The 60,948-nt window shown below is 34.7% G+C and overlaps 7 protein-coding genes and 1 pseudogene across 9 annotated transcripts; 3 read left to right on the forward strand and 5 right to left on the reverse strand.

Annotated features, from left to right (window-relative positions):
• Nucleotides 1–22,707: 22,707 nt before the first annotated feature.
• LOC110665979 (myrcene synthase, chloroplastic-like) lies at nt 22,708–24,564 on the forward strand. The gene is made up of 6 exons (XM_058139753.1): nt 22,708–22,813; nt 22,928–23,222; nt 23,318–23,536; nt 23,624–23,762; nt 23,851–24,099; nt 24,206–24,564. Exons 1-6 carry the CDS (start codon nt 22,723–22,725, stop codon nt 24,512–24,514), a joined length of 1,302 nt encoding a protein of 433 aa, XP_057995736.1. The 5' UTR covers nt 22,708–22,722; the 3' UTR covers nt 24,515–24,564.
• A 5,066-nt stretch (nt 24,565–29,630) lies between these two features.
• Nucleotides 29,631–30,300, reverse strand: LOC131168940 (terpene synthase 10-like). Its single transcript, XM_058139864.1, has 3 exons — nt 30,178–30,300; nt 29,841–30,089; nt 29,631–29,729 (listed from the first exon to the last, which is right to left on the reverse strand). The coding sequence occupies exons 1-3, from the start codon at nt 30,298–30,300 to the stop codon at nt 29,631–29,633; spliced, it is 471 nt and encodes a 156-aa protein (XP_057995847.1).
• Nucleotides 30,124–31,937, reverse strand: LOC110665975 ((-)-alpha-terpineol synthase-like). Its single transcript, XM_058139865.1, has 5 exons — nt 31,689–31,937; nt 31,330–31,600; nt 31,137–31,244; nt 30,724–31,018; nt 30,124–30,621 (listed from the first exon to the last, which is right to left on the reverse strand). Exons 1-5 carry the CDS (start codon nt 31,911–31,913, stop codon nt 30,360–30,362), a joined length of 1,161 nt encoding a protein of 386 aa, XP_057995848.1. The 5' UTR covers nt 31,914–31,937; the 3' UTR covers nt 30,124–30,359.
• Nucleotides 31,938–33,289: 1,352 nt separating this feature from the next.
• Nucleotides 33,290–35,047, forward strand: LOC110665959 (cytochrome P450 726A27-like; annotated as a pseudogene).
• Nucleotides 35,048–35,993: 946 nt separating this feature from the next.
• LOC110665958 (phosphoglycerate kinase, cytosolic) lies at nt 35,994–40,138 on the reverse strand. The gene is made up of 7 exons (XM_058139571.1): nt 39,982–40,138; nt 39,647–39,853; nt 37,623–37,700; nt 37,235–37,495; nt 36,847–37,164; nt 36,412–36,570; nt 35,994–36,337 (listed from the first exon to the last, which is right to left on the reverse strand). Exons 2-7 carry the CDS (start codon nt 39,839–39,841, stop codon nt 36,143–36,145), a joined length of 1,206 nt encoding a protein of 401 aa, XP_057995554.1. The 5' UTR covers nt 39,842–39,853; nt 39,982–40,138; the 3' UTR covers nt 35,994–36,142.
• A 9,366-nt stretch (nt 40,139–49,504) lies between these two features.
• On the reverse strand, nt 49,505–53,148 carry LOC110665961 (phosphoglycerate kinase, chloroplastic). The gene is made up of 6 exons (XM_021826293.2): nt 52,506–53,148; nt 51,742–51,819; nt 51,398–51,658; nt 50,643–50,960; nt 50,287–50,445; nt 49,505–49,914 (listed from the first exon to the last, which is right to left on the reverse strand). The coding sequence occupies exons 1-6, from the start codon at nt 52,923–52,925 to the stop codon at nt 49,705–49,707; spliced, it is 1,446 nt and encodes a 481-aa protein (XP_021681985.2). The 5' UTR covers nt 52,926–53,148; the 3' UTR covers nt 49,505–49,704.
• Nucleotides 53,149–53,417: 269 nt separating this feature from the next.
• Nucleotides 53,418–57,442, forward strand: LOC110665962 (uncharacterized). 3 transcript variants are annotated; one of them, XM_021826295.2, is made up of 8 exons: nt 53,418–54,053; nt 54,448–54,507; nt 54,681–54,929; nt 55,223–55,299; nt 55,932–56,008; nt 56,442–56,595; nt 56,682–56,883; nt 57,089–57,442. In XM_021826295.2, exons 1-7 carry the CDS (start codon nt 53,609–53,611, stop codon nt 56,835–56,837), a joined length of 1,218 nt encoding a protein of 405 aa, XP_021681987.2. In that variant the 5' UTR covers nt 53,418–53,608; the 3' UTR covers nt 56,838–56,883; nt 57,089–57,442. The 3 variants fall into 3 exon arrangements, with proteins under 3 accessions (XP_021681987.2, XP_021681986.2, XP_021681989.2); XM_021826294.2 differs by having other exon boundaries at nt 53,426–54,053; nt 56,682–56,858; XM_021826297.2 differs by having other exon boundaries at nt 53,437–54,053; nt 56,463–56,595; nt 56,682–56,858.
• Nucleotides 57,443–58,133: 691 nt separating this feature from the next.
• On the reverse strand, nt 58,134–60,735 carry LOC110665963 (peroxisomal 2,4-dienoyl-CoA reductase [(3E)-enoyl-CoA-producing]). Its single transcript, XM_021826300.2, has 5 exons — nt 60,452–60,735; nt 59,920–60,079; nt 59,351–59,520; nt 59,045–59,267; nt 58,134–58,573 (listed from the first exon to the last, which is right to left on the reverse strand). The coding sequence occupies exons 1-5, from the start codon at nt 60,635–60,637 to the stop codon at nt 58,419–58,421; spliced, it is 894 nt and encodes a 297-aa protein (XP_021681992.1). The 5' UTR covers nt 60,638–60,735; the 3' UTR covers nt 58,134–58,418.
• Nucleotides 60,736–60,948: the final 213 nt, after the last annotated feature.

Here is a 60,948-nt window from a genome sequence, read left to right on the forward strand (position 1 = left end):
ATAAGCCACCACTTTACCATGCTATATCAAGACACACTCCAACCCAACTCTAGAAGCATCACAGTGCATCGTATATCATTCTCCACTCACAGGCAAAGTCAATATAGGAGCTGTAGTTAAACAGTCTTTAAGCTTTTAGAAGCTTTTCTCACACTAATCTGACTAGAAAAATAAGGCATTCTTTCAAGTCAACCATGTCAGATGAGCTACTATCTTGGAGAAGTTCTGTCTAAAGTGCTTGTAATAACCTACTAGGCTTAGAAAACTTCACACCTCAGTGACTGTAGTAGGCCTTAGCCAATCAGTTACTACTTCAATATTCTTGGGATACACTTGAATACCTTCAGTGGAGACCACATATCCCAAAAATGAAATACTCTCTAACCAGAACTCACACTTCGAAAACTTAGCATACAACTGATGCTCCCTCAAGGTCTACAACACCATCCTTAAATGCCAAGCATGTTCTTCTTCAGTCTGGGAATATACCAAAATGTCATCTATGAAAACAATAACAAAGCGATCCATGAATGATCTAAACATCCTATTCATTAGATCCATAAAGGTTACTGGTGCATTAGTGAGTCTAAATGACATCACCAAGAACTCATAATGACCATACCTAGTCCTGAATGTTGTTTTTAACACATCCTCATTCTTTATCCTCAGCTGATAATAGCCTGATCGTAGGTCTATTTTAGAGAAGTATCTTGCTCCTTGTAGCTAATCAAACAGGTCATCAATCTGAAGGAGCAGATACTTATTCTTAACTATCACTTTATTCAGTTATCTACAGTTAATACAAAACCTCAATAACCTTTCTTTCTTCCTTACAAATAAAATAGGAGCAACCCAATGTGATGTACTTGGCCAAATAAAATCCTTATCCAAAAGCTCCTGCAGCTATTCTTTCAGTTCTTTTAACTTTGCTGGCGCCATCCTGCAGGGTGGCATATAATTGGGGTTTGTACCTAGCATAGTATCAATGCAAAATTCAATCTCCCTATTAGCTAGCAAACTAGGAAGCTCCTCCGGAAATACATCCGTAAATTCCTCAATAACCGGTTCATTTTTCACACCATACCTCTTTTGTGCCACTGTCTAACTTAACATACCATCTTTATCTTGTCCCTTGCCTTCTGCTTTATTTTGAAAGATACCTCTTATTAACAGATTCTTCTATAGCAAGCTTTAATCATACCTACTGTCATTACTCTAAACCTCATACTTACCATTGACTTATAACCACCTATACCTGTCTCTTCCCATTCTACCCCCTATATTGTTTTGTCATTATTGCTTTACTGTGAAGTGATTCTGTTGATCACATTAAAGACATTCGCCTAACATTCATAACAAACCTTTAATTACCTTATCACTATCTCAAATATCTAACATAAAGCCTATGTGCCATTATCTATCATTTTCTTCTCTCATCACGCCTATTTGATTTATTAGATTGACTTTTATTTAACTTACTACTTATTAACTTTTTTGTTCTGTCTAATAAGATAATATAGAACAACATTACACACTTTCTAGCTTTTGCTCATTATTGTTGTATTCCTCGCCTAACCTTCTTGATACTGTTAATAGGTTAAAGGAATCTTGCCCCATTGCTATCCACTTCACCTTAGGAATGGGGAGCAAGTTGAGGTTGATCCAATCCTATAACTTTAAGCTCTGCATTTTGGCCCCTAAAACTGCCCCAATTATGACTTGTTCTGAGTCTTGCAATTCTGGGTTATATATGTTAACAACTATTCTCACTAATGTGGTCCTATCCTAGGCTCTTTAATTTTACTTTTCAATTCACCTCATTTACCTTGTCCACACTAACACTTTGACTATTGTATTTTTTTTTTTACTATCTCTGTTGTGTCATTTACGCTTCTATGTTACTTAGAATTGATCCTTTGACCATTTTGATTAATACCCCACTAATAACTGAGCTTTTCACCCTCCAATCACTAAACCTTAAATATCCTGCACCCTTCTTGTAATGACTTTTCACCATTTTCTATTTTGATCCTGAAATTCATACCTTTAACTACCTTGAGGAAGGGATCTACATGAGTTTCATCTTTCATTCTACTTAATCAGTTGATACATGCATTTTGCATAGTCAATTAGGTTAAATTTCATGGACATTTCATTCACTTGTTAGTCATTTTTAGCCAATTTTATTAGTTATTTAGATAGTTTTCCATAATTATCAATTTTTGGGTTAATTTGTAATTTTGCTTTGTTTTGTAGGAAAAATGGTATTTTTGAGGGACTAAAAAGAAATTATACCAATGAGGAGTGATTCCTACAACGAAATATATCAAAAATAAAGCTTGAAAGTTGAAAAATGCAAGGTGGCTGAAATGTGCATAACCTGCTGGATAAGTTGTGCAGTTCTGCACAGGAAAAAGAAGCAAACTCCTAAACCTGCCGAAATCTGCATAACTACTCTGCATGAATTATGCAAGTTTAAGTCCTGCTTATGCAGCTTCACGAAAAACTGTATAACTTATGCAGTCTCGCACTTTGCTTATGCAGCTTCATGCAGAGAGCTCAAAACCTGCCGAAAACTGCATAAGGGCCTACATAACTTATGCAATCCACTTATGCAGTTTCATAGAAGACTCCAAAGCTTGCAGAAACTGCACAACCAACCTGCATAGCTTATGCAACATCACGGGAAACACCTGAAACCACCAATTTTGCATGGAATCTGCATAAGAAACTTGCATAACCTGTGCAACTCTTTATAATGAGCTGGCAGAAGATTTTTCTCATGTGAACTTCACCTCAAACACACCATTTAAGGGCTACTTATCAGAAAGATATAAATATGTCCTTATCTCATTTCAGAAAGAAGAGGAAAAAACAGGGAAGAAAAGAGCAGCAGCAGGGGAAGAGTCAGGAAAACAGAGCAAAAAAATGTCACCTCCATTTCTGAATCAGATTTGGAGTTTTCTTCCTTTTTTCCCTATTTCCTACCTTTCTTGTATTGGGTTTCTTAGTTCTTAGCTTAGATTTAAGATTTATTTCCATATTTACTTAGAATTTCTTGTAAATATTATGTATAGTGAGTAGTTTTCGTTAGATTCTAGAGTTGGGATGTAATATTTGAGATATTTTATGAATTTTGATTGGGTAATCCATATTTTGTGGTTTTATTGAAGTTTTATCCATTTTTTGTGTGCTCAATGACATGCTTAGTGCAAGATCCCATTAAGTATTGTTCTTAATCCATAGTTAAAGTACCGAAAAGAGAAAACCTTGTGATAGATAATCAAAAAATTAGACTTAATTAACTTAGATCTAGAAATAGACTAAGGATTAAGAGGATTTACAAATTAATTAAGGAACTTAATGGGTTTTGATTAATTTTAACTCTATAAAAGTAGGATTAGATTGATTAAGGCACTCTTTGTCTCACTCGAAAGAGTATTTAAAGTATTTAAGGATTAATCTCCTTAAAACTTGTAAATTCCATAAGATTGGATAACCAATTTAAAAATCCCAAAATAGCTTGAATATGAACTCCCAAACTTCAGAATCACCCTTTTATCATTGTTAATTTCTAATTAAATTTAATTGCTTGCTAATTTAAATCTTGCCATATTTCAATTTGCTTATTCCAATTTAAATCTTGCCATATTTTAATTTGCTTATTTTAATTTGCCGCAAATTTAGTTGAATCATTACATTGTTGATTAGATTATTAATTTTGCATCTATAGATTTCACAGTTCAATATCTATCAATATATTGCTTTAATTTCAAAAATAGTTTAAATTAGTCAACTTTTATATAAAAAATTCAATCATTAACACAACTCCATGTGGAAACGATATCTTTTCTATATTACTTGTACGACCTGTGCACTTGCGGTTGGGCCACATCATCAATCAAAACTTAGAGTACTAGGTACCCAATTCCCATCCCTAAGTTCAAAAGAATCATAACTATCATAATTTGATCACTTATGACTCCTATAATGGAACTTGTATCCTCCCCAGGGTACTAAAGCCAATAACTTTCTATCACGCGACAGTCCCATCTGGGACATCATTCCGTAGGTCATTACACTAGTAGTAACCTTTGTCTCTCTTGAAAAGACACTACCATATTCTGCAGCACAACTGATTGTAAGTGAGGTACTATATAACATCCTCACTGTAGTAACTCTGTACATTCTACTGTTCTGGTGACTAGTGTCGGTCCGGACAGCTAGAACATTTGGAAAAATATTTAAACTAAAGTGAGGAACCATAATTAACTCAAATATTAATAAGAAAAATTTAGGAAAAATTTTAGAAATAAAATACAACCACGTTAAATGAGCCGGTGCCCTAGCGATGGGTAACCCAGTGGAAAGTTACGGTCCTCACAACTAGGAGCCCTAGACTCGGGGAAAAATTCATAAAATAATTTTTGGGACTCCAGAGAAGGGTCATTGAGGTTTCTAAGGCATTTGAATGCCAAGAAAATGCTTAGAAAAATTTTTCAATCGGTACAGACAATTTTAGTCTGTTAAGCCAAATAGGGGGCATTTTGGTCATTTTGCCTTCAGAGGTGATTTTTGGCCTACTTGTCCAGTTAAGTAAATAATTATTATGACATAAAATGTGAATAAATATTGCTAAAAATTAAATTAAAAATGAGTAGAGAAGAAAAGAAGAGAAAATGAGATAAAAGGCCCATTTATGACATCATTATGATGTCATTAAACAAATCCCACCAATCATATTTAACTAACAATTAAATTAACTAATAGAAAGGGGATAAGAATACAACAAAACTCAAAAAAAGTCATCAGCCTTCTCCTTCACCCAAACCAGCCGAAACACTCCTCCCACCCAAACCACCATTGAAGCTCCACCAAAGCTTTATTCCACACCAAATCTCACATTAAAACCACTACTTAGCTTCACAAAAATTTAATCTTGCAACTTGAACATTCTCTAGGCAGCCAAAAGAGAAAGAAAAAAGGAAGTTTGGTTAGCTTGAAATTTAGCTTCAACAAGGTTAGTGTCCAACTCTTACTCTTTTTGGTTTAGTTCATGTTTAATGGCATGAATTGTGTAGGAATTATAAGAAAATAAAATAAACATATGTGTGTGTGCACCCTACAAATTTCGGTAGCTAGGGTTAGTTAGGGTTTGATGATTTTGCTTGATAGCAAAGTGGTTATAAGAAGCCCTAGGTATTAGATGAGTGATGGAACATGATTGTGTAAGTGAAATGCAAGGATTATGCATGAATGAACTTGAAAAATGTGGACACTTAACAACATTAGGGTTTGCTCATGTAATGGTATGTTCACTTTGTAATGGTCAATTAGTGACCATTTGAATTTGTGTGAGAAGGAATTGAAGTGAGTAAGGATGTTGGAGTTGAAATTTGTTGTGCTGCCCTTGGTGACCTGCAGGACTGAGTATGAGTCTAGCATTTTTGGGCACTTATAAATAAAGTTGTAGAGGTTCAATTGGTACAAGACCAATTGGACATGAAACTAGACACATAATGGCACAACTTTGGTGAAGAAACCCTGCCCAAAAAACTAAACCAAGTTGATCTAAAAATTAACCCAATCCGAGTGACTTGCATTCTGCCTGGGCAAAATGACCAAATGAATAGTGTATATTCATTTGGTCATAACTCAGCGTAGAAAGGTCCAATTGACCTGAAATTTTACCAGCAGAAAGCTGAGACATAGATCTACAACTTTTATGAAGAAATCAAATCCAAATTTTAATCATAACATCTTCAAAAATTGACCTACAGTCAGTGTACAAAACACTATAGATTTGGTTCTATCCAGAAAATCTGGAAAGTTTGTAATCCAGCCAGTTATGGTGTTTAGGCTATAACTTGAGATACAAAACTCCAAATGGAGTGATTCAAAAAAAGAAATATAACTAGACAAAATAAGGAACAACTTTCGTGAAGATAACTTTGCCAAATTCCTACTGTACAAATGACCAATGGAACAGTAAACATAATGCTTGAAATCTGAAAATTTTGAATAACTAACACCAAGCTTAGAAATGGTATTGGCAACTAATACCAACAACTTTAGAATGAAAAATGTGGTATATTGGGAGTATTAGAACCAATGTACCTATTGTCTATGCAAAAGTTAACATTTTAGTTGACTAATAAAATGAATAGTAACACCTAAACTTAAGTTTCAAGAATTGTAAAATTTAAAAGTGTAACATGCCCTAGTACACTTAGCAAGATTGGTTTGGATAGGTTGGTATGCCAATAGGGTTCAGTTAGCAGTACTGCATATGGCATTATGCTATTCTGTGATTTCATGGCTTTTAGCCATTCTAACATTGTGTTGATACTTGGCCTTGTGCCTAATGTTATTACAGCTTATTAGCTGTTCTGTTGCACACCAGGAGATACATATGTGACCGATGGTGTGACGGCCCGAGATACTTGATATCCAGTGCTAGTTTACCCGTTTATCCAGTCCAGTCATCCAGTATAGGTTACTTGGACAACCAAAAATAAAAGTGGATAAATTTAATGAAATAAGGAATATAACAAGTACAAAACAAATAAGACTACAAATAATTATCAAAAAATTTTCTGCATATTTATTTTATGTTATTTCTTTTTATTCTATTATTGGCACCACTAAGCATTATTGCTTAGCGCGTTGCTTTTTGCCACGTGTAGATTCTGGAGAGACCAATAGAGAGCCCAGTAGACCATAGACTGGGTGAGACCATCTGCAGCTCTGCATAGTATCCGTGTCACCTCACCGTTTTCAATGCATTGGTAGGATACTAGGTTTTATTTTGGTATATTATAATTAACTTTTATTTTCTCATTTGTAATTAAGACTTAGTTAATGTATTTTGGTATTAATGTAAATAGTGAAAATTGTGTTTATGAATGGAAAATTGAGTATTTATTTATGACTTGTATATGAATATCATGAGGAAAAAATGAATGAGAAATGGAATTGTTGTTGAAAAATATTGAGACTTTGTTGATGAAATGGAGTTTGGGAATGATTAAAAACATATTGGAAGTGTTTTTTATAGGTTCTAAAGAACTGTTTTCTCCATTTTTAACCGTTACTCTGCCGAATTTTCTATAAAATTTGCAGAACCTCAAATAAATTTATAATTTCAATTAATGACTTAAATGAATTATATTTCACAAATTGTACTCATAACTATGAATAAAAATAAGTTAAGGAAGAATAAAGATGATTGAAATAAAATAGGGTATTCAGGTACACTGTGTGACATATCTTACTCAGTTATACTGTAGACGGGTAAGGGGTGTCACATACTACATCTACTCCTTTATCATATTGCAAACTTTTCTAAAAAGTCATTTCATAGGCTATGAACATTATTCATAACCTTGGGTCTCCTTTAGGGAGTAATGCCATACTCTACACCTCGCTGCCACACCAAGGAGATGTTACCTCAATAAACTCTAAGCAAAACATCCATCATAATGCCAAAATTATCCAAGATCCCATACAAGAAACTAGATAGTCCATTATACTGCAACCATACTAAAACTTTCAATCTCGTGGTAACTCAAGCTATAACGTTGTGCTCAAGTTAGGAAAACCAAGTCACTGACTCCAGTTATCGCCTAAAGTAAAGTAACAGTTGATACTCTATCCTAAGGGTTTTAAAACACAATTAGGAGTTTCCTAACTCCTCTATAAGAACATAATTCCGTTATGGCGCAACTGTACCAAAAAGAAGCTGTTTGCAAAACCTTATCATAAAACACCATGAGGATGTACACAGTTCTACACAATAATCTCATATCCATATTGTAATCTATAGCTTACAACACAAACAATAAGAGCACTACATAGATTACTATGGTACATCCCAACAAATTGTCATCTCTAAACCCTTACACCTCCATAAAAATCATATAGAAAACTATCCCGATAGAACACTTAATTTGTAACACCCCTATTTGCCTAGCTTGGTATATGTTACTGTTCCGGTGATCAGTGTTGGTCCAGACAATTAAGAGAATTAAAACTACATCTAAGACACCTAGATAAGCCCTGAAAACAAATAATTAATAATTGCCAAATAGATAAGTATAAATAAGAAAAACAATACACAAGAAGTTAAATGAGCCAGCAGTCACAGCAATGGGTGACCTTCTCGGAAATGACTGCGAGCTTAGTCTAATCTCAAATTTCGAACCGTAAAATATGACACTGCAGTCCTTAGGACTATTGCGAAGACAGTGGAAAGGAGAAAATCACAGAAAAGAATTGTTAAGCAGGTCGAATAATTAGGTTAGGGATCCGAAAGAAATATTGAATAACTTACAAACCTGATTGAACCAGCGAGGGACAATTTGGTCAATTCACCCCTAGAGCTGACACCTGTGTAACAGCCCGGTCCTTCTCCAGTTAGTATTGTCCGCTTTGGCTCATGGGCCTCACGGATTTGTCCCTTAGGAGGTTTCATTCCCAAAAGCGCGCTGACCAGGTGAGGAAGACTCCCACTTATATGGCCCAAATCTTTTCTTCCCGTTTCCGATGTGGGACACGAAGTTTTCACCCCAATGCGTAGCTGGTTGAACAAGCACGTCCCAACCCCATCCCTGGGTCGTGACAAGCCCACCAGCTTCCGCCTGGTGCGTCCTCGCACCACACACCGTACTAGAGGGAGTCCAGCTCTGATACCAAATTGTAACAGCCCGGTCCTTCTCCAGTTAGTATTGTCCGCTTTGGCTCATGGGCCTCACGGATTTGTCCCTTGGGAGGTTTCATTCCCAAAAGCGCGCTGACCAGGTGAGGAAGACTCCCACATATATGGCCCAAATCTTTTCTTCCCGTTTCCGATGTGGGACACGAAGTTTCCACCCCAATGCGTAGCTGGTTGAACAAGCACGTCCCAACCCCATCCCTAGGTCGTGACAAGCCCACCACGCTGGTAGCTGGTTGTGTATGAATTGTTGGAACCAAGTTTCAATTCGGATTGGTGAAGGTCAATCTGTAGGCAACTTGATCTAGGTCCCTTTCAGGGACCAAAATTAAAAATTTACCAACCTAATTGATGTGAGGCTAATTGGGAATTAAACTAGACACAAAGTGACACATTTTTCATTCAGGAATTATGCCCAAAAAGTGACCATAACTTAGTGAACAATAAGGCCAAATCCGAAATTGGGCACACTAACTTGTACAAAAATGACCAAATAAATAGTAGTTACGTAAATGACCATAACTTGGTCTAGGAAGGTCCAAATGACCTGAATTTTATACCGATAGAAAGCTGAGACATAGCCCTACAACTTTCATGAAGAAAACAAACCCAAATTTTGACTATAACCTATTTGAAAAACCACCTGCATTCAACCTACAAAAACTGCCAATAACTAGGAATATGCCCAGAATTCTGGGTAACACTAAATCTGACCAACCACATTTAAATGGCCATAACTAGGGCTAAAAAACTCCAAATAGAGTGATTTAAAAAAGGGAAATAAATTTAAGACAATAAGGAAAAACTTCTATGAATAAAACACAACCAAATTACCACAACAACTTGACTAATGGAACAGTGCAATACAGGGCATCAAATCTGAAATTTTGGAATTTCACCTAAGAGACTTAAGATTTAAGAAAAACAACCAAAACCAACAATTTAGGTAATCAAAATATGGTATCTGGGTGAAATTAGAATTCCCATACCTATTAAGCATTAGAAAGTCAATAAATTGACTTGAATAGTATTGTGAATGGTAACCCCGAAATGTAAATTTTAATGAACATCAAGTTAGATATAGATAGATTTGGATTTATTTTTGGATTTATGATAAATTGTGATACTGAAACACTGTAAAATGGTGTGTTTCAGTTGAAAAGAATATCAGGAAAGAACCCGAGGCATCGAGTCAAGGCCAAAAGGCGACTCGCATAAGGTTTGTGCACAATAACTTTTCATTTTCAATTTATTATTAGAAAATTCATTTGAATACATCTTTGGAGCATTTTATGCTAAATAATGCCTTGAAAAATGTTGTGTTGCCTATTTTGCAAATGGAAAATGCTTAGTGTTAGCATGAAATGTTGAATAATATGATTTTGAAATTGTTTTTTATTCACACTTGGCATGGCAGTCCCTTAATATGTTCCTCCTCCATTTGTTAGGTTGAGTTTGATATTTGATCACTTTTCTCCCTCTCTAGCTTGCCAGTCTGAGGTGAGTTTGGATGAGTACTCATTTGCTAGCTAGCTAGCCACCTCTCTCATTGATTTCGATTAGTGGGGTGAGTTTGCCTTGTCGTGGTGTACAACACAGTATGTTTGGAAATTTTGTGTCATGGCCTAAGTTGTGTTATTGATTGGCAACACTGTGTTTATTAAATTATTTGATCAAATTTGTGTCACATTAAGCTTTGAAAATTATGATTTGTTATAAATGTGATTTGAAAAATTATGAAATGTGATTGTGAGTTTTTTAAATTATGAATTGTTCATAAATATTTTATATTATGCATTTTACATTTTATTATGCACCACTGAGTATTTTTATACTCAGTGATAGCTTTCTTTGCTGTCGCAGATAGGAAAAAGGACATAGCAGCAGAGTGAGCTGCTACAGTAATAAGGGAATACAACTTGAAGATTTTTGTACGGATATATTATTTATACCCATTGTGTTTTGGTGATGTAAATATGGTATTGTCATATGTATGTATGTAAAATTGAGCAGTTGTATAATAAATTATAATAGTATTACCTTTTGGATTTTTATGCCTGTAAATTAAATTGTGATTGCAAATTATTTATTTTGAATGCAATGTGTATAAATGAATTTGAAATATTTGAGATGACAATTTTATTTTGAATTATGGTGATTGGGTTGATTTGTATTGATTGAAAGTAATGGTGGTTGTGATTTGATGAAGTGTATATTGGAAGTGTTTCTACAGGTTTTTGAAGAACTATTTTCTTAAAATACAGACAGCACTCTGTCAAAATTTTTTCAAAAATTTGCGTAAAAAAAGCAATGGTTTTAAAATAAAATTTGAACTAGTTTTTAAACTTCTATTAAAGGTAAGAAAAAGCTCGCCACCTTCGAAAAGTAAGGAAATTATTTTAAAATTCCTTGTAATATATTTAATGGGTTACCAGTAGGCAAAGTATGGTAATTCATTAGATGTACTATGGGATCATGTTACATCTTACTGAGGGGTATGGTGTGACATGTTTAGTGGTATCAAAGCATGGTTTTGAAATAAATTTTGATTGTGTATGTACATATTTCCTTTGATAAGTATAACTGCTCAAGTGTCCTAAATTGATACATATAACATATTTACATCATGAATATGCACTAATGGAGGTCAACCTCCTTGTGTTTGATCTCAGGAAATAGAATTTTTGGAAAATGGAATGGAAGAGGGAGATCATTCCGTAGAGCAATCTGTCGAGGCTGAGGCCCAAGGAGAAGCCCCAGCACTCTAGAATGTAAGTGGGTCAGCCACTCCAGCTCCTCCTCAAGCATCGTAGTTTTCTACTCAGTTTGCACAGCAGATGGCTGCATTCTTTTAATAAATGGCGGGAAACTTGCCAACACAGGCTCAGACGCAAGCCCCTACAGCACAACCATAGCCCCCTGCAAAACAATATGAGAAGTTAATGAAATTTGAGGCTACAGAATTCAAAGGAACAGTAGATCCACTGGAAGCAGAATAGTGGTTAGAGAGGATGGAATGGGTTTTTAAAAAACTACAGTGTGCTGAAGAGTTAAAGTTTGAATGTTCAGTATCACTTCTCCAAGGGGATGCATATGAATAGTGGAAGACCATCCCACATAGCCTGGTAGAGCCACCAGTTCTCACTTGGATAGACTTTTTGAGAGAATTCAGACAGAAATGGGTTCCAGATACTTATGTCGACATGAAGCTGCAAGAGTTTTTAAGTCTGAAGCAAGGGGACAGAACTATAGCAGATTATGAGCGGGATTTCTCTCGATTAAGCCATTATGCCGAAAGCTTGGTCACCACCCCCAGAGACCTGTGTAGGAGGTTTGAGGCCCGGTTGAGGCCTACATTGAGAATGCAAGTGGTGGGATTCAAACATCAGAACTTCTCAGAGCTAATTTCATAGGCCCTAGAACTGAAAAGGATAGAATCATAAGAGGCAGTGAAAAAGAGTACAGAAGAGAAAGAGAAAACTGAAAAGGTTACTGGCCAAGCTACTGAGAGTGGTTCTGGGAAAAGAAAACATTTTGGAGGATCTAGCTCATGCGAATCGGGTAGAGGTAGATCTTCTGGACAGAAATCACCCCAATCCGATCAGCAAACTCAGCAGACACACAGAAATACTCTATCGGATTGACTTTGTGAGACTTGTGGTAAACCACATAGTGGAGTATGTTATAGAGTTATAGGAGCATGTTTTAATTGTGGAGGCACTGGTCATTTTGCTAAGGATTGCGTAAGTCCACGCCGTTATGGATCATTTAACATATCAGAAGGATCAGCTTAAGTTTCTACCCCAAAGAGTTCACCAGCAGTTGGTAGAGGCAGAGGCAGAGGTAGGGGTAGTACACCTGGAAGTCAGAGTACTGTGAATCAGCCAGGGCAAGGTGATTCTCCAGCGAGAGTATACACTATGCGACAGAGGGACGAGGATGAGACTTCTGACATTGTTGCTAGTATTTTCTCAATTCTTAACTAAGATCTGTATATGTATAAAAATCAATTTTGATATGTTAGTGACTAGTCTTTTTAGAATCAGTTTTGGAAGAGTTTGTTAGCGAAAGAAATCACCTAGAATACGATAAATTATTGAATATCAATAGATAAAAGAGTTATGGAAGTAAAAAAAAAAATTGAATTGAACAGTTGGTTCAAATGTAACAAAGAAATATTACGAATATTGGCAAGATTGTTGATTAGAATGGTCAGAGGACCAATGATTAGGTAAATAGTATTGGTTAAAGTGCTATGGACTATTATTTAGACTATGAAGCTACATAGAAATGTGAGAAAAATATGAGAAAACAACACGTATGACTATTGAAGACAGATAGTAGACATAATTTCGAGGAAGAAATTTCTTTTAAGGGGGGGGGGGGGGGGGAGGAGAGTTGTAACACCCCTATTTGCCTAGTCTGGTATATGTTACTATTTCGGTGACCGATGTCGGTCCGGATAATTAAGAGAATTAGAATCACATCTAAGACACCTAGATAAGTCTTGAAAACAAATAATTAATAATTGTCAAATAGATAAGTATAAATAAGAAAAACAGAACACAAGAAGTTAAATAAGCTGGGAGTCACAGGGATGGGTGACCTTCTCGGAAATGACTGCGAGGTTAGTCTAAACTCAAATTTCAAACCGTAAAATATGACGCTGCGGTCCTTAGGACTATTGCGAACACAGTGGAAAGGAGAAAATTACATAAAAGAATTGTTAAGCAGGTCAAATAATTAGGTCAGAGATCCGAAAGAAATATCGAATAACTTGCAAACCGGATTGAACCAGCGAGGGGCAATTTGGTCAATTCACCCCTAGAGCTGACATCTGACCTAACTATCAAATAAAATTGGAGAAAAGAAAATTTTGAGATCAAGAATTAAATTAAAGAACTAATGGAAAAATAAATGAAAAATAAAAAGGAAAAGAAAAAGGTTTATTTACATCATGCATGACATAAGCATGATGTAATAAACCTAATAAAAAAATTTTGAAATTGTGGGATAAATCCTAATAATTAAAAGAAAAAAATAAAAAGAAAAATTCACTTCTTCTTCTACCCATTTCAGCTGCCCCATCTCTCCATCACTTCACCATTAAAGAAAACCTCCATTAAAGCTTGGACAAAGCTTGATTCTACCCATTAAACCTTACCTTGCCCCAAAATTCTCCATTAGAACTTGTTAGACCAACTTGAGAAGGTGATTGAAGAAGAAAAGAAAAGAGGAAAAGGGAAGAAATTGAAAAGTTGAAGTTCAAGTGGAGGTAAGTAATTGAATTTGAAAATCTTAGTTTATTTATTGTGTTTGTAACTCCATATAACTAGAAATCAACTTAAAATCAAACAAAAACAATTGTTGAGGGACCAAAAATGAAATTCATCCAACTAGGGTTAGGATTTGATATGAATGAGTTTGAAGTATTTGAATAGTTTTTTGAGGTGCTTTAGGTGTAGAGATCATGAATGTGCACTTTGAATGCATTAAATTGAACTTTATGTGTAGTTAAGGTTTGAGCATTTTGAAGAAATTGGAGAAAAATTTGAGAATTAGCCAAATGATGTAGTTAACCTTATTGGAGTTGAGTGATGGTCAATTGTGACCATTTGTCGTGTGTATGAATTGTTGGAACCAAGTTCCAATTCGGATTGGTGAAGGTCAATTTGTAGGCAACTTGACCTAGGTCTACTTCAGGGACCAAAACTGAAAATTTACTAACCCAATTGGTGTGAGGCCAATTAGAAATGAAACTAGACACAAAATGGTACATTTTTCATTTTGGAATGATGCTCAGAAAGTGACCATAACTTAGTGAACAATTAGGCCAAATCCGAAATTGGGCACACTGACCTGTACAAAAATGACCAAATGAATAGTAGTTACGTAAATGACCATTACTTGGTCTAGGAAGGTCCAAATGACCTAAATTTTATACTGATGGAAAGCTGAGACATAGTTCTACAACTTTCATGAAGAAAACAAACTCAAATTTTGACCATAACCTATTTGAAAAACTACCTGTAGTCAACTCACAAAAACTGCCAATAACCAGGAATTTGCCCAGAATTCTGGGTGACGCTAAATCTGACCAGCCATGTTCAAATGGCCATAACTAGGGCTACGAAACTCCAAATGGAGTGATTCAAAAAGGAAAATAAAGTTAAGACAATAAGGAACAACTTCTATGAAGAAAACTAAGCCAAATTATCACAGCAACTTGACCAATGGAACAGTGCAAAACAAGGCACCAAATCTGACATTTTGAAATTTCACTTAAGAGACTTAAGATTTGAGAAAAACAACCAAAACCAACAAGTTAGGTAACCAAAATGTGGTATGTGGGTGAAATTAGAATTTCCATACCTATTAAGCATTAGAAAGTCAACAAATTGACTTGAATAGTATCGTGAATAGTAACCCCAAAGTATAAATTTTAATGAACATCAAGTTTAGCATATTAAAGTTAGATATAAATAGGTTTGAATTTATTTTTTGGATTTATGATAAATTGTGATACTGAAATACTGTAAAATGGTGTGTTTCAGTTGAAAAGAATACCGAAAAAGAACCTGAGGCATCAAGTCAAGGCCAAGAGGTGACTCACATAAGGTTTGTGCATAATAACTTTTTTATTTTCGATTTATTATTAGAAAATTCATTTGAATACATCTTTGGAGCATTTTATGCTAAATAATGCCTTGAGAAATGTTGTGTTGCCTATTTTGCAAATGAAAAATTGAAATGGGAATTGCTTAGTGTTAGCATGAAATGTTGAATAATATGATTTTGAAATTATTTTTGATTCACACTTGGCATGGCAGTCTCTTAATATGTTCCTCTTGCACTTGTGGGGTTGAGTTTGATATTTGATCACTTTCCTCCATCTCTGGCTTGCCAGTTTGAGGTGAGTTTGGATGAGTACTCATTAGCTTGCTAGCCACCTCCCTCATTGATTTCGATTAGTGGAGTGAGTTTGCCTTGTCGTGGTGTACAATACGGCATGTTTAGAAATTTTGTGTCATGGCCTAAGTTATATTATTGATTGGCAACACTGTGTTTATTAAATTGTTTGATCAAATTTATGTTATATTAAGCTTTGAAAATTATGATTTGTTATAAATGTGATTTGAAAAATTGTGAAATGTGAATGTGAGATTTTTGAATTATGAATTGTTCATAAATGTTTTATATTATGCATTTTACATTTTATTGTGCACTACTGAGTATTTTTATACTCAGCGAAAGCTTTCTTTGCTGTCGCAGATAGGGAAAAGGACATAGCAGCAGAGTGAGCTGCTACAGTAATAAGAGAGTACAACTTGAAGATTTTTGTATGGGTATATTATTTATACCCATTGTGTTTTGGTGATGTAAATATGGTATTGTCATATGTATGTATGTAAAATTGAGCAGTTGTACAATAAATTATAATAATATTACCTTTTGGATTTTTATGCCTGTAAATTAAATTGTGATTGCAAATTATTTATTTTGAATGCAATGTGTATAAATGAATTTGAAATATTTAAGATGACAATTTTATTTTGAATTATGGTGATTGGGTTGATTTGCATTGATTGAAAATAATGGTGGTTGTGATTTGATGAAGTGTATATTGGAAGTGTTTTTACAAGTTTTTGAAGAACTGTTTTTTTAAAATACAGACGGTACTCTGCCGAAATTTTTTCAAAAATTTGCGTAAAAAAAAGCAATGGTTTTAAAATAAATTTTGAACTAGTTTTTAAACTTCTATTAAAGGTAAAAAAAATGCTCGCCACCTTCGAAAAGTAAGGAAATTGTTTTAAAATCCCTTGTAGTATATTTAATGGGTTACTAGTAGGCGAAGTACGGTAAATCATTAGATGTACTACGGGATCATGTTACATCTTACTGAGGGGTAGGGTGTAACATAATTAATACCATAAACTTGCCCTAATTAGGCACTTCACAGTGGTACCCACACCCTCACTTAAGGCAACTACACTATCATGACTCATTCTATGTACTCATGCCTTACATTAATGAGACATGCCACATGGCCCTATACTGCCTAATCACATCATCTTTTGGGGCATTTATCAATATGGTAGATATCGACACATTTGCTAACTCCAATTATATCACTTGTAGTCCCATGAGAATCGTTACATTGGACACACACCAAGAAATACTACCAAGGGTAACGCTAAAACTATAAGCAAGAAATTACAGAAAAGACAAAACAGAATCCTATACTTCGCATGTGACAAACCTAAGACAACATTTCTCATGAATCTAGAGCCTAAGCTCTAATACCAACTTTGTCACTACCCAAATAATGGGCCGGACCGGCATTAAAACTTGGGTTAGCATAAGGCTCCCAAAGCTTGTAGTAAGCCTAACTGATTTTAGCCCAACCATAAAGCCTATGTCTAGAGCCCATTTTTAAGAAATTAGCCAGACAGAGTTCGGCCATAAATTGGACTACCCAATGGGGACTTTTAGTTCACCCAACCTGTGATCACAAAATATATATAAATTTGGGAAGCTCTGCTCACCCTCACAATCCTCATCATAACAATTATATTAAATTGGAGCTCAACTCTCTCATCCAAGGTATATATTCATCCCATTCAACCATACATGCATAAATATAGGTTTATAATTTCAAGACAGATAATCTTTTACAGTCTCAAACTAATTAAAATACTTCTAACACATGCAGAGTTCTACATTTGTAATCAATATTATGTAATATTGATATTTTGCAAAAGTCATTCAAACTAACTCTAAAAATTTTAAAATTTTTGCCCCACGGTCCTTAACAATGCTATAAGACTATTGCAAAATGAATCATAATTTTCTAACCAGCCATAAATATTTTATGAATATCTTTTTTCTAAACTCCGCATTAGGCAAAAATGAACAACTCGAAGTTCGGGTTTACCTACACCAATTCTGACGCTTGAAACATGTCTGGGGCGTCTAAAAAAGGTGGCGAGGACTATAATTTCAACCTGTTTCAAGGGCAACTCCAACAGCTCGTCTATCCGGCTCGAAAATATAGATCCGGACACTAATGGAATTTTCATGAAATGAAAGTATCTACGCGACACTTACAATACCAGAAGTTAGAATATAATTTTTATTTAAAAAAAAAAAGCAAAACAGGATGTAATTGCTTAAAGAAAAGGACATCAAAACAATGCATTTTATAATATAAAATTGCAGCTAATGTCTTCAAGGAAATTAAATACAGCAATAATAATAATAAAATCACGAGTATATATATATATATATATATATATATATATATATATATATATATATATATATATATATATATATATATGTATGTATGTATTAAGAGGTTCACAGCAATTGGTAATGAATCATTTGAGTTTACAGCCTATTATATTTAATATTTACAAAATGCGCAATTATTGTGTATTATAACTTCATAAACTCAAATGATTCATTACCAATTACTGTGAACCTCTTAATACATACATACATATATATATATATATATTTCATACAAATGATAATTTTATATTTGTGCCTGAGTAGTTTAGTTATCATTGATTAGGTAATAATAAATAAATTATTTTAAATTTTTATAATTAAAATATAAATCATTTTTTATTTTAAATTAATTTTAATCATTATTTATTTATTTTAGTAAGGAAATTAATATGAGTTTGCGACGTGGGTAATATATCTTCAGCAAAGTGATTGTTGATAATTAATCAAATGGCTAGAAAAAGGTTTCTTATACGTTGATAAACCTATTTTATATAAATATTTTAGGGTAGTTTTACATCTATTTTATCCTTTTTAGTTTAGTAATTTTATGTTTTTAATGCTTATTTTAGTTAATTTGTTAATTTTAGTTTCATTATATTTGATTTTTAGATTTTAATATTTTTGATAGGTTTTAATTAGGTTTAAAGGCAAAAAGGTCCATATAGAAGAAATTCAAAGTGATTTGGAAGCTTAAATTAGTGTGAAAAATGAAGAAAATCCGCTTAAAGAAGAAGACCAGCTAAGATTCTCAAGGGCTTCAATATGCCCCGTGTTGAGGGTCGTGTGAAGATAAGAGTCAGCCAGCAGGAATCCACATAAGGCATGTAAATTCAACACTGAGTCGTGTAGACAAAGATTTTGGAACAAAACACGCCGAAAGTTTCAAGGACTTTAACATGCCTCGTGTGGCAGGTCGTGTAAATAAGGATTTTGAAACAAAATCTGCCGAAATTTTCAAGGACTTAAACATGCCCTGTGTAGCTGGTCATGCAGAATCTAAAGGCTCCTCCTCTGAATCAACATGAGGAATGTGGAAAACAACTTAAATCAATATGAGGCATGTGGGATGGCGCTGACAGATTTGCTAACATGGAAAAATTTTCTCTTTTCACACCTTTTACAACTTTTGTCTTTATCCCTTTAGAGACCATTTTTAGGGCAAACCTTGAGGGGATATATAAGCATCATATTCTCATTTTTACTGTAAGGAGAAAGAGAGCGAAAAATTAAAAAAGAAAGGAAAGAAGGAATCACGCCATTTTTGGAGGAAGAATACCTACAAATTAACATTTCTAGCTTCCATTTTTAGAGATTTGGATTCTCTTCTTCTGGGTTCTTTTATTTTTAGTCTTATTTTTATGTTTTCTTGCTCTATTTCATACTTACCACTTATAAATACAAGCATGAGTGAGTAGATACCTAGAATTTCAGAGTTGGGCGTAATAATTTAAGTTTTATTTGTGGATTTGGACTGGTTTTAACCAGATTGTAGTATATATAAGTTTTGATTCTTATCTTATGTGCTTATTTACATACCCATTGTTGGTACCATTTGGGTTTTATTCTTAATCTTAGATTGAAGGATCAAAAGGTGAAAATCTATGAAAGATAATCAAGATAATGAACTTAATCACCTAGTGTTAGAAATAAACTAGTGGGTTAAGAGAAATTTCAAGTTGATTAAAGTGCTTAAGGGTTTTGGATAATTAAACATCGCATGAGAATTAGGTTTAGTTTCCTTTAAAATACTCTTTAGTTTGCTTGAAAGAGAAATTAAAGGAAATTAGAATAAACTTCCTTCAAACTTATATTTCCCTTAGTCTTGGTTTTGCCTATCCAAATCCTGATAAAATTTACTTCATAAACCTCAACTCTGGAATCAATTTTGTCATTAATCAATTAAATTCTTAATTACTTGCTAAAATTATAGCAAATTAGTATAGTGATTAGAATTTTAATTGCTTAATTCATTATAAATTTCTTATTTTTTCAATTTAATTTGTTGCATCTCTTACTCTATTTTTAGCACAAATTATTGATAGCCCAAATAATCGTAACTTTTATAGTTTGGTACTCAAACAATAAATCTCTGTGGGACGATATCTTTTCTTTATTACTTGAACGATCCGTATACCTGTGGAGTACGCATCACACGTACAGAATTTTGTAAAATATTTTATTTATTGGTTTTATATCGATATCAAGCAATTCCAACTTGTAACAAATTACGATATCATGCATCAGTAGTAACAAAATTAACAAAAATATATATTTATTAAAATTAAACAATGCAAATGGGATAAGGATATATACTAAGTAATTATTGCCAAAGAAAATACATATGATTTGTTCTATCCACCAAACGCACGTCTTAATCCTTTGAGACCCAGAAATCCAGCATTTAATGCATGATTGCAACTATTAATCAACACAATGATATTAATAAAGGGATTTTTTTTTTTTTTACTTAAATTCAGTTCTTTATAAATTTAAGACACAAAATTTATATTACTTTATAATCTATTTAGTCATTTTAGGTATTAATTTAAATTTTATTTAATTTTAATTTAAAAAATATAATTATATAATTCATCTATTTTCTGAGTACTAAAATATTTAGTTCTCGTAACGTAATTTATCTTTTCCTTAGATTCATTGACTAATAGTAAATTTAATTTGAATTGAATACAGGTTCATTAAAATTAAAATTTATTAAAAATTAATATTTTTAAAAAATTATAGATTTCATCAATACTATTAAAAGGCTTCTAATATTATCTAAACTTTAATATTAGGTTCCTCTTCTTTTAACTTACAAAAAATGCAGCCAAACTTTTGTAACATGAAACCATTTAGCCATTATTTTTTATGGTTGTTCCGACTAGGGATAGTACCAGGTTGGTTTTTGTCGGGTAGCTAATCCAAATGAACTCTAGAATGAGTTTGGATATTATATAATCGGATTTGAGACGGATTTGGATTTGAAAAATAATACTTGTAATGGATTCAGATCGGGTTTGAATTTTACATGTTGGGTATTACACGAACCCATTTATATAAATACTTAATTAAATATAATATATATTTTTTTATAATAATATTTATAAATTTTTATATAAAATGAAATTTGAATATTTTATAAAATTATTAAATTTTTAAAATATAAATTATTAATAAAAGTAATTTTTATGCAAAATATTAATTAAAACATATAAAATTAAACAGATTCAGATTTTAATAATATTAATCAAGTTCGAGTAAAATAATTTTCACGATACCCTATCTGTTACTATCCCTAGTTCAGACTAACATTTGAATTTTATAGTATTTAGATTTTGAAAGGCCCTAATTGCATATAACTTAGATTATATCAATTTTTTTTAAATTAAATTAATTTAATTTACTTAATTTTACTTAATTAAATTAACACAGATTATAACTTGGATTATATCATTAATTAAATTGTGAAATTTGTTTAAAATAATATTTAATTTCGAAAAATAATTGATGCTATTCTGGCAAGCGCATGCCTACTTTGATATATTCCCTCGTCATCTTTTTCGTATATAAATATTTGCTTTCTATTTTCTTTATTGAAATGAGCTGATTCTTCTTTACCAATGAAAAAAAAAGTGATGTTCTTTGGTTGATCTTTTAGTTAAAATAATAATAATAATAATAATAATAATAATAATAATAATTGGCGAAACTTGTGCTTTTTGGTTACAAATCTTATGCATTGGGCGGTTTTCTTTATTTCAATGATCTGATATTTGCTGACCGATGTAGGAAAGAAATTATGAATAAATTAATTAAATCTGCCAATAGTTAATCTCATGTGCCAATAACTTATTACTATATAAATCATCATTAACATACGAGTAATTATATACACTAATTAATTAATTATGAGTTGATTTGTGTATGATATAAATATACAAGTGAGCAGTGGAAGTGAGCAGTGGAAGTGTGTGCAAGCATTAGTTGCGAACAAGTCCCCAACTAAACACAAAATTAAACTGCAAAATTCTTCTATGGCTTTCACTCAATTGGCATCTTTTCCTTTCTGCACTATCTTGCCACTTAAAACTCCCACTTCCCTCCCATTAAATGCACCAAACGCCTTCCAAGCTACATGCTCAACACACGATTGCCACCAAAATTCCTGATAATATTACTACCAGGAGATCTGCCAACTACCCACCTTCTAAATGAAGTCATGATTTTGTTGCGTCCTTGAAAAATGAATATGCGGTACGATTTCATCTTGTTTTCAATTAAATTTGTTTTCGGTCATATATATCAGCTAAGGTGATTGATCTGTTAACGAATGTTTTTCTAGGGAGAGCCGTACACCACAAGAGTTAACAAGTTGAAGGAAGAAGTGAAGATGATGCTTGAAAGAGCAACAAATCCTTTGGATCAGCTTGAGATAATTGATACTCTGGAAAGATTTGGAGTGGCTTACCATTATGAGGATCAAACAGGAACAAAACTGAAGAGCATATACGATAATATTATTGACAAACAAAGGTTGAAACAGGAACCACACTTGTATGCCACCGCTCTTCAATTCAGACTTCTAAGAAAGCACGGCTACAATGTACCTCAAGGTGATTCATCAGTTATTATTACCGTAATTAACGACAACAAACAAGCAAAAAATAATTGAAGTTCATTTCTCTTATATACTTGCAGAGGTTTTCTGTAGTTTCATGGATTTGAAAGGAAATTTCAAGGCATCCTCTTGCCACGATGTGAAGGGACTTGTTTATTTATATGAAGCTTCATACCTTTCCTTACCAGGTGAGACTTTTTTTTTTTTTTCTCATTTTGCTTTAATATAAGACTTAAACTCGAAATTTTATGGTCCTGAAAGTGGCTCTCATAGCAGTTGACTAAAACTTAATATTGGTGCAGGTGAGGCTATCTTGGAGGAGGCACAAAAATTTTCATCCAAGAATCTCAAAGCATATCTGAAAAAGGAGAGCAATTCTAGTACTAGCGGTGATGATGCTAAAAATTATCATTTGAATATGGCGAGGCATGCCCTGGAGCTTCCTTTGCATTGGAGGATGCAAAGGCTAGAGGCCAGATGGTTCATCGATGTTTATGAGAATAGCCCAGATATGAAGCCTATTCTTCTTGAACTTGCAAAACTAGACTTCAACATCGTCCAAGCTGTTCACCAGCAAGATTTGAAACGTGCTTCCAGGTGAGAAATTCATATTCATGTTTCAATATTTTTTTTTTTTGCTTTAATTAATTTATTACTCCCTGTGGGCTAATTGGGGCACATAATCAAAAAAGTTGGTGGAAGGGGACAGGTCTTGGTGAAAAGCTGGGTTTTGTGAGGGCCAGGCCGATGGAGGGCTTCTTATGGACTGTTGGGGGAGTTTTCGAGCCTGAATATGGATATTTCAGGAGAATTCTATCGCAAGTTGGTGCTCTTATTACTGTAATTGATGATATTTATGATGTTTATAGTACTTTAGATGAGGTGGAGCTATTTACAGAGGCTGTTGCGAGGTTTGTATCTGTAATAATTAATATTCTTTTTTTCTAATAACTATTTTTTAATTTAATTTGAACATTAATTATTTGTAATTTTTTCAGATGGGACATCATTGAAATGGATAAACTTCCGGACTACATGAAAATATGTTTTCTTGCTTTGTACAACTCCATTAACAAAATTGCATTTGATAGTCTTAAGGAGGAAGAGCTTCACATCACTCCTTACCTGAAGAAAGCGGTAATTAATGCTTCCATTACTATAAATTAATGCTTAATTATAAAAGTTTTCTTAATTGGGAGCAATATATATTACGTTGAATTTTCAGTGGGCAGATTTATGTAAATCATACTTATTGGAGGCTGAATGGTATCACAGTGGATATAAACCAAGTCTACATGAATACTTGGACAATGCATGGGTTTCCATATCTGCACCACTGCTATTAGTCTATGCATATTTTGCCGTCCCAAATCAGATCACAAAGGAGGCTTCAGAATGCATATTAGATTATCCTAATATAGTTAAATGGTCGTCCCTGATTACAAGACTTGCAGATGATTTAGGAACATCAAAGGTATACAATTATAAACTAATTTCTTGATTATTTCCCTTTGAAGTTGGATCTCTTCAAGATGCTAATCTCTGTGATCTTTTTGGTTTTTTTTTCCCCCACTCTGCAGCATGAACAAAAGAGAGGTGATAATCCAAAATCAATTGAATGTTATATGCATGAAAGTGGAGCTTCAGAAGCAGCAGCTCGTGAACATATACATTATTTGATTAGTGAAGCATGGAAGAAGATAAATGAATATCAAATTGGAAATACAGCAGTCTTCTCGCAAACTTTCATAAGAATGGCAATGAACCTAGCGAGGATGTCTCAGTGTATGTACCAACATGGAGATGGATTTGGTGCTCAGAATCTGGAGACTAAGAATCGTGTGATATCTTTACTTGTTGAACCTGTTTCTCTTACTAGCAAAGACTAGATAGTTTAGAGCAATTCATTTCGTTCGCAACATTATCTTAATATTTCTATAATTTTCCTCCATTACTTGGCTACTATGCTACTTATAAGGATTTGATATGTTATGTAAAAAAGTATCTTATATTTTGAAATTTAATCCACTTGCATATTTATTTCCAATTAAAGATTATGGAGTCATGCGGATTATTCAAGTTAATTATTTCGAGTTATTTTATAGCTTTTCCCTACTCCCTCTTGGAGTTTTAATGTCTTCTGTTTCTTGCTGGTTTATTTTTTATAAGAGCCATTAAGCTAACTCTCAATTGATTTCTTAATTTTAGAAGTTATTCGAATTCAAGTCATTTTGAATTTCTTCTGAATTGAAACAAGTTATTGATTAATATATATCGAACATATTTAAATTAAATTGGCGAATCAGGAATTCACCACCTCTATATTTTCAATATACCAAAAAAAAAATATTCATATAATTATTGATAACATGATTTCAATAATAAAAGCTGTGGATATGATTCCATAATCTCAATTCAGGGCAATTAATTAAGTTGTAATTATAAGGGAGGATTTTAATACAAGGTCAATAAGGGGTTATTATTATCCTTATAACTTTTAATTTCTCATTAATATTACTTGGATAATTAAAGAAACTATGTTAACTTTTAACCTAATTAATATGGATTAATGTTAATCTTGGGAGACTTGGTTAATGATTACCCTCATTGAAAATTAACATTTAACTTTTTTACTAAAAACACACTAAATTTTGAATACAATACTGACATAGATTTAACATATAGCATTCATTTTATTACCATTAGAAATTTAACATTAAAAATAATAATTAAATATTTTTAATTATGAAATTTATATATATTAAGTTATTTCGAGTTTATTGCTTTCACTGGTTCCTCTTGGTGTTTTAAGTTATTTCGTGTAACATCCCAAATTTTTAAATAAAAATTATATTATAACTTTTGGTGCTGTGAGTTTTGCACAAGTGTTTTCATTTCGAGGAAATTCCACCAGCAATCGAGACTATATTTTCAGGCCAGACACATGGGCTGCTCGACCCACTTCAGAAGTGAGTCAATATTACAGTGCTTCTCACCATTTTCAAATGTTTCGGATCCGTTTCAAGCATTAGATTTGACATAGGTAAACTCAAACTTCGAATTGTTCATTTTTACCTAATACAGAGTTTAGAATAAAATTCATAAAATATTCATAGGTAGCTAAAAATTTGTGAATTCTTTTGCAATAGCCTTATAATATTATTAAGGATCGCGTAGCAAATTTATAGGGTTTTTTAAAAATTGTTTAGTTGGTTTTTGAAAAATATTAACTTTAAGGCTTATAGTTGAATTTTCTGATTGCTTGAGTTTTGCCTAATTTGACGGGTCCAGGAGAGGTATGTGATGTTGTTGAGATGTGGTTTTGAGATTTGTGATTTGAGGGTAATTATCAACTTGCAACCATAAATTGTGAATGCAATACTGAGACAAATTTAACATTCACAGATTTTTTTTTTTTTTGGGAAATTCAATAGAATTCGCACCATGAGTTTAATTGCTTCAGTGTGAAAAGGTATGGTATCAAACTAGAATTGATATCTTTAATAACAAGCGATTTCTTTCATCCTTTTGTATTAAATGGATGAAATTTAAACCCTGTCATCGCCTAATATTCACTTATTATTATCAATAATTAAAGTGACATGGATTCGTAACAAAATATATATACATATAAATATATTATTATGTTTTAATTTAATAATATTGAAATTATATTAAGAACTGTAAAATTTTGAGTTTAAATTTCAATTTGAGTCAATTATAAAAAAAGAAAATAAAACAAAATGAAATACATGAATTGAGTATTTACAGGATAAGGGCAAGTCTATTATAGATAGAGCCGGGCATTGGCCTGACTTTAGTTTAAAACTAAAATTAATTGAAATTTGTTTCATCAAAATTGATTTAATTGGATTAATAGGTTCGATTTGAATAGAAAACAAGTTTTTTTTTTAAATTAAAAATAAAGAAAAATTTTAACTGCTAATTAAATTTAATCAAAATTAACTAAAATAAACAAAAATTGAAATCAGAAAGAGACCCTATAATTTTAATTTCAATTCCTAAAATTTGGAATCAAAATAATTGATTATGACCCAAAACCAGTTCCGCGGCCACCCCAATAGATAGACAGTATATAATTTAAATTTTATATAATTAATTAGATAGATAGTATCTATCAATGCGTGACTCTTATCTGTTTATATTAAATTGTCTGTACCATCGATACTTTAGGACATAATACCTACCATGAATCAATGATAAGTGTTTGTTTAAATTAAGGATAATAAACATATGAGACAATGACGGAGACCGAAATTAATAAAGTATGTTTAAAAATCATCTTATAAAAAATAAAGAAAAATAAAATTGGTAAAAGAAAATAATTTTTTTTAATAATAAATATCTACTTTATTTATTTATGTATGGTTAAAATAAATAATTATAGAATTATAAATGTAATTTTATTATTTTTTTCTCTAAAATAAGAAAAAAAATTACTTGTGGATCTCATATTCTATTTTTCTATTTTGCTTTTTCCTTAATTTTTTTTTCCTTTCCAAACGAATTTATAGTGAAAGATTCTTTTATTTTCTCTACTTATTTTCTTTCCTAAGCTATTTTCCACCATCTAGCCTCCACTCCACTGCCAAAACCAATCTATCGTGACTATGGAGAAGCAAACCTTCTCATTTCCAGTCGTTATAGCTTTCCTGCTTTTTGCTTTGATGGTACAGAAGATATGGAAAAAATCTATAATCTCCAACGCCTCCGACAATAATCCTCCTCCAGGACCCTGGAGATTACCTCTTATTGGTAACTGTCATTTTTTATGATTTAAATTTTAAATATATTTTTTATGAAACTTAATTATAATTCAATCTGAAAATTTTACGCTGTGACCCAATAAAAAAGCTATGTCCCATTGCGTTCTTTAAGTAAGTTTATTGAATTAAGCGGCATGGGATGAATCTACGATAGAGACAATGGGAGCACTTGACCCAATGCAACCCATTCCCCTTTAACTTATAAATGATAAAAAAAAAAAAAAAATCTCTTTAATTATTGAAGTTTGCCTTGCATTTGAGAATTTATATTTATCACATACTTAATTTTTTTTAACTTAAAAATTTGAGTTTATCTATAAATTTAAAAATTTTAATTATTCATTGGTAATTAAATAATATATTTCGACTTAAATAAAATTTATTATTTAAATGTTTAAGCTAAAACAAAACTATCCATTACATGTTGTTTGTTATTTATTTTAATTTAATCTAATTTTTATCTTAATAATTAAAGTTATTAATTCAATTAAATTTTTTATACATACTAAGTTTAGTTTTAAATTTTTTTAAATATTTTTATTTTTTCCTACATCTATCATAAGAATAATATTTTTTATATGATCATTTAATATTTACATTAAAATATTTAAGAGGGAACGAGACGAAATTTAACTCTCATCCATAATAATTTATTATTATTTAATATATTATATTAAAAAGTAATATTTTTAATAATATTAATTAAAAAAATATTGCCTTAATGTAATAGGGAAAGTGAGATTAAATTTGAGTAAGCACTTGAATTAAAATATATTATTTTTCAATATTTAAAAATTAATTAATTAAAAAATTTTATAATTAATTCAAAATATAAAAAAAGTAAAAAAATGATGACATATAACAAAAGAATATTATTCTACACTTAAAAATAATTATATATATGTCTGTGCACGCGTATGCGTAAGATAACACACTTTCAAAGTGAAGTTATATTACTCCACTAATTTATATTTTTAGATCCGTGCCTGTAGATAACACATTTTTGTGAAGTTATTTTCAAGGTGATTCAATATATATATTTTTAGCCTAACTTATTTCAGTCGTATAATAAGGTAGCCAATTCGTGCTAAAATTAACTTATCGAAAGACAATCTTTGAAAATCTTGCATCTTCTCACATGTTTAATTTAAAGGAAATACAGCTACAGACCTAGCAACTGGTATTTCTCAAAATAAAAAATGCTTTCAAATTTTAAAAATATATTAGGCCAAATCACAAGAAAAGTCAAATATTTTATAAGATTAACTTCTTTATTTTATTAACTTGAAATTTTATTATTTAACAATTTAAACATGCACATAACATAAAAGTAATAACTTTTATGAAAAATTTTAATACAAACGAAGTTATCAATTTTAAAAATGTAATTTGAGTCTTGAGGTCTTGAGCTTTTAAATTTTTAAGGATAAATTGTGGATTAATCCTTTTTTTTTTTTTCTAAACTTCGTTTACCATATACCAAGACACAATAGATACAATGAGATCCACCTATTAAAAGTATGGATTTTATTTACCAAAACACAATATGTACAGTCTTCCATTGATCAAATCTAGCAACCAGCTGATGCAAAAAAACCCCTTGCAATAACAAAATAGCAGAAGAAACCACCAAAAACTGAATTCGAAAAAATTAAACCAGCAATAAACAGAAGGAGAAATTATTAGGTGCACCCAGTGTATATGCACTATCTTTTACAATTATGTAGGATCCACTCTCTATAATATAAGAATAACCTACTTTTCTATAAGAGAGGAAACACTGTTTTTTAGTAGTGCTCCCGGTGCATCTAATAATTAGCCAAACAGAAGACATTAAAACAGCAAGAGAGAGTACAGAAAAGCTATAAAATAACTCGAACACAAAATACAAGATACTTTTTTACATAACATATCAATTCCTTATGAGCAGCATTACTAGCTAAGTGATGGAGGAAAATTATAGAAATATTAGGATAATGTTGAGAATGAAATGAATTGCATTAAACTATCTAGTCTTTGCTAGCAAGAGAAACGGGTTCAACAAGTAAAGATATAACACGATTCTTAGTCTCCAGATTCTGAGCACCAAATCCATCTCCATGTTGGTAAATACACTGAGACATCCTCGCTAGGTTCATTGCCATTCTTATGAAAGTTTGCGAGAAGACTGCAGTATTTCCAATTTGATATTCATTTATCTTCTTCCATGCTTCACTAATCAAATAATGTATATGTTCACGAGCTGCTGCTTCGGAAGCTCCACTTTCATGCATATAACATTCAATTGATTTAGGATTATCACCTCTCTTTGTTCATGCTGCAGAGTGGAGGACAAAAAACCAAAACCAAAGAGATCACAGAGATTAGCATACTGAAGAGATCCAACTTCAAGGGGAAACAATCAAGAAATTAGTTTGTAATTGTATACCTTTGATGTTCCTAAATCATCTGCAAGTCTTGTAATCAGGGACGACCATTTAACAATATTAGGATAATCTAATATGCATTCTGAAGCCTCCTTCGTAATGTGATTTGGGACAGCAAAATATGCATGGACTAATAGCAGTGGTGCAGATATGGAAACCCATGCATTATCCGAATATTCTTCTACACTTGGTGTATACCCACTGTGATACCATTTAGCCTCCAGTAAGTACGATTTACATAAATCCGCCCACTGAAAATTCAACATAATATATATTAGTCCCAGTTAAGAAAACTCTTATAATTAAGCATTAATCTGTAGAAATGGAAGCATTAATCACCGCTTTCTTCAGGTAAGGAGTGATGTGAAGCTCTTCCTCCTTAAGACTATCAAATGCAATTTCATTAATGGAGTTGTACAAAGCAAGAAAACATATTTTCATGTAGTCCGCAAGTTTATCCATTTCATTGATGTCCCATCTGAAAAAATTACAAATAATTAATGTTCAAATTAAATTACAAACTAGTTATTAGAAAAAAGAATATTAATTATTACAGATACAGACCTCGTAACAGCCTCTGTAAATAGCTCCACCTCATCTAGGGTACTATAAACATCATAAATATCATCGATTACAGTAATAAGTGCACCAACTTGCGATAGAATTCTCCTGAAATGTCCATATTGAGGCTCGAAAACTCCCCCAACAGTCCATAGGAAGCCCTCCATCGGCCTGGCCCTCACAAAAGCCAACTTTTCACCAAGACCTGTCCCCTTCCACCAACTTTTTGATTATGTGCCCCAGTTAGCCCACAGGGAGTAATATATTAATTAAAGCAAAAAAAAAAATTGAGAAAATATTGAAACATGGATATGAATTTCTCACCTGGAAGCATGTTTCAAATCTTGCTGGTGAACGGCTTGGACCATGTTGAAGTCTAATTTTGCATGTTCAAGAAGAATAGGCTTCATATCTGGGCTATTCTCATAAACATCGATGAACCATCTGGCCTCTAGCCTTTGCATCCTCCAATGAAAAGGGAGCTCCAGGGCATGCCTCGCCATATTCAAATGATCATTTTTAGCATCATCACCGCTAGTACTAGAATTGTTCTCCTTTTTCAGATATGCTTTGAGATTCTTGGATGAAAATTTTTGTGCCTCCTCTAAGATAGCCTCACCTGCGCCAATATTAAGTTTTAGTTAACCGCTATGAGAGCCATTTTCCGGACCATAAAATTTCGAGTTTAAGCCTTATATTAGAGCAAAATGAAAAAAAAAAAAAAATGAAAGTCTCACCTGGTAAGGAAAGGTATGAGGCTTCATACAAATAGACAAGTCCCTTCAAATCGTGGCAAAGGGATGCCTTGAAATTTCCTTCCAAATCCATGAAACTACAGAAAGCCTCTGCAAGTATACAAGAGAAACGAACATCAATAATTTTTTGCTTGTTTATCGTCGTTAATTAGGTTAGTAATAACAGATAAATCACCTTGAGGTACATTGTAGCCATGCTTTCTTAGAAGTCTGAATTCAAGAGCGGTGGCAAAAGAGTGGGGGTCCTGTTTCAACCTTTGTTTATTAAAAGTATCATTGTATATGCTCTTCAGTTTTGTTTCTATTTGATCCTCAAAATGGTAAGCCACTCCAAGTCTTTGCAGAGCATCAATTATCTCAAGCTGATCCAAAGGATTTGTTGCACTTTCAAGCATCGTCTTTACTTCTTCTTTCAACTTGTTAACTCTTGTGGTGTACGGCTCTCCCTACAAAAACATTCGTTAACAGATCAATCACGTTAGCTGCTATATATAATAGCAAACAAATTTAATTGAAAACAAGATGAAATCGTACCGCATATTCATTTTTCAAGGACGCAACAAAATCATGGCTCCATTTAGAAGGTGGGTAGTTGGCAGATCTCCTGACAGTGATGTTATCAGGAATTTTGGTGGCAATCGTGTGTTGAGCATGTACATAGCTTGGAAGGCATTTGGTGCTTGACAATGGGAGGGAAGTGCGAGTTTTAAGTGGCAAGATAGTGCAGAAACGAAAAGATGCCGATTGAGTGAAGGCCATAGAGGAATTTTGCAGTTTAATTTCGTGTTTAGTTGGGGACTTTTTCACAACTAATGCTTGCAGACGCTTCCACCTCTTATATAGAAATAAGTTTTTGGCAGATTTAATTAATTTATTCATATTTTCTTTCCTAGAGCAAATATCATATCTTTGAAATAAAGGAAATCTCCAATGCATAAGATTTGTAATAAAAAAGCACACATTTCACGGATCTGTAATCTATTCGTATTTAACTTTTACTTAATTTAAATAATATTTGAGAAAGAAATTTATATTTCCTTCAAAAAAATTCGTTTGAAAGTTTTCTCAATAAAAGAAATAAGTTATATATATATAGACACAGAATAAGGACAAACTTATGAATCGTCCAAAATATATATATATATATATATATATATATATATATATATATATATATTATAACTTTTATACAAATAAATCTATCTAATATATAAATGTGGAAATGATAGAGAATGTTGAGAATTTTAAAAATACTCATATTAATTTAATATTATTACAATAAAAGATTGAATTTAATTAACTATACAAAAAATATATAATTACAAAATTACAAATTAATTAGTAAAATTATAAAAATTAAAAAAATGTATTTTTTTAGCACAATTTTTCGTTTCTTTTGTACGTCTGGCGGCGCCCAATTATATTTGCTATTTGATTTATATAATAAATCAAATTATGAGATTATTTATCCTCTTCTCTATAATCTATATATAAGTGTAAAAATAATAATCATAATAAAATAAGCATTACGGCAATTATTAAAAAAATGAGACTGATTGCTCAATAACATCGTACTTTATTATTTTATTAAAGGGATAAACTTTGGTTTAGGAGCACATCATTATCATTATATTTAACAAGGAAGCTATTAGCTAATTCAATTAATTTAATTTTAATTTTAATTTTATATAATTAATTAGATGAATAATATCTATCAATACGTAACTCTTATCTGTTTATATTAAGTTGTCTGTATTATGGATACTTTATGACATAATACCTACCATGAATCAATGATAAGTGTTTGTTTAAATTAAGGATAATAAACATACGAGACAATGACCGGACCGAAATTAATAAAGTATGTTTAAAGATCATTTTACAAAAAATAAAGAAAAATAAAATTGGTAAAAGAAAATAATTTTTTTAATAATAAATATCTATTTTATTTATTTATGTATGATTAAAATAAATAATTATAGAATTACAAATGTAATTTTGTTATTTTTTTTCTCTAAAATAAGAAAAAAATTACTTGTGGATCTCATATTCTATTTTTCTATTTTGTTTTTTCCTTTTTTTTTTTTTTCCTTTCCAAACGAATTTATAGTGAAAGATTCTTTTATTTTCTCTGCTTATTTTCTTTCCTCTACTATTTTCCACCATCTAGCCTCCACTCCACTGCCAAAACCAATCTATCGTGACTATGGAGAAGCAAATCTTCTCATTTCCAGTCGTTATAGCTTTCCTCCCTTTTGTTTTGATGGTACTGAAGATATGGAAGAAATCCATAATCACCAACGCCTCCAACAATAATCCTCCTCCAGGACCCTGGAGGTTACCTCTGATTGGCAACATTCACCAGTTAGCTGGCTGTGAATCCCATCACCGACTAACAGAATTGGGAAAAACTCATGGACCTGTTATGCTTCTTCAGCTTGGTCAGGTTCGTGCAGTAGTCATTTCCTCAGCAGATACAGCCAAACTGCTCTTGAAAACCCATGAACTCCATTTCGTTGGAAGACCCTCCCTGCTGGCTGCGGATATCATGCTCTATAACCGTACGGACATTTCATTTGCCGTCTATGGAGACTACTGGCGACAAATGAAAAAAATTACCATACTGGAGCTTCTCAGTGCCAAGCGTGTGAAATCGTTCAAATCAGTCGTGAACGAAGAGGTGTCCAATTTCGTCAAACACGTTTATTCGAAAGCCGGATCGCCTGTGAATCTTAGTAAGAAGCTCTCCTTGTTAGGAAATGGCATCATCGCAATAACATCTGTGGGAAAGAAATTCAAGAAACAGGAAGCATCCTTGAGAGTTGTAGAAAATGCCATTAGAGTAGCAGGAGGTTTTAGTGTCGCCGACGCGTTTCCCCGTATAAATTTCTTCACTTGATCAGTGGGGTGAGCTCTACGCTTCGCAGGGCTCATAGAGAAGCAGACGATATGCTTGAAGAAATCATAAATGAACGCAAAACGAACAAGACTGAAGCCGATAATATTCTTGATGTTCTTCTGGATATTCAAAAACGTGGAAACCTACAACTCCCATTAACTACAGACAACATCAAAGCTATCATTCTGGTTAGCAAGTTATATATACTTCCAGCAGCTAGGTTTGGATTTTACTTGAAAATTAATAATAATTACATGGTAATAGAGATAAAAAATGGTCTTGCAGGACATGTTTGCAGGCGCAAGTGACACATCCTTAGTAACTGCTGAATGGGCAATGGCAGAAATGGTGAAGAATCCTAGCATAATGAAGAAAGCCCAGGAAGAAGTGAGGAAGGTTTTTGGTGAAAAGGGAGACATGGATGATTCTTCAGGTCATGGTGAATTAAAATATTTGAAGTTAGTCATCAAAGAAACCTTAAGACTGCATCCTCCAGTGGCATTGATTCCAAGAGAATGTGGTGAGAAATCTGAGCTATATGGGTATGACATTTATCCCAAAACTAAAGTTCTTGTCAATGCATGGGCAATTGGGAGGGATCCTAATTCATGGAACGATTCTGAAAATTTTGATCCAGAGAGATTTCTTGATAGCTCAATTGATTTCAAGGGCAATAATTTTGAATTCATTCCATTTGGTGCTGGAAAGAGGATATGCCCTGGAATAGTTATGGCTGTGGCTATAATAGAGCCTCTCCTTGCACAATTACTGTACCATTTTGACTGGGAACTTCCTAGTGAAGCTAAACCAGAAAGTCTCGACATGTCTGATACTTTTGGTCTTGTGGTCAAAAGAAAGATAGATCTCATCTTGATTCCTACACCCGTAAGTCTATTGCATATGGAAAGCAAATAGGAGAAATGTTAGGTGGTGGTCTGTGAAACACTTATGTTGATGGAAATATAATAAAGAAAGGAATAAATCAAGTTCATGTATTTTTTTCTTTCTTTGTTTGCTTGTCATGATGAAATTATCATTTCTGTTCTAGTATGTTATTGTAATTAATTATAGCTTAGCAATTGCCCATGCATTGACAAGAACTTTAGCTTAGTAATTCCCATTTTTCATGCTTGTTAAAAGAAGAAAGTAGGGATCAGAGAAATAATTAATGAAATTCCCAAAACAGAGCAGGAGAGAGATGAAAGGAGAAACCATCTGAACGGAGACCAAAAGCTTGAGCGATTAAGATGATCGACAGGTACAGCAGAAAGTAGAAGCTGAAGAATTCTTTCCTTCTGCTAGAAAAAGCGTTCAGATGAGTGGCCTGTGAAAATGAAGTTTTAGAGAAAAAAAAGCCACTGGCAGAACGATAAAATGGAGCAAGTTGAAAAACATTTTTTTAAAAAATTAAAATTTTAATTATTATCTAAAATTAATCAATATCAATTTGAGCCTAAAATTTAATTTGGACATTGAACATAGCTAACAAGTTTAGAGATTAAATTAAATTTTATGCCTTCTTTTTATTAAAATCCCGTTTTCTCACTCAGTAGAAACTTCCTGCATCTCATAATAGGTCCTTGTTTATTTCCAAAACATTAGCATTTGGGAGGAATTCAAGAATGTTTTGTCAATTTATCATGCAACTTCCAAATACAGAATTTCCTTCTGGTTCACATCCAAAGCTTTCTTTATTTAACACGTCAGCATAAAAAAAAAAAAAAGAGAGAGAGGAGAGATTTTCAAAGTAAGCAGCTCCTAAATGCGATTTTCCATCAAAAGGCTTTGAAGCCAAAAGGCTAAAGGCTTAAATTTCAATTCATGTTGAACACTTCAGACAGTGAAAATGGAACATCAGCAAAACAAACCCATATAATTGGATTGTTTAAACAACATCATCACGATACGAATACATTCAACTCATCAAAAGCAACCCATCCTTGAAGGCAAGAGAAAACTTTTATTTACTCAATCTACAGGTTAAGATCAGAGCTCTATTCCATCATTCTAGTCCACTTTGGCTGTGAAACCAACCATATACGAGAACTAAAGTTCGCAGAAAAAAAAAGGCAAATGAGAAAAACTCAGCTCAAGCATCATCAAGAGCAAGCACTCCCGGAAGTGTTTTCCCCTCGAGAAGCTCTAAACTGGCACCACCTCCAGTTGAGATGTGACTCATCTTGTCAGCAAGCCCAACCTTCTCCACGGCAGCAACCGAGTCACCACCTCCAATAATTGTTGTCACACCCTTGCCACTGAGCTCTGCAAGCTTCTTGGCAATTGCCTGCAAAAGGAAATGACAAGACCATTGCCAAAACACCACTGATATAATCTCAAATTCAAGTTAAAATGAGATACCTCAGTTCCCACAGCAAATTTATCAAACTCAAAGACACCCATCGGTCCGTTCCAAATAACTGTTTTGGTGGTATCTAATGCTTCACAGAATGTCTTGATGCCATCAGGTCCAACATCCAAACCCATCCAACCATCTGGTATCGCAGATGCTGGCACCACCTGCAAGAACATCACACTGAACTCTCAGAACATATATTCACAATGGTTAATTTTGCATCTCCTTCCAATTCTGTTTTGTGTGTGTGTGTGTGTGTGTGTGTGTGTGTGTGTGTGTGTAAGAGCACATGTTCCTGCTCATACTAGAAAGACTGGAAGGGAGAGTATGTGTGCATATCTATCATGAGAAATCTAAGATGCTTCTCTTAAGAAATTCAAGTTTCTCTTGGTCACTTAAACTAGGCGAAAATTCACTACAAAAGCCAATGAAAAGCATACCTTGCTGTTGGCATCAGCTGCAAACTTGTCAGCAATGACCACATCAGTAGGCAGCAGTAAAGATACCCCCTTAGCCTTGGCTTTTTCAACAAGTGAAGTTGCAAGATCAAGTTTGTCCTCCTCCACAAGGGATGACCCAACTGAGTACCCTTGTGCCTTGTAGAAAGTAAATATCATTCCTCCACCCAATATGAGGATATCAACCTTCCCCAGGAGGGATTCTATCACTCCAATCTTGGTTGATACCTTTGAGCCACCAACAATTGCAGCAAAAGGCTTCTTAGGATTTGCCACAGCTCCAACAAGATAGTCAAGTTCCTAATTGCAAAAGGCACATCAGCATTCTTTCATGAAAGAACAAAGAAAAATGAACAGGCATCTAACACACCTTCTGCATAAGAAAACCGGCAACAGAAGGTTTCAAGTATTTAGCCACACCCTCTGTTGATGCATGGGCTCTATGAGCAGTGCCAAATGCATCATTAACGTAGACATCTGCAAGAGCAGCTAGTTTCTTGGAGAATTCAGGATCATTCTTTTCCTCCTCCTTGTGGAACCTTACATTCTCAAGAAGCAAGACACCTCCATCTGAGAACTCAGCCACCAGTTTCTCAACTTCCTCACCAATACAGTCATTAGCCATTTTAACCTATTCAATTTTATAGAGGAATAAGAAAAACTAAGCAACCCAGATAATCCAAAAAGAGAGGAACAGAGAGGGGGGAGTGGAGGAGTAGGAGTTGGGGAGGAGAGGGGACAGAGAGACGAAGGCAAACCTGGACTCCAAGAAGTTCAGATAGCCTAGGTACAAGTGGCTTCAAGCTGTACTTGGGCGTAACACCCTTTGGACGTCCCTGAAAAGCACAATCAGATAAAATAATTATACAAGTGCTCACTATCAAAAATTGGAACAGAATAAAATCATATTTATCACATACTGATTTATTCTATTATACAACAAACATGTGATTGAAAGGAATGCACATACTTTCATGCCAGTAAGCAAACCATCATTCTAGATCATAGGTTTTGTTCATAGTAAAAGAGCTATCAACTTTTTCATACGCTCATGTAAACAACAGTGCATCTTTCTTCAGCCTGTCACATTTCAGTAATTTTACTCATCTTCTGATCTTAACCCTTTTAAATAACAGGTTTTAGCTTCAACTTTCAAAATAATAACAAATATTCCACATAAATGAATATCTTTTATCAATTCCAATTATTTTTGAATAATTTAATGCATCCCATATCACCTCATACGTCTTGGCAACATTACTTCAAGCATAAGGTAGCACACCTCCAGTCTGGATTTTTTTTATAACAAATATTCATATTCTTGCCAAAGAAAGTTAAAACTCAATTTTCAAAAAGAAACTGAATATTCCATAAAAATGGATTGCAGAGGTCAGGCATGATCTTTTCATTTAATGATGTCTATGACAAAAATGTATGATGTATCTAGATGGACTAGAGTCTCACAACGATGGAGAAGAGAAGAAGGAAATATCACACTATACACTCCAATTGAGGTTGAGCAAAGGAAAATATAACCTTAATTTACCAATTCCATGAATTTTGATCACGTAAATTTAATCAATAATCATAACAATGATAAAAAATAAAAAAATAAATAAAAAAAAAGAATAACATAACCTAGAAAAAAACAAGATTAACATAACTTGAAGACGAGGAAATTTTCCTCATGGCAGAAAAAGACAAAAAGATGATGCATATTACAACCGACAAAAGGAACTGATAATTCTACTATTACAAGTTCCAAGAAAAGCTTTCATTGGGAAGGCCCAGATAGCTAAGCACTGCCTTATCCACATTCAGACAAATGAAGCCATCAAAAGAAACAATAGCAACAAAGAAATTTAAAAATGCTTAGATAAAGAAATTTTGTGATGCCCACCTTTCTTCAGTACTAAAAACACTTAGGATTTTTGTTTTTAGTCCTTCAAACTGATCCTTCTACTTGATTAATTGACTGAGCAGATTAATGCCATCCAATTACTACCACAATTACACCAAAGAAAATACACCATGTGTATGAATGTAGGTGTCCTCTCCCAGATATCAAATATGAATATATGACAGATATCATGGCACAAATCCATTTTCAAAGCCACATTTTGCACCAGCAAAAACTATTCCGAAAAAAAAAAAGCTTATCGGGTAGCGACCGCTGTAGATCCAAACAGCTAATTACAGAACCAAGCAGAAATCTGATCAAATGGGTAAATAGGCACTACTGAAAAATAAAGCTGAGAAGTTGCATAATAATAATTGAAAAAGTCAATTTCACGATAAAAGTAATCACAACCACAAGCAATTAAACTATTTTATACATATCCAAAGGAGCTAGCAGGAAGCAAAATAAAGAAATATCAACCAGAGCATTGATAGAAGACAAGCCACAGACCCATTTTATCAAAACAGCATCAGATATCAGAAGAACATGCAAATCTGTTAACATGCGCATGATTCAGGCAAATCCTATAAGCTATATCACAACAATCAAACAGCGTTTTTGTGAGATATCAGAATTACGTGATGTAGATACACATCTGCAGACATGTAACCACCAAAAACGCAGATACAACTAGTAGAAGCAATGAAATCAGCACATAAATTAAGGATCGGGCAAACGAAGAATAACAAATAAACATATCGAGAATCTACAAGGGTAAATATAAGTGATCTAAAGGGAGAGATCAATCAAAAAAAAATTTTCCAACTAGAACAAGAAATATAACTGGTAAAAAGCATTAAATAAGGCATTGCAAGTATATACCAAATGGGTGCAAAGAATAACTTTGGAGCCATGATCCATCAAGTACTTGATGGTGGGAACGGCAGCTCGGATCCTGGTATCATCAGTGATATTGAAGTTATCATCCAAAGGGACGTTGAGATCCACCCTCACAAACACCCTCTTCCCCTTCAAATCTGCTTCCTTTAGACTGGTGACGCTCTTCTTTGTAGCCATATCTCAACACACCTGCAAAAAACCCAGAATAAACAAACCAATACATGAGTACCCAGATCAGTAGAACACGCACACGCGCATATATAAACAAATTAGTATATATATAATATGATAACAGTGAGAGAAGGATAGTTGCATACAACGAGAAACAAGTAAAGATCAAGAACAGAGCTTTCTGGGTGAAATGAAGAAAAGACAAAGCAAGAAAATAAAGAAGGCTTTAGAAAGAGAGAGAGAGAGAGAGAGAGAGAGAGAGAGAGAGGAAGATTAGTTGGATTTGTTCGGTCTGGGGCCTTGGAGGTTTGAAAGGCGAAGGGGATTGTGGTTTTTGTTGGGGCGGGGTACACACTGGGCTAGAGATGTCTGCACTGTGTAGTACGTGGGTTGGGTTTCTCTGTGGTCCAGCTTAAACCCTTGAGCTGTCGGTTGATGGTTTTGCATTTCAGCATATGCGAATCAGATTCCAACTTTTTATTTCATAATTAGTTGAAATTAAGCAAAGAAACAAATAAGTAGAAAATAAGAAGAATTCTTCTAGAAGATCACAAGCTTTGACACTTTGACTTTTGCTTTAGAATCTTCGGTTGCATCAAGTTTAATATTCAATGGCTTTGTAAAATAAAATAATTCAATTACATTATTTGAAAACATATTTTTTATTTAATTTCAAAATAAATTTTAATTTATTATATCATAATAAATTTAAAAATGAGTATAATAATATTAAGAATGCATCTAATTTAAATTTATATGAAAACTAACTTAATTATCATTAAATTAAATATTTATATCGAGATAGGTATAAAATTTGTCACGACCCAACCTATGGGCCGGACCGGCACTAGGACCTGGGCCAGCCTAAAGCCCCCGAGGCCCGTAGTAAGCCTAACTGTTCATTAACCCAACTCTAAGGCCCATTTGGGCCCAATTTCAAGAAACCAAACGGACAGAGTCCGGCCATAAAATGGACTTTCCAACGTGGAGTTTTCGACTCACCCGACCTGTAAACATAATAAATACTCAATTGGGGAGCTCAGCTCACCCTCCACATACTCATATCCTCATAAAAATAAATGGGAGCTCAGCTCCCTCATCCAATCCATCAAACATACATATTATTATACGTTTACAGGTCTAACATGATAATAATATTACATACCATAATTAAATAAATACTTCTAACACATGCGGAAATTCTAGGAGTAAATAAAATTACACAAATATTGATAAACAACCTGCGAAGGAGAAAAGCAGGTTAACCAAAAATAAAATCCTCCTCAGAACTAAAAAAATATTGAACAGGAGTGAGCGTTCGACTCAGAAAGTAAAATATCAATTTTAACCATAATCTCTATAACTATCTAGTACTAATGCAACCTGTGGAGTGAATGCAACAGCAACAACATTTTCACATCATAACATCAAAAAAGTAATTTGGAGCACTCACGCACCCTGTAGCATCAATCATAACATATGGGAGCTGATCCCCTATACAGCTCTCTTAAATCCAACCTGGTGCCAGCGAAGAACTCAGCTCGGACTTCCACTTAATAACCAAATCGAGGGTCCCAAATGAAGAACCTGCCGCGTGACTACCCCTCGAAGGATCGGGTCCCAGCGAAGAACTCAAGCCGTGACTACCCGTCCTATCTATAGTCCATACCACATCACACGCAAGCCAACGCACGCACACTGCTCCAAATTACCGCAACAATATTCATGGCACTTTAACAGTTATGAATGCAACATAAATCGTGCCTAGAGTTTAACTACATAAATATATGCATATAAGTGATGCATGGGCATGCTGAACATATAATAATATCGAAATTACAATTAAAATTAATATTTTACTCACAGACTTGACAATCATCGTGGCGGTACCGGAGGAAGAAGGTCATCGGCTCACGACAATTATATTACAATTATTTAATACAATCTGACTCAATACAAACAAAGAAAAAGACCAATACGTCCTAAGTCGTGCCGAAAATCCGGCAGAGTCTCCCCTATACCTAGGACCTACCCAACCTGCAAAAGGGCTCAAAATACACTTCTATACTCACAATCCATATATCCACAACTCAATCACATCACACAGCCCCTCCTGGGCCCATCAAATCAATCATCCATCACAATATGTAAAATTTCAATTTAGTCCCTATAATTGACCATTTTTGCAAAAACTGCCCAAATCAGCTCTAAAAATTCCAAAACTTTGCCCCGCGGTCCTTAGCAATATTACTAAGCTATTGCAAGAAGAATCATAATTTTCTAAGCTACCACGAATATTTTATGGATTTTTAATCCTATTTAAGCACTAGAAAATTATGAAAAAGTAAGGTTCGGGTTTACCTTTGCCGATTCCGACTTCGGGAACGCGCTCGGGACGTCTGACAATGGGGGGCTAGCCAAAAACTCGGTCCAATTCGGAGACTTTTCCAAGAATCGGTCTGTTCGGCGGAAATTCACGCATCCGACAACCGTCGAATTTCATCGAATTTAGTATACCTACACGAAGCCAAATAATAATATATAAAAATCGTGGTGTTACATTCTTCCTCCTTACGTAAAATTCGTCCTCGAATTTTACACAAGGCAGAATAAAGTACATGATTACACATTGAACAGATAAGGGTACTTGCTACGCATGTCCCGTTCTGACTCCCAGGTGCACTCTTCCACTGACTGGCTCCTCCACAAAACCTTAACCATAGGGATCTATTCTGATCTTAGCTGTCTCACTTGGTAGTCCACTATGGCTACAGGTTGCTCCTCAAATGTCAAGTTCTCTTTTAGCTCTATTACATCTGGTTGTAGTACATAAGAAGGATCTGGAATGTATTTCCTGAGCATGGAGATGTGAAACACGGGATGAACGTGAGAAAGGTTGGGTGGTAGCTCCAACCTGTAGGCAACTGCTCCAACTCTATCAGTAACCTCAAAAGGTCCAATATACGGAGGTGCCAGCTTGCCATTCTTTCCAAATCTCATGACTCCCTTCATCGGAGAAACCTTCAGGAATACATAGTCGCCCACTGCAAACTCCACATCCCTCCGTCTGGGGTCTGCATAACTCTTCTCGCCATCGAAAGTCGCTACTGCTCGATTAAAGGAACTACCCCTGAAGTGTACTGCACTAGGTCTACATCATGCACCTTCGCTTCCCCCATTTCTGTCCAACACAGAGGAGACCTACACTTTCTCCCATATAATGCCTCATAGGGTGTCATCCTATCTTTGGAGTGATAATCGTTGTTGTAGGCAAACTCCACCAAAGCTAGCTGCTCATCCCATTGACCTCCAAAATCCAAAACACTAATGCGAAGCATGTCTTCCAGTGTTTGGATTGTCCTTTCTGATCGCCCATCCGTCTCGAGGGTGAAAAGCCGCATCAAGTTCAATCAGTGTGCCAAGTGCCTCCTGCAACTTTCTCCAAAACCGAGAAGTGAATCAGGCCCTCTGTCGGATATTATGGAAGCCGAACTCCATGCAATCGACTATTTCTCAAATGTAGAGCCGCGCGTCGTGCCTGAGAATATGTAGTCTTCACAGTGCAAGAAGTGAGCTGATTTGGTTAGGCGATCTACAATTACCCATATCAAATCATATCCTCGCGTGGTAAGAGTCAACCAAGTCACAAAATCCATATAAATCATTTCCCACTTCCATTCTGGGATAGGCAGCTCTTGCAACTTCCCCGATCTCCGTGTTCAAACTTCACCTTCTGACAAGTCAAGCACTTGGACACAAAGTCTGCTATGTCTCTCTTCATGCCATTCCACCAATAGCTATCTTTCACATCATGGTACATCTTGGTGGAACCTGGGTGGACATTGTACAGTGTATAGTGTGCCTCTCGCATGATTTCATCTCTGAGATTGTCCACATCGGGCACACATATCCTAGAACCTTGCACTAGGGCACCATCATTGGCAAATCCAAACTCACCACCTTCACCTTGCTGTACTCTTTCTATGATCTTCATTAATTATTGGTCTCTGTGCTAGGAAACTCTAACTCTGTCCCACAAGTCTGGCCTCACTGAAAAATGAGCCAACAATACCCCCTCATCTGAAAGATCTAGGATTAAACCTTGATCCATCAACTCATGTACTTCCTGAATCAACGGTCTCTTTCTCTACCTATTTAGGTAGTCCGCAATACCATCGCACACCTTCTAACATTTACTCATTATTATTGTATTCCATACCTCCATCACTTTTCTCACTAATGTGGTCCCATTTTGTGTTTTCCATCCTTGTCATTCTCCTTGCCAAGAATAACACTTAGCCTATCCTATATCTTAACTTTGTTCCTTTTATTATGCGCTCTTTAGGTTGTCCTTTCATTTATTTCCTTTGTCTTATCCAAAATAGAACTTGACTATTCTATCCCTGGTTCCATTCTTTTTCCTAACATAATAGCTGTACTTGCTAACTATATCTTTCAGAGTCTCTATCGCGTTATCATATGTCTGTGCTACTCAGATTTGGTCCTTTGACCACTCTAGCTAGTACTTCCACTAGCATTTAGATTATATTGCATCTGCAATCAATTGTCCAAACTTTCATTCTGCACTTTCTTTATCCATTGGCCTTCTGTGATTTATCTTCGCTAATTTATTACTCTTAACACTATTATAATTAGATTATACTATTGTTTTGAATAATTTGAAATTAGAAAGGAACTCAGCAAATTACAGTCATACTTTTATTGTATGATCTCTATTCTTATCCTTTAGCTTACATAATACCCTTACTACCTCGAGAACTAATTTTATTATTATTATTATTATTATTATTATTATTATTATTATTATTATTATTATTATTATTATTATTATTATTATTATTTTCCATGTTTACTCAACTAGCCAAAACTTAAGATTCCGGGCACCCAAACCTGTCATCCAATTCAAAGGATTTACATCCATCATGATCTGATTATATATGATTCCTATAATGGAACTTGTATCCTCTCCAGGATACCCGAGCCAACTACTCTCTACCACACTCTACATTCCCATCTGGGACACTATTCCATAAGTTATCATTATCAGTAATAACCTTCGATCCATTCTGAAAAGATAGGACTATATCCTAACTTGCTGCAACAAAGGTACTACATCTACCACCTTGCCAGAACCATGTCAAGTTAATGACTCTTTTATCATATCATAGCTCTATAAATCATCAATTCATAGTTTCGACCTTCTCTAGGTAGTAGAGTTGTACTTTATTCCATACTGATACACACAAGGTATACTATTCTCACTCTATAAGTGTCACATTTACTTTGCAACTAGTCTGAAACTTCTGGTCTGATGGCAACTCTTGATGTAACTCTAGCTCATGCTGGGGTAACTGAGTCACTGACTCTAGTTATCACCCAACTGTGACCTTTCAATATTCTAACTCTAGACTCTTAACTAAGAGTTCCCAACTCCTCTGCAAATACAGAACTCTGTTCTGGCATAACTGTACCAAAACAGAAGCCATCTCAAACACCCTCATTATGGAGCACCATGGGGATGCACGCAGCTCTACACAATAATCTCATGTCGGTACTGTAATCTGCAGCTTACAGAGCAGACATCGAGAACATTGTATAGTTACTATGATACGTCCTGACAGACTAGGTCTCCTAATTTCTTATCTCTCCTGAATCTTCTATTATCACAAACTTATTCTGACTGGGTCATCTACTGATGACTGCCAGTAGTGGTATCCTCATCCTTATCTAGGGCAACTGTACTTTTAAGACTCACTTTTATGTACTCGTGCCTTACACGAAATGGGCACACCATTTAAACCCATACTGACAAAAATATAACATTTCTTGGAGTACGTATCCTCATGATAGACCTCACATGTCTACTAACTCTATTTCACATTTCTATGTACTCCACGAAAATCAAGACACTAACTGAGGTAATCTTATATTTCCCGAGGTATAACGTAGAATCTAGAAACAAAGAATTACAGGAAAAGACGAAACAGAATCCTATACTCCGCATGTGACTCCTAGTAGACTCTTCCCAACACTTAGATGATTTTTCCCTATGAATCTGGAGCCTAAGCTCTGATACTACATTTGTCACGACCCAACCTATGGGCCGGACCGGCACTAGGACCTGAGCCAGCCTAAAGCCCCCGAGGCCCGTAGTAAGCCTAACTGTTCATTAACCCAACTCTAAGGCCCATTTGGGCCCAATTTCAAGAAACCAAACGGACAGAGTCCAGCCATAAAATGGACTTTCCAACGTGGAGTTTTCGACTCACCCGACCAGTAAACATAATAAATACTCAATTGGGGAGCTCAGCTCACCCTCCACATACTCATATCCTCATAAAAATAAATGGGAGCTCAGCTCCCTCATCCAATCCATCAAACATACATATCATTATACGTTTACAGGTCCAACATGATAATAATATTACAGACCATAATCAAATAAATACTTCTAATACATGCGGAAATTCTAGGAGTAAATAAAATTACACAAATATTGATAAACAACCTGCGAAGGAGAAAAGCAGGTTAACCAAAAATAAAATCCTCCTGTAGCCTGAAAAAAAATATTGAACAAGAGTGAGCGTTCGACTCAGAGAGTAAAATATCAATTTTAACTATAATCTCTATAACTATCTAGTCCTAATGCAACTTGTGGAGTGAATGCAACAGCAACAACATTTTCACATCATAACATCAAAAAGGTAATTTGGAGCACTCACGCACCCTGTAGCATCAATCATAACATATGGGAGCTGATCCCCTATACAGCTCTCTTAAATCCAACCTGGTGCCAGCGAAGAACTCAGCTCGGACTTCCACTTAATAACCAAATCGAGGGTCCCAGCGAAGAACTCAAGCCGTGACTACCCCTCGAAGGATCGGGTCCCAGCGAAGAACTCAAGCCGTGACTACCCGTCCTATCCATAATCCATACCACATCACACGCACGCCAACGCACGCACACTGCTCCAAATTACCGCAATAACATTCATGGCACTTTAACAGTTATGAATGCAACATAAATCGTGCCTAGAGTTTAACTACATAAATATATGCATATAAGTGATGCATGGGCATGCTGAACATATAATAATATCGAAATTACAATTAAAATTAATATTTTACTCACAGACTTAAAGACAATCAATGTGGCAGCTGGGCGGAGGAAGAAGGTCATCTGCTCACGACAATTATATTACAATTATTTAATACAATCTAACTCAATACAAACAAAGAAAAAGACCAATACGTCCTAAGTCGTGCCGAAAATCCGGCAGAGTCTCCCCTATACCTAGGACCTACCCAACCTGCAAAAGGGCTCAAAATACACTTCTATACTCACAATCCATATATCCACAACTCAATCACATCACACAGCTCCTCCTGGGCCCATCAAATCAATCATCCATCACAATATGTAAAATTTCAATTTAGTCCCTATAATTGACCATTTTTGCAAAAACTGCCCAAATCAGCTCTAAAAATTCCAAAACTTTGCCCCGCGGTCCTTAGCAATATTACTAAGCTATTGCAAGAAGAATCATAATTTTCTAAGCTACCACGAATATTTTATAGATTTTTAATCCTATTTAAGCACTAGAAAATTATGAAAAAGTAAGGTCCGGGTTTACCTTTGCCGATTCCGACTTCGGGAACGCGCTCAGGACGTCTGACAATGGGGGGCTAGCAAAAAACTCGGTCCAATTCGGAGACTTTTCCGATAACTGGTCTGTCTGGCCGGAAATTCACAGATCCGGACAACTATCGAATTTCCGCGAATTGAGGATACCTACACGAAGCCCAATAATAATATATAAAAAATCAGGGGTGTTACAAAATTAATTAAAATATATATATAAATTGTATTAATCTATATGTAAAAATTCAATCTGATGATAAATATACTCATTTTTATACGAGTTCGAATTTTCATAGGCACACTCTAATATTAAATTAAAACTTATTACTCTAAGAGATTTGATTTTCATAGCATCTCAATTTTATTTATTTAGGCGTTTGAAATATTTTTGTAGGAGATGAAAGTGATGGTATTTGTGGCTGAAGTACAATTACAGCATTCATCATGCTTCTCTCTACTTACCTTTTAATAAATCTACTCACATGCTTTGCTTCAAATCATTTTAAATTTTAATATCTTATGTTACAAAATAAATATTAAAATCAAAAGAATACTATGATTATAATTGAATGAAAAATATACTCTAAAAGCCTTGCTTTGATCATGTATTCCTTTATAATTTGATGGGTAATGAAAGGGAAAGTTCTGCATCCCACATCGGCTGAGAGCAATAGCATATTAACTTTATAAGTCTCCACCAAGGGCACCCGGAGTAATTCACTGGGAGGTGGAGTGATTGGGTGCATCTGCTTCTACCCAGGAAAGTCCCCGGGCCCTTCCTGCAGAGATGCAGTCCCGTAATCGGGAAAACTCGAGGCATGGAATTCAATCGCAATTGGCGAGGGGCTGAGACAAGTGTGGAGCCCTTGAATTCTGTACTTGAGTCACAGTGGCCGTTGCTTCACAGTCATTCACTCAGCCCGCTCTAGCGGGCCAGCAGAACGGGGCTTACGACCTCCTGGTGTGTTTGCCTTTTTCCTATAATTCAGAGCATATTTAGGCCAATGTGAGATGTTTTATTCCAAATCAAAAATAATTAGCTATCATCTTCAAGTTCTGTTTTTATGTACAATATTTAATCTATTTTCTTTAAATTATTGTTTATATTTATTTGTTTTTGTTCCCTTGCACAAAGACGAATGATTTCCATCGAACTTCATAATCCAGGACTTAGTCGTAGCCACAAAGAGAGTTGAATTCTGAAACAGACAAAACATATATTCCACTTACGAATAGATTAAAGAAAAAAGGATGGTGCCCTTCTATGATTTTTTTTCTGTTTTTTATTACTATCATATCAATTAATACACATCAAGATTTCTTTCTCAAACGATTTTAAAAACATATTTTCTCATGCCAAACTGATATATTTATAATATTTTAAATAATTTTAGAGTATTTTTTAACAGAAGTTCTATGATGTGTTAGTGTATACAAAAAGTTGTCCAACGAAGAAAGTATCATGTGCTCTGAAAGTAAGGTGATTCTGTGACACAGTTTGTTGCGTAGGTTACTTTCCACCGTCTTTGGCATCATTGCCACAGACTTGGGAGGTCACATAAAAGCGCTACAGCTACCACCTCCACCATTTTCAATTTGTTAACCCCTTGTCATATATGCACAATACATTTCAACCACATGATTGGGAAATGCTTCAAACAGCAGATTTGCAATCAAAGGGAGTGATCTATATTCTTGTGCTGTTCTCACTCTGGATATTCAAACCTGTTGGCTTTGTTTTGGCGAAATAAAAGCTGCCAGATTTGAAAACCTTTGCTGCCATGTGAAAGAGACATCTGTGTTGTGGAATGTGGATATTCAAACAAGAAACCAAAATATTAACTGAACACAATTGTATGGAATCAATCGATGATTTCAGCATCAAAACTAGAATTTATTAATATAAGGAAGAAAAGAAAAACAAATTGAGGTTTTTCCGCCCTTTATCAATTTTTGTTCTCAATTTCATACACATCAATTCATATAGAAGCTCTAAATAAAACAACTGATAAAAATGAACCATATATTAAAAACTTGGATGGCTCTCTTTGCTCATCCTTGCTGTCTATTTTAGCAATTTTAGCATAAAGAAACAAAGAGAAAAATTTACAACATGAGCTCATATCTTTCTACAACAACCCTTTCTCCTTTATGAAGCACGATAAAAGCACTGACACAGGGATGAGGGGGAAAAATTAGATTAATCTTACACAACAACTGGTGTGGCTTCATCAAGAGCAAGAACACCTGGAAGTTCTTTGCCTTCCAACAACTCCAAACTGGCACCACCACCAGTTGATATGTGGCTCATAACATCAGCAACTCCTACTTTTTCTATAGCTGCAACAGAATCTCCACCTCCAATAATTGTTGTGACTCCCTTGCCACTAAGCTCTGCTAGCTTCTTTGCAATAGCCTGCAAGCACAAATGCAAATATTCTTCAGAAAATGCAGGTAGTAACCCAATACTTAAATGATGGGCATGTGTTTTGACATGTACTTAAACATGGAGTCAAATTGGGTTTAGTCAGCCACCGCGTAAAGTTGCATCCTACACCATTTTTTTTCATTGTACAGTTACTATGAGCGATAAAGCTGATAAGCAATTGGACAAGTTTGGAATAGAGCAGAAATATATGTTGAAACTACTGGCCTAAGTAATTCTTTGAAGGTGAAGCCATTAACGAACACAATTATGCAGAAAGTGGAGCCAAAAGTGGCATCCAAGTTTTGGCTATATAAAATCCAAAAATAAGATCATGGGCCATGGCAAGCACTTTTGGCCTACCTCTGTTCCAACTGCGAACTTGTCAAATTCAAACACTCCCATTGGTCCATTCCAGATGACAGTTTTGGTAGTTTCCAAAGCATCACTGAATGTCTTAATAGATTCTGGTCCAATATCCAATCCCATCCAGCCATCAGGAATGGCTGATGCTGGCACTATCTGCAGTTGAACAAAACAATATTTCATTCCTTGTAAAGGAATATAGTCGGTGGATTTCAGCCTAGAGGTAACTGGATTTCAGAGCATCAATTAAAATTAATCTTAATCAGACTCAATATAAGAAATAAGCATAAAAAACAATGTCGAGGTAGCAAGAATCACTGAGGAACTTTCACAAAAGAGTTTAGACTACACACCTTACTGTTTGCATCTGGAGCAAACTTATCTGCAATTACCACATCAGTGGGTAGCAAAAGAGACACTCCTTTTGACTTGGCCTTGTCAAGGAGTGATGTTGCCAAATTAAGCTTATCTTCCTCAACCAAGGATGAGCCCACTGAGAGGCCTTGTGCCTTGTAAAATGTGAAGATCATTCCTCCACCCAAAAGCAAGATATCACACTTCTCAAGGAGTGATTCAATAACTCCAATCTTGGATGAGACCTTTGAACCACCTACAATGGCAGCAAATGGCCTCTTTGGGTTTGAAACTGCCCCAACAAGGTAGTCCAGCTCCTGAAACAAAATAGGGAGAAATAAATTACAATGTGATCAGAAGTTTTACAAGTAAACAAGGCAAACAAATTAAATCTAGTTTCTTAATGTGACACATATATGTCTTCTTTTGCGGTGGAACATCACATGCACAAAACATTGGATGAATGGATTGGTTCTCTCCAATATGTGCCAAACTCAAGTATTGCACTCACATGTTTGAATTCTGATGAATTAGCAACATAATAATTTGGGCTTGTAAAAATGTGGAAAGATGGCAGTGCAAGTGTCAAAAGAAAAAGAAATTTATCACAATTGTATTTGAAAGATAAGATTATTATTGACAACTGCACCAAGTGAAGGACTAAAACAGTGATTAAGTCAGTACTTTAGATTATGGTGTCTAAAATAAGGCAAAGATTTCAGATAAGATACTGCAACGAAAGGCAAAAATCCACCTTCTGCAAGAGGAACCCAGCAACAGATGGTTTTAAGTATTTTGTGACTCCTTCAGTTGAGGCATGTGCTCTATGTGCAGTCCCAAATGCATCATTGACATAGAGATCTGCTAGAGAAGCAAGCTTCTTTGCAAATTCAGGTTCATTCTTTTCTTCCTCCTTGTAAAACCTCACATTTTCAAGGAGAAGAACACCACCTTCAGGAAGTGAAGCCACCAATTTTTCTACTTCTGGGCCTATGCAATCATCAGCCTTCACAACCTGCTCAAATTAGCGTAAATCAGTAAGAACAGGTTTTCACTATTGCTTTCTTCTTAGTGTATATTTTCTTATAGGAGATATACCTGAATCCCGAGGAGTTCTGATAAACGGGGCACAAGAGGAGCCAAGCTGAACTTTGGAGTGACACCTTTTGGCCGTCCCTGGACGTCCATTAAAAATAAATGTCAGAATCAGGTCATGGACAAATGCCACAACCATTTTGAAGATCACAGAATGCCGTTTTTTTTCCAATGGACAACAACTCAGACACATTAGATATGCAATAATGCTGCAAACTGATACACATTGAAAACATTTCCGGAAAGTATCAAATTCCTTGCAATAAATCAATAGTAGCAGTATCTACCAGCCGTAGATTTGAATTTGCTATTCACATAGAATGCAGCCATTAAATGACTTGCTCATATATGCTCGTAAATAGCTAATAAACAAACTATAATATGCACAACCACCAAAAAAAAAAAAAATTTCATCGAGTTCTTACCTTTCTAACGATCAGCAACAAATGATAACCAGCTCATAAACCCTTTTTTTAATACAGCCAAACTTTTTCCAAAGGGTATCTACAGAATTACCACCAGACTTTCGGACTCGCTGATGCAGAAATGGAATTCTAATAAAGCAGCACCCAAAACAAAATAGAATTCTAATTATGCAGCTAAATTTAGTACAAATCAAAGGAGATAGCTACATGGATTCAATGAGACGCTGAAATCAATCAAAAGAACAAAATACCAATTCCACAATTAAAAAAAAAATCTAGCAAATACCGGAAACTACAAAAACTTAGAAACCAAAAACTTTATACTCGGGGAAGTGCACGTACCAAATGACTAGAAAGAAGTACTTTAGCTCCATTTTGGATCAAATGCTTAATGGTGGGGATTGCAGCTCTAATTCTAGTGTCATCAGTGATTTTTTGGTTGTCATCCAAAGGCACATTCAAATCAGCCCTCACAAAGACCTTCTTTCCCTTCAAATCCGTAGCTGTCAGCTCTCCAACACTCTTCTTGGCCATGGACACCACTGCCCTCGAGGCCTTACCGGACCCAAATGATTGGATTTTGGATGCAACATGGTGACTAAAAAGAGGGTCAGCAGCAGCGAAGCCGAGGCGGCGAAGACTGGTGGAGCGGAGGCCGGTAGAGGAAACTGGAAGAAGGGAAGCACGAAGGCGGGTGTTGGAGGAGGAAGAAGCTGTGGTTTTAAGAAGAGAAAGGGTAGTGGGTGCTGTAGCAGAGGCCATAATTGGGAGAGATGGAGGGAGAAAGAGAGTGATGTGTGTTTAGAGAGGGAGTGAAGATGTGTGGACTAAAAGAAGAAGCTCATATGGATGTGAAAATGTAAAAGACGTGAAGATGTGGATGTGAGGAAGGAAGATGGGAATGGATGGGCAATGTGAGTAGATTTCGGATTTTCTCTTATCGTTGAGGAGAGGTTCAAGATGTTCGATGCTTTTAATATTTGCCATTTGCTTGCTATCGCCGCTACTCCACTTATTTTACCTTCTTTTATTTTACCTTTGGTTTGATTGAGGGAAAATGGAAATTTATTTTTATCTTTATTTTTATTTTTTTGATATTAAACATAAAAAGGAAAATGAGAAAAAATTTTATTGAAAATTAATAGCCCACATGCCAATGCCTGTCCAACCCAAATCTTCAGAGCCCACTGGAAGGAGAAAGGCTTCTGGGTGATGGCTGTTGCCAAAGAATTGATCGTAATTTTCAACAATTATTGAAAAAAAAAATTGAATCTTTGATCTTCTGATTTAGCGATTAGTACAACTTTGGCAAAAGAATTGATTAAAAAAAAAAAAAACACAATTAATTTTATCGGCAGACCTAAATTTAGAATTTTATCCTAAATTATAACGCTTATTGGAGTGGGAACCGACTAAAATATCCGGAGCCTGTGATCACTCTATTCATGGATCTCTCTTCTCGTTCGTTGCATCTTAAAATTTTCCCGCACTTTCTCTCTTCCCCTCGCCTGGTTTTTGGCCATGTGTCCTTTCTTTTCCTTCAGACACCTCGTGATAAGAATCCTAAGCTCATTCCAAGAGCTCTGAAAGGGTGGCATGAGTACGAGGATGCAGTGAAGCGAAAAGACGTCGCCAGAGCTCTCAGATTCTTGAGATCCCTAGAAGCCGATAAGAATAAGGATAATTCAGCTGACAAGGTTAATGGGTTCTTATCGTCTGGCCCGACTCGGGCTGGTATCAGTGAGCTGGGGTTGTTTGACGGGTCACAAAGGGATTGGGAGGTTTTGGACGCTTGTTTGAATGCTGATGATATGAGGCTTGTGGGTAGTGCTTATGGGTTCCTCAAGAACAGGGGTTTCTTGCCCAGTTTTGGAAAATTCAGCAACATTGGTAAAATTCAATTCTGTTTATGTTTAGTTTGACAAAATATATGATTTGCTGCGATTTTTTTTTTCTTTTTGGTGCTATGGGATGATATGGCATCATGCTTGTGAAATACTGAAATCGCGTGATTTATTGGACAAACTGTTGGTATTTGATGAGGTAGTAACCTAGATTATTTAGGACTTATACTAGGTAGAGATAGGAGAAATGTAACAACATCGGTTTTACCTTGGGGGAATCTCAATAACTGAGATTGAATCTCAAGTTTTTATCTCTCACAAATTCTTAAATGCCTGTGATTGTTCATAGTTTCTAATTCATATCCAATTAATTCTTTTAGCACTTCTCGGTGACCTATGTCTTAAAATGATCATTCTTTTCTTATGTACTACAAATGTAGTTTTGGAGGGACCCAGAGATGTGACCCCGACTGTATTCAAGTCTTCAACTGGTTTAGAAGGTGCTTTTATTTATGCTCTCGTTTCCTGTGCCTCTTTCAATTTATATTATTCTGTTAGTTTGGGATTAATGCTAGGCTGAGTTGAATATCTTCTGTCTATTGTAGTTTGAGTAAATATATTTCTGTATGATATCACACTAAAACATATCTGTTTTCCTCATTCTTCCATTCAGTGTCCAAATTTGCTCCAAAGAAGTGGGGCCTTTCTGGAACTTCAAGATTTGCCTTGGTTGCTTTTCTCGGCGGGGTATCTTTTCTGCTTTCACAAGGGATTGATATCAGAACTAACCTTGCGGCCATTTTAGGACTGGCCTTTATGGACTCTATTTTCCTTGGAGGTACCTGTTTAGCTCAAATTTCAAGTTACTGGCCTCCATACAAGCGTCGAATTTTAATTCATGAAGCAGGTCATCTTCTGGTAGGTAAGTACTTTGTTATTTGATTTTATGCTGGGAGAATGGTATCTACTTCCTGGTGAAATATAAATTGATTTTTTTTTTATAAATAAAGATCCTTTGGAACCTTAGTGCACAATCTGCAAGAAGGCAGAGAATTTTGATGTCAAATGTGGAAAACTATTTCTGCACATTCATTGCTCACCTCTTTTCTGTTTTAACTTACGTGAGGTGATTCAACAATGGATGACCATTTCAACAGTAGTGAATTTCTTGTCTGGTACTAGCCTATGTAACTAATTGTCAAATTCATTTTGCAGCTTACCTTATGGGTTGCCCAATTCGTGGTGTGATTTTGGACCCAATTATTGCAATGCAAATGGGCATTCAAGGCCAGGTACGAGCTCTCATTCATGCTTTTTCTGGAAGTTCTCTCTTTCTTTGCTAATTTGTCATGCTTCTGAGCAAACTTGTTATTTTGTTACTTTATTCATGATAAATAATTAATAAATCATTTCCATTTATCATTTTGATTTTACAAGTGCTGGAGTTAAGGGCATTCTCCTCATCATATGCATCTCTTCTGGCTTCTTAATTTGTGTAATCTAGATATGTAAGAGGAAAAAAATCTTTTGGTATGAAAAAACAGTGTTAGCCCCATTAGCTCCAAATAGTAAGGATTTTGATGATAACAAATCTTATGGAAATATTTCTCACTCGTGCAAGAAAAAATCGATTATTGTCCAATTCACCCCCCTAGACACATTGTTTGGGACAACAAACAGTGATGCGCGTAGTCAATAAATCTTGTGTTGTTATGTTGTTTGCTTAGATATCATTCTTTGATTCATATGTTCAGTCTGACCATTTAGCTTTGTTGATACATCCAATCATTGTAATAGAGTTTATCTTTGTTGACTGTTCCAATGATTGATACAGATTTCAATTAATATCTTATGCTAAAAACTTTAGAATCATGCAGCAGTTCTTAAATGGCAAAGGGAACTAACAATTATTACATCCTTTTAGGCAGGAACTCAGTTTTGGGATGAAAAGATGAGTAACGAGCTTGCTGAAGGACGACTCAGTGGCACTACCTTTGACAGGTAGGTATGATGTGTGCATTCTTATTTGAGGTTACTTGACAATGACATGTGTTCTTTTGGTTGGCAACAGCTGAAAGAATGGTTTCTACGATTGCGATTAGAAGTATAACCCCTTTTTCTTATTAGCATTATTCATCTGAATTAGATCACCCTAATGAGAAATGTGAAGTGGCTATTTTGTATGAGACACTGAAACTAGGATTCTGGGCTTATAGTTGATAGCCAACCGCCTAGCTGCCATTTTGTGCCTGGTCACCTTGCCAATGAAAGGTGGTCAGAAGGGTGATTTGAAAAAACTATTTTAACTGGATTACTTTTTTTTTTCCCCTGCCCTGCATCTGTGAGTGACTGGGTGTGTTGTAATCTAACTCAGTAGAAAAAGGTACTCATATGTTCATTAATATCAATCTCTGGTGTGAATTTGCCATGACAGCTGGCATGATATGATGGTCAGGTACTGCATGGTGCTTTTTGCTGGCATTGCAGCTGAGGCTTTTGTTTATGGAGAGGCAGAGGGTGGAGAAAATGATGAAAATCTATTTAGGAGCATCTGTGTTCTTATGCAACCCCCATTATCTGTAGCCAAGGTATCGCCCACTATCATTATTGACGTGCTGTTTTTCTTTGGGGGAACGGTGCTAAATTTTGCTCCTTTTGTCACTACCTCTTGTAGATGTCAAATCAAGCAAGGTGGTCAGTTCTGCAGTCCTACAATCTGCTAAAATGGCAGAGGCATGCTCATCGGGCTGCTGTCAAAGCTCTGGAAAGTGGTAGTAGTTTAAGTGTTGTAATTAGGAGAATTGAGGAAGCTATGTCTTCTGCTACGTGAAATGTAGATGGTGGGAAAAAGGTGGTTTTCTCTCTTCTTGTCACTAGTATGTAAACCGCTTCTTTCTTTTTTCCCCCCATATGTTTTTTATGTTGGTGCTGATGGAAAGATTTACTTGAATGCGCCTATTGCCTGTACTCCAAATTTTGGCAGGACAAGCTGGGATCGGCTGTTAAAGACCTGAAGTCATATTGGTTTCTGCAGTCTCTCACGACTTAGCTATACTGATTAATAGTCTTGCTTTGCTGCAGGCATCAACAATTTGATGGTGGGATGATACTTCATCCATCGCCCCTAATGAATTTCCCCAATAAAACATAAAACAATCGGCTGGGCAATGGAAGGAAAGCAGGCAGAATCTTGTGGCACTGTTTGTTACCATACTTTTCAACCAAGGCACTCCAGAAATTGATCTGAAGATGATATTTTATGCCTCTGTCTCTCCCTCCCATTTATCTTTAACTGTGGTTATGAAAAACAGCAAATGAATGCTTTTGTGGAAGGTGAGAGTAGAGCACGGAGAGCCTTTAATGGACTGGAAGCAACTTGCTTGAATCTGGTTTTTGCTCTGAAAGTATATCTAATATCATCTTTAGTTAATGCAATGCATGCAGGTCAATGTTAAATTTAATCTATTTGCAACTCGTCACATTTTCAACTTGAATCGCGATTCTCTCGTATTCCTCAGCAAGCACGTTTACAATAATTACGCATGCCTTTCTCAGAAATTGTAGAACCAGTTGCGGTTCTAAGGGAGGTTGCTTCGTTGTTGACCTGAACTATTGGGACGCTAGTCTTGGAACATTATTATTTCCAATCTTTGAACTTGATTACAATCAAGCGGTACCTGTTATATACAGTTATACCCATTCTTGAATGAAATGGAAAATGACCTGCTAATGTTAGGGTGCGGGAATACCTTAAAACTAAGATCTTTTTTGTGGAATGTGAAAGGGAAAAAGATAATGTTCAATCAATGAGACGAGAAAAGAAAAGAAATGAGAGGTTAACTTTCTACTGTTTGGAAGCTTCAAGAAATAGAAAATGATATATTTAACATTCAAGGATGGATAGCTCTTATAATTTGAAGGAATAACTGATCTCTCATCATCAGTTTTTTTTCCTTTTTTTAGTTGTATATACACACACAAGGCTTTAACTCCTGAAATGGAATATAATAATATTGCCAACATTCCAAGAATAAGTTAATGTTCTCCAGTGGTTGCTCTGTCTATTGTTGCATGAATGAATAAAATCAAATCTGTATAACAATTTCACTAGCTGAAGTAGAAGGGATTTTATGCGCACTAAAGTTCTTCAAAATATATTGCAGGTGTCTAAATATTAAGTTAACAACTTGATTGCAGTGAGTAATTAAAAGAAGTTTAGAGCAAGTGACAAGATATCACATAACCCTCGATCATATAATGATCTGCAAGCATGTAGTCCAATGGAAACACACATACGTAGCCACAAAATAATTTATGTTCCAATAAAAATAAGCTCTCCCATTGGATGTATTTGATTATTGTGCTGATTCGTCATTTTTTATTTCACAGAAATTTTTTATTTTTTGCTGAATTAAAGCTTGCTCGATGGAACCCCAACTGGTGCTTCTCTGGATCTCTTTTCTACAGCTCGAGAAAGCTTCTTGACCGCATCTTTTGGCAGATGACGAGGTCGGCTCAGCCAAAGTCCTCCATCAACAATTACAGTGGTTCCATTAACAAATTTACCTACGAAAAAACAATCACATAAATATATGAGTTTCTTTGGAAGGCTAAATATATATGTTCTTTTCTAATGGGAACATGGAAAATAAGGGTACTTGACATTACACTTCATTACTCAGTGGTAAGGGAAAAATAAACTATGGAATGCAGCAAGTTTCACATATATTAGCAAATATATCTCTAAATCTCAAATCTGACTATCAAGGATTGATTCCCTTCATTTGCAAGCTCGAGAGGAAACTTATTACTCTCAGATATGAAGATACATTTTCTGATAAATAGCCAAACCTATGTAGTATGAGCATAAGACTACCATGCTGAAATATAGAAAGGATCAAAGACTTGGTTGCATTTACCACTTCTTTATTTACAATAAATTAATTTCGATGTATGAAGACTTGTATATAATTTTCAAAATACACAAAATAGGGATTTTGAATTTTGATAATCAGTTAAGTTAATGATTTCACTGACCAGCATCAGAAGTAAGGTAGAGAGCAGCCATAGCAATGTCCCATTTCTTCCCCAATTTATACAGAGGCATGTATTCTTTTGCTTTGCTATTAATCTCCTTGGGCACAAGTTTACTCATGCCAGGGGTATCATCAATGGGGCCTGGAGCAATCCCATTCACCCTAATATCATAGTCGGTGCCCCACTCCAATGCCAGATTTCTGGCAATAGCATCAACAGCTGCCTATTTGAGAAATGATATTATTGCAAAGAAGTTCAACTAAATATGCCAAATATACCAGGCGGCTGGTAAAGCATGTGACAAACCTTCGCAGCTGATACATGAATCTGATACCAAGATGCTGTATAGTGCAACGTAGCACTAATGTTTAAAATTGTTCCACCACCAGATGAGCTTCGTCCAAGCCCTCCTTTCTTGAGATACTTGAGGGCTTCATGGCACATTGTGAAGGTGCCAACAGCATCGATATCCAAAACTGTAAGGGACAATAGAAAACAAGAGCATTTAGGTCAAAACCTGGCACAGCCTACAGCTAACAAGAGGTTTATCAATACTGATAGATAAAATGATTCTATATGTGATTAAAAGCAGAATTCCAATTTGCTTAAAACTATCAGTGAACCTTTATCTCCACATTTCAATTAGTTTTTTATTAATAGAAGGCATTTCATGGTTTTTTTAATTTTCTATTTGTCCATGTCTTAATGATGAAGAAAACATCAATCTACTTAAAGGATAGGACAATCTCAATGAAACCCACTTAACACATGCTTTAAAAACAAAATTTTTTCATAATCTCTAAAGTTCTTTAGGAAGGTTCAGTTCCCTACAATGTTCCAGAATAGCAAAGACGGTGTGAAATTAGTTCTAAAACCTGTTCGAAATCCATTAGGCGACAAATCCTCCGGCGATACAAGAAAGTTGCCAGCTGCAGCATTCACAAGAATGTCAATCCTGCCAAAACGTTTAAAAGTTGATTCTAAAACTCTTTTAGCATCTTCCTGCTTGCGAACATCCCCCTCAAAGCCAACAGCCTGCAAATACAGCAGCAAAGGAATGCAACTAAATGAGATAGAAGTACAAGTTATAAAGTTTGAAACAACAAAATAAAACAGAAGCCCAGACAATAGGTCAAACCAGCTATATAAGGAGCAATTGCTAATCGATGAGAAGACAAAAAGGCTAAGCCAACCATTAGTTTGTTCTAAAAATAAAGAAATCATTAGCCCATGGGATGCCTATCAATCGAATGGACCTGATGGCTGTTAAAAGGAATTACTTTGAAAAAAAACAAACAAATTTTTTTTTAAAGGAAAAGGAAATGAAGTGAACGAGATTATCAAAGAAAGAAAGATATGCTAATTGAGATGAGATGGTGAAATTATCAACTGAAAAACAATCCTTACGACAATTCCAAGGGACTGGAGATTGGAGACTGCAGAGTCAAGCACTTGCTTGCGTCGACCCATAATCGAAACAGAGGCACCATGTTTTCCAAACTGTGCTGATATCTCAAATCCAATTCCTGACCCACCTCCTGTTATTACAGCCACCTTCCCTTTCAATATATCTGACCTAAATGGCGACTCCATCCCTCACTTTTCTCTTCTCTGATTCCCTCCTTTCTTCTCTCTATTCTGGAGCTGTTCTCTCTCTTGTCCACATGTAGACGAAGCCTTCGATACTAATAACCACGTCCACACGGTGACTAATAAAATATTTATATTTAAAAATAATTTAGTGATCAAATAATTTAATTTTTAAATTTAAAATTTTTTAAATTATTAATATGATTATATTTATAATTATTATTTAATTACTATCTTTTTATTTATAATAATGTCAGCTCTAGTTAAAATTTTCTGACCAAAAAAAATAAAATTTAAATATTCGTAATATCTTG

Source organism: Hevea brasiliensis, chromosome 17, assembly GCF_030052815.1.
Source record: "Hevea brasiliensis isolate MT/VB/25A 57/8 chromosome 17, ASM3005281v1, whole genome shotgun sequence".
Taxonomy (NCBI): domain Eukaryota; kingdom Viridiplantae; phylum Streptophyta; class Magnoliopsida; order Malpighiales; family Euphorbiaceae; genus Hevea; species Hevea brasiliensis.

Bases quoted from the DNA above. Each gene is read 5' to 3' on its own strand.
- LOC110665979 (XM_058139753.1), top strand. From the start codon at position 22,723: ATGGATTTGAAAGGAAATTTCAAGGCATCCTCTTGCCACGATGTGAAG. The intron at 23,223-23,317 runs GTGAGAAATTCA...TAATCAAAAAAG, and splicing joins GATTTGAAACGTGCTTCCAG to TTGGTGGAAGGGGACAGGTC. The intron at 24,100-24,205 runs GTATACAATTAT...CCCACTCTGCAG, and splicing joins ATGATTTAGGAACATCAAAG to CATGAACAAAAGAGAGGTGA.
- LOC131168940 (XM_058139864.1), bottom strand. From the start codon at position 30,300: ATGGATAAACTTGCGGACTACATGAAAATATGTTTTCTTGCTTTGTAC. The intron at 30,090-30,177 runs GTGATTAATGCT...TTGAATTTTCAG, and splicing joins CTCCTTACCTGAAGAAAGCG to TGGGCGGATTTATGTAAATC. The intron at 29,730-29,840 runs GTATACAATTAC...TCCACTCTGCAG, and splicing joins ATGATTTAGGAACATCAAAG to CATGAACAAAGAGAGGTGAT.
- LOC110665962 (XM_021826295.2), top strand. From the start codon at position 53,609: ATGGATCTCTCTTCTCGTTCGTTGCATCTTAAAATTTTCCCGCACTTT. The intron at 54,054-54,447 runs GTAAAATTCAAT...CTACAAATGTAG, and splicing joins TGGAAAATTCAGCAACATTG to TTTTGGAGGGACCCAGAGAT. The intron at 54,930-55,222 runs GTAAGTACTTTG...TTCATTTTGCAG, and splicing joins AGCAGGTCATCTTCTGGTAG to CTTACCTTATGGGTTGCCCA.
- LOC110665963 (XM_021826300.2), bottom strand. From the start codon at position 60,637: ATGGAGTCGCCATTTAGGTCAGATATATTGAAAGGGAAGGTGGCTGTA. The intron at 59,521-59,919 runs GTTTTAGAACTA...TGTCCCTTACAG, and splicing joins GCCTAATGGATTTCGAACAG to TTTTGGATATCGATGCTGTT. The intron at 59,268-59,350 runs GTTTGTCACATG...TTTCTCAAATAG, and splicing joins TTCATGTATCAGCTGCGAAG to GCAGCTGTTGATGCTATTGC.
- LOC110665961 (XM_021826293.2), bottom strand. From the start codon at position 52,925: ATGGCCTCTGCTACAGCACCCACTACCCTTTCTCTTCTTAAAACCACA. The intron at 51,820-52,505 runs GTACGTGCACTT...ATGGACGTCCAG, and splicing joins TACTTCTTTCTAGTCATTTG to GGACGGCCAAAAGGTGTCAC. The intron at 50,446-50,642 runs GTGTGTAGTCTA...GTTCAACTGCAG, and splicing joins CTCCAGATGCAAACAGTAAG to ATAGTGCCAGCATCAGCCAT.
- LOC110665958 (XM_058139571.1), bottom strand. From the start codon at position 39,841: ATGGCTACAAAGAAGAGCGTCACCAGTCTAAAGGAAGCAGATTTGAAG. The intron at 37,701-39,646 runs GTATATACTTGC...TGTGCTTTTCAG, and splicing joins TTATTCTTTGCACCCATTTG to GGACGTCCAAAGGGTGTTAC. The intron at 36,338-36,411 runs GTATCTCATTTT...TTCCTTTTGCAG, and splicing joins AATTTGCTGTGGGAACTGAG to GCAATTGCCAAGAAGCTTGC.
- LOC110665975 (XM_058139865.1), bottom strand. From the start codon at position 31,913: ATGGCCTTCACTCAATCGGCATCTTTTCGTTTCTGCACTATCTTGCCA. The intron at 31,601-31,688 runs GTACGATTTCAT...ATGTTTTTGTAG, and splicing joins CCTTGAAAAATGAATATGCG to GGAGAGCCGTACACCACAAG. The intron at 30,622-30,723 runs GTGAGAAATTCA...ATAATCAAAAAG, and splicing joins GATTTGAAACATGCTTCCAG to TTGGTGGAAGGGGACAGGTC.